The sequence below is a fragment of the Chenopodium album genome, chromosome 24, assembly GCF_948465745.1.
Source record: "Chenopodium album chromosome 24, dcCheAlbu1.1, whole genome shotgun sequence".
Lineage (NCBI taxonomy): Eukaryota > Viridiplantae > Streptophyta > Magnoliopsida > Caryophyllales > Amaranthaceae > Chenopodium > Chenopodium album.
The window spans coordinates 8,386,536-8,456,948 of NC_137857.1; the positions used below are offsets into that span (position 1 = coordinate 8,386,536).

The following is a 70,413-nucleotide window of genomic DNA, read 5'->3' on the forward strand; positions in this document are numbered from 1 at the left end:
GATGATATAAAAGGCTATGTCTGCATAATTATTCACTAAATGCCCCTGCAAATTTAGGTGTTGTTTGGTTGACAAATAAAAGCATGAGAAGTTGGAATTTCTAGGAATTGAATTTCTTTGAAGTTGTTTGGTTTCCACTTCCCTTAGTTAATCAAACACTTTTTAGAATTTCTTAGAAAGTTCAATTTCATGGAAAATCAAATTTGCATTTCCTACATTCAACCAAACGAGCCCTAGTATTCATCCGTCTTGATCCGTACCATTCAATCCCAATAAGAATTCATCGGTTACAATTTCACCCTAATAAATACCCTTATATTTTTTTCGAATCCGTCACTAGAGAGGTCCCTGAAACAGAAAATAGATCTAGTTCATACCCATTCTATTAACAAAATAAATTCACAACAACCTAAACAAAATAAATATAAGAAAAATTAATGTCAGCCGTCCTTGTTTGGTAGCACACATATAGCAAATAAAGCTTTGTCCTCACTTCCATGATGATTCTACGGTCTTTGGAAACCGCAAATCTAATCAAACAAAATTTCCTTAAACTCTACTTTAACAACCCCTTCATATAACATCAACCTGCAGAATTTTGTACAAACTTTTCTTTACTTCTTAAACAATTTTAAAAAAAAAAAAAAAAAAAAAAAAAAAAAAAAAAAAAAAAAAAACCCAGAAAACAAAATCAACAAAATATAATGAGTGATCCATCACACTATCACATAGAACCTCCTTCACTAGGCGAGCAACAGCCTGGTCACTACAATCTGAGCATGTTATACTGCGGATTCTTCGTCGTCGTGACTGCAGGACTTATTTTAGCTATTTACCATTGTCTAGCACTTAACTGGTGCACTGACTACCCTTCCTCTACATGGTCAACGAACAGGGATGTTGTCGGGATTGCTCGAAAGGAGTTCAATGGTCGGAATGTTGTGGAGTTGGATTCAACTTTGTATAAGTATAAAAGTGGTATACCAGAAGAAGGTGACAGTAGTTGTTGTGAAGAGTGTGTAGTGTGTTTGTCAGTGTTTGAAGAAGGGGAAGATGTTAGGGAGTTGGTTAGATGTAAGCACTCTTTTCATGCTCCTTGTATTGATATGTGGCTTTATTCGCATTTTGATTGTCCGCTTTGTCGAGCACCGGTGGGTGGTTGTGGTGGTGGTGGTGGTCGAGACATCGGTGTTGCTCGGTCTGAGAATAATTCAGGTGCAGGTTTATCAGATTCAGGTGTACTTCCTGTATAATTATTGATGTCTTGGTTTCTTCTTCAATGAATTTAAGTTTAGTTTTGTGTTGATTCTAGATATCTAGCTAATCATCTCTTGTTGTTGTCTTAGTTTTGTAGAGAATGTTCAAAGTAGACAACTAGATAAGTAGTGTTGTCATTATGCCATATACTTCAATTCATTTATACAAACTTGGAAATTATGGATGATTTTGAAATCCTTCTATATTATTGGATTCATTCCACTTTATATAACTTAAGAACCAAAGTAAATACACAAAGGGGTACTAATTTGGTGTCAAATTTTGTAAGAAAAAACACATCTATTTGTTGCAATGTTACATCTTAAAAGAGGTTTATTTTTACAACATATATACTTGAACATACATTTAGTATTTTAGTAGCATCATATCATCCATGTTACTGATATACGTTTTTAGTAAGCCTTCGATTTGTTGCATCATTCATATATTCAAAAACACCATATTTTAGATGCAATTCTTCATAATTGCAGGTCACTTTACAGAAAAAGACATGATAATAAATTGCTAAGAGATAAGAAAAATATCGAAACCGAGTAAGTTAATTTCAACAACACAATTATTCTTCTTATTATGATTTTTTTATATAGGATTTAAAGTTCAACAATTCAGTCCCTATCAGTAGGAGTAGTTTTTATGGTTAATAAGGGGTTGTATCTTTATAATTCCTATCAGCAAGCTAACTTTGACATTGTCAACCTTGATACAAAAAGAATACTTGTACATATATCAAGCTGGCGGCTCAAGTGTACCCTATCATCCTTCATCAGAATCTGAAAAGAAAAAAACAGAACCAGGATAGAGAACGACTGTCAATTTGTCCGTATCAGCTGGTAAAATCTGAATTTGAGGCCTCAGTTTCCCTTGTAGCTAAAGATAAACACCACTGCTTTCACCGGAAAACTCAACCAAAACAGCACCAAACGTAGCAATTTCAATCCACGAGACTGGACGAATGTCCCAAGTGCCGGGAAGGGAAGATGACTCAAAGGCTAGCTATAGTGTGATATTACAACTATTTGCTAACAATATAAAACAATTAAAAGAAGGTAACAAGATCAACAACAGAATGAAGCAAAATATGTCCAGAAATATGCAAGAACAATTCTTCCAGTTATCAGAATTAGCTAAATAAAAACATTGCAGTCACACAAAAAATAAATAAATATATATAAATAAATTAAATTAGACATACCATAGTCAGGGGGAAGTCACAGAACATGGAAAAAATGGGCAAAATATGGATATATATTCATATGTACTCTGTTGAGTGGTAATAACTTGATAAACATCATCTATTTTACCTCACCAGGCAAATGCAACTTCATTAAGAAGTAAATCAATCTAAGAGTTTATTATATACACAAACAAAATAAAGTCAGCTGGCATTGCATCAAACATTAAGCTGAAGATTTTGCTCAAAATAGACATCACATATTGAACTCTCTTGTTTAAAGTATGGACTAGTGTGACATATGAGACTACATTCTTCTCAAGTTATCCAACCTTGCCTGCAAGTCATCATCAATCCCACCATCATCATTACCAGTAGCTGCCGCTTCAACCTGGGCAACCTTGCCCTTAGCTGCAGGTGCAGCCACTGCACCTGATGGTGCGTTCACAAGCTGCAAACAAAACATTGTCAGCAAAACGAATTGAATTTATCGGCGAGGTAACTTCATCAGAGAGAAAAAAAAATTGCCAAAGTACTGAGTAAAATACCTCTTGGTTGACATCGATACCAATTTCATCAAGCACCTGGTTAACAAGCTCGTCTGTTTCATCCTCCTCTTCATCTCCCTCCAAAGCATCATCAATAGCATCTCCCATGACTTCGCTGGTGAGCTCCATTCTCTCGTTTTGCCTCTCAAACTCTTGCATTATTTTCTGGAGTGATGGAAGATTCATCTGCCTATTCATTTGGCCCATGGCCTTTGTAACTCCTTTCATTGCTTCTCCCATGGCTTGTGTTGACTTCAATGTCTGCATGTACATGAAGAACGATTATTAATAACAGTATAACAAGAAGCAAATCTATATGAACACTATCATGGTATGGAATCGCATGCTGCTGAATAAGAAAATAAATACTGTACAAGTGTACAGAATGAGAATTTTGACATGCCTGAATCCTCAAGGAAACACCCTGAAGTTGCGATTTAAGCTTGTAGAACTTCTCAACCTGATGTCTTGTTCTAATCAGATCTTTTGCCATGATTCTGACAGCTCCCTGGAAACAAAAGAATTCATAGAATCATACATCAAATTTGATAAATTATACATCAAAATTTGATAAACAAAATGCGCACAAGACTACTTCAATTAATTAAAAGCTAAAAAGCCAAGAACATTCCAATATTCAGCACTCAACAGCTTCACAAGATGAAATATATGAAGTATCTCTATAAAATTTGCTTATTTCCAAATGGCAATAGGTGATCACTATCAACGTCACCCTGTTGAATCTCAGAGCTCCAACACATGGCAGAGTAAGTGGAGACAGGTACACTCAAACCTTACCAGTATAATATAGGTAATTTATTCTCTTTAATTGTTTTTAGCATTTTATACACATCAACTATGTTACACTATGTTTGGATAACAATAGCGAAAGGGAAAAGGAGAAAGAGAAGTGGAAGGGAGGGAAAAAGTGACCTTCCATTTTCCTTCCAAATCTCTCCAACAATGAAGGGGTTTGGTTGATTATAAGAGGAGGAAAACGAATCCCTCCATTCCCTTTCCCATCTTTTACCCCATGTCTTATCCAAATACGGGAGAAGTTAGTCCTCACTTTCCTCAAAATTTCCCTATTTAAAATGTAAAGTGTTTGGCGACTTGGCGTGGCCACATGGGTACATATCTAAATGTCACACAACCTTTCTTTTTTTTTATATTTTTTTGGGTTACTTTTGTCCCTAAATGAAGTGTTCAAGAGCCATACTAATGTCAATGTCTAAGGGTCAAGTAACCAACACAGGTAGTTTGGCAGTTGAGGTGCAATGAAGAGTCGGAGTAACACAGTAATCACTACCATGTACCATCATCATCTCTATGCTTCCAAAGAGCTCCCACATAGGAGTAAACTGAGCAGATTCATACACAAGGAAACAAGCCAATGTAATGAAATACTACTGTCGTCATTAGGTCCTTGATTCTAAACAAAATGACTAAGTAATGTTTCACAATTCAATAAGAGGAACATACAGCTTATAGCCCCATCTCAATTTAACCCTTAAGTTTGACATTAGTATATGTTTCATTTCTACACAACATTCAAGCACAACGATCAATGCCACGAAAACAAGCTAACACAAAATGTAAAATGAATAAAATTGACAAACCATTTGTCCTTGCTTAGCACTCTTCTTGATTTCGGCAATTAATTTCTTCTCTTGGGTTTGTAAACCCGCTCTCTCCCTTTCGATTTCTCGTATCGACTTATCCAACATCCTCTTATTCTCCCGCAGAAGCTCTATCATACAAAATCACAAACATACTTCAAAATCTTGCATAGCTAATTACCCAATTAAAATTATACATTAACAAAAATAACCAAAATCCATCTCAAAAGTTCAAGATCATCAAAATTAGGAGCCTAACAAAGCAACTGCATTAAAGATGAAAACAATCACTAACAAAGCAATCTAGTTACCTAATACTCTACTAATATAATAAACCTTAAAATTCGAACAATCGAAAATATTTCTAAAATTCAAACAAAAACCCTAACAAAGCAAATCAAAGTTATATGAAATTCAATACACTAATCTACAATGCACAACTTCAAATAAACAAAATATCTATATGATCAAACAAAAATGGACCGTCAAATAATAGATCAGATTAAAAAACAAAAAAGGGGAATTTAAATTATTACAAAAATAATCATAAAATTAAAATAGAATAAGATTAACCTGCAGGAGTTTTGCGTTTTCCGAAGATGAAACTCATATTGAAAAAATTAAATTAAATAAAATCACGCCCTCTTGATTTACGATCGAAGAATCAAGAAATTGTAGAAAAATTGAAATAAAATTGGGGGATTTATATATGTGTTGAATTAGATTAGATGATGAAATTGATGATAAGAGTTGAAAATAGAAGAGGATAAAAGGAGGGGAAGAGGAAGGAAGGTGCGAAGCCTTGGTTGCTTAACGCGGAAATATTCTCAGTGGGAAAAGGTTCCTGTGCTACATAACATTATTACTTGATCCTCTGTCACTGAGTGTAGGGTGATACTGTGTGTTTTATGGTGGGTTGCTGACGTGGTTTGTTTTTATTTGTTGCTGGAATTTTTTAAATATCTTTTTTTTTTTTGGTTGATGGTGGATTGTCTTGTTTTGTTTGGGTTTTGTGTTTTATGTTATGTTAGTCAAGGATTTTAAATTTTGGTGTTCCACTTTATAATTAGGTGAAAGTTGGTTGTATAAATGGTACTTTGTAATTTTGTATAATTCAATCCAAATCAAATATATGGAGGCTGTAGTGATAGAGTAGTGGCATCGCTCACAACTCGTATCGCTAAGGTATAATGATTAAATCTCATACGACTCATTTAAGGGATTTTTCTTATCTCCACCCTCAAATGAGTCAGCCCTGAGTAGTTAATTTGGATTGCAATGTATTTATTAGAATCATGCATCTAGTGTTTCGACCATTTTGTAAAGAAGATGTTCGCTCAATCTATCTTAAATTCTTAACTAATGGCTTTGGCAGAGACTTGGGAGATGCAACAACACTTGTTGTTGGTGTTGGAAGAGCATTTCCTCCTATTAGGGGTTTAGCATGGCTAGAAATTGGATTAGTTAGAATCTAATAGCAATCGTAATTATCAAATTTAATTTAAATCTATTCGCTAGTTTTCGATTTTATTTTTAAAATCTAAAGAAAAATTTAAATTAAGCAAAAGAAGTATTAGTGAAAATAAAAATTAATATGTGTCACATCCCTAATTTTGGTTATCTATACATTACATGAGGCCTAAATTAGTGAAAAAAAAATGTAATTTTAAAAAATTACGGAGTACGGCCTCGTTCACTTCACCTTATTTTTGCTGAACTGAAATTATTTTTGGTTAACTTAAATAATTTTTGCTGAACTTAAATTATTTTTACTGAACTTAAATTATTTTTACTGAACTGAAATTATTTTTGCTGAATTGAAATTATTTTTACTGATTTTCTATTATATTTATTTTTTAAAGTTACTGATTTTTACTGAATTAAACTTATTTTTACTGAATAAAAATAATTTTTACTTAACAAAACATATTTTAGCTTAACTAAACTTATTTTTAATATTATACTCCCTATGTTTTTAAATACTTGCTCCATTTCTCTTGAACATGCATGCCGATGCTAATCCTTGATCACTAATATCTTTAATAATCAATAAGTATAAAATCTAACAATTGAAAATTAATAATCTAATCATTGAGATGATTCCAACAAGTACCCATAAGACTATATTTTTTCTTATGTATAAATCACAAACATAAGTCAGAGTAGGACAAATAAATAGTGCAAAAAACAGAATTGGATCAAGTATTTAAAAACGGAGGGAGTATTTATAAGGTGAGGTGACCAGAGCCACAATCACTTTGTTCTCGGTGGTCGGTGGAAAATTCGTAAATGATGGCTTGATGAGCTAAGTTTTGAGTTGAACGTCAAGCCTGTAACCGCAAGTTGGGCTTTATCCCAATATTAATAATATACATGTTATCTTGCAAGGCCCAATATCAGGTTTTTTTCGTCCTTTTTTTTAAAGGATCTAAAGGTCCATCGAATAGCAAATTTGGTTTATGTTGATTACGAACTACTCCTGAAAATAGTAAGCTGTTCTAAAACTAAAAAGTGCTAACTGGATTTTCTTGTTGGTTAAAAAGTGCCGGTTGTTTTATCAAAAAAAAAAAAAAAAAAGTGTCGGTTGAATTGTTGGTTGTGAATAGTATATTTATAAGGATATTTATAATGTACTTGGTAAAACCTTATAATTAGACTTGTCAATTCCTAAGCTGACCCGGTAACCCAACCCTACTAGATTTCAAACCCGAGTTAGTCCTGACCCAAGCCAAATGAACCGAAATCGACCAGATTTGACCCACTTATCATATTTTTTAATAACCCAAATGATCCAAAACCCACATAACAAGCGAGTAACACATGACCGACAAAGTAAGTGAATAACCCCTGATCCCTTGACCGACCGAGTAACTCATGACCGAATGAATCACCCTTGAACAAGTGATTTCTGACCGACCGAAAACTATTGAATAAGTAAATAAGTAATCTTAGTCATACAATATTATATGAAACTCATGTTTGGCAAAAGTAGCAATAGCGGGTAGCTTTTAGCGGTCAAGTAGCGAGTAGCTGTTAAGGTAGCGAGTACGATCAATTAGTAGTGGGTAGAGATTAGCTGTTAAAGTAACGTTGATAGTATGAGTTTTTGGCAAAAGTAGCGGTTGCAATACTAAAATATATCAAAATTCATATAAATATTGTTTTAAAAGTAATAAAAATTTGTCAGCACTATCCGCTACTTCTAAACGCTACTATTTTTAACGTTTGAGAAAAGCTATCCAAACGTTATATTTATCGCTAACCGCTAGTTGATACGCTACCTTGCCAAACACTTTCAAATTTATTTTTTGTAGTGTTTTGACTGGTCAAATGTTAATCGCGCTACCTCAAACGCTATTACCAAACATGACCTAAATTAAAAGTAAACTAAATTATTGATGGTACATTTTCACAAGATTATACGAGTACTCCGTATTAATTATTTATAAGGTAAACTAAATCATAATTAAAGATAATTTATGTGTATTTTAGAAATAAAAAATACTTCTCACCAAAAAAAAAAACAAAGAAATAAAAAATACTCGTATTAAATAAAATTATTTTAAAAAAATTAGAGAAAAATTGTCACGCCATAAAAGAGAACATGTCTGATGTCCCTCCAGAAGACCAGAAGCGTATGCGTAAATCGGCATCGTCTTTGTATTTACTGACGCAGTCAGAGATGTACACGTACACATGCGCACGTGGTACCTCCAACAGTAGAAGTGGGGTTGACAACGACACTCGCCAGATGGTCACGTGCGGTTGTGTCTCTGTCCTTATCTTTTTTCATTTTTGCACGCGGCCCATCTTTCATAAATGAAACACTGTTCATTCTTCATTTACCAAAGCAAGGATTTGGACCACTTACCCTTCTTACCTTTTTTTTCTTCTTCTTTTAGCCCAACTTCTTTCTTTGGCCCAATTTCCATCAACGTCCCACTTTTGACACAGTACTTCCTCTGCAGCTTGCAAAAGAACGGAATAAGGTCCTGTTCTTTTGAGCTTATGGGAAAACAATTTTAAAGCTTCTGGGGAAACAAAGCATAACAGATTTTAACAGAGCATGGTAAATATCAGCTGAACAGAGCAGCTTATTTATACTCAGCAAAGCAGAACAGAATATAGCTTAGTAGAGCAAAGCATAGAAGATTTCAATAGAGCAGAGCAAAGCAGGTGTTAACAGAACATAACAGTTTATTTATACTCAGTAGAGCTGAACAGAGAAGTTCTTAGCAGAGTAGAGCAGATCACAACAGCTCAAAAGAACAGGGCCTAACCCCTATAGTGTTGACTGAGTAATCCTTATAACAATGCTAAAGAAATTCATGATCATATAAAATTGACAAAGTATAACCCCATAGAATTAGAGTTATTTAAATCATCTTGATATACACTTTTAATTTTTCTTTTTTAAATTATTAATCAAACAACTTTAAAATATTGGCGATAAGTAAATTAAAAAGCGTGAGAAAACATATGAGTACATACATGAGTAAATTGAAAGTAAGCAGAGAGTGTACATTTTTCTTTCATGGATAAGTTTATAACTTGAGCAGAGTGCTACAGTGATGCCATGATGGTAAATTGGTAATGGAAATTTATGAGAAATAGAAAAGAAATGTGGATAATGTAAGAGATAATAATGAATGTAAATTTGATCTATTGTTGTGAGGAAAGCAAGAGTAAGAATATAGGATACGGAGTAATAAAAAGGTGAGTACATTGTGAAAACTAAATGAAATAAAAGTGTGTGTGCTTAAAAAAAAAAACCAAATACTTGAGAATAGGTAGAAGAAAAACAACAATATACTCTACTATATATAAAGTAATAGTATAACAAAACATCCTAACAGTAATGCAAAATTGTTTTGCTTCTTATTATAAGCGTTAGTGCAACCATTAATATGAGGAGTACCTTCTTACACAATATGCATTAAATGAAAAAAATAAAATAAAAAAGTATGTTCAAGCTCTTATAGATAGAAATTTAATTAGAAATTACTTTTTCTTAGGGTGTAATTTATTTATTCATGTGCTTCAAAAAAAAAATTATTTATTCATGTGATTTTCACTAATTTGAATTTAATTAAATTAATCAGAAATGTAACAAATATCTTATTTGAACTTATTTTAGCTGCAAATTGAATTTGTACATATTTTTCCTAAACTTATTATCATATCTGAACTTATTATTTTCTAAACGAAGTTATTTGTATAAAATGAAATAAGGTGAAATAAATAGTAGAACCCTAATCCTTATAAGTTTCTAATTTATTCACTAAATTAAATTATTGAGTGAATATCTTTTTGAGGGTAGGTTTCAATGTATATAGCTCCATTACAACCACACATAAATGGTTAATTATTTATCATTATATTATTCACAATAATTAATAACTCTACATTGTTCAACTACAAAAATCTACTGGATTCATCATAAACACTTATTGCACATGCATAATGCTCCTCTTACTTTGAAAGTGAACACTCAAAATTATTGTATCAACATTATATGAGTGACTAAGGACCAAAATTAGGCTGGCTAGATACAAATTTCTTGAGTTTAAAATGTTTTTATTCAAATTATTTGATATGAAGTAGATAACAAAAATCTGTGGTTGGAGAACAAAGGTAACCCCACATAGTTAGAATGAGGGTATAGCACTAGATCAATCCATGCACCCCTTCCAAAAGACAATTACATATATGCAAATTGAAAAATTGTACCATTTCTAGGACAAAATTGTAAGTGCATCCGTATCAATTGTTGGCTATTTGCTCTATTAGGATTTTGTACATATGTAGTACTACAGTGGTAGTGCTAGGTTGGCAAGAAACATTTTTTTGTGGTGCCTAGCTATATATGTTTTACAATATGTCCATGTTTTTAATTATACTCGATCACCGTCTAGAAGATGATGAATTAATATACACGTAAAATACATAAAAAAAGTTATCATATTTAGGTCCTGTTCTTTTATCCTTATAATTAAGCTAAATAATGTAATCGTTTGTTGCCAAAGATGTTTTATTAGCAAATTGCTAAATAAATCCAATAATATATACTTTGAGACAATATCAAACTATTAGTTTAGATAATGAGCTAGGGTAAATCGATCACTTCTCATCCACTAAATGGATTAATGGAATGTCTTATCTTGTATCATAGGGCTCCCTCATACTGACCAAATGTTTGTGAATTGACAATAATTATTGTTCTTCTTCCATTACCCCTAAATGTAATGTCTACTTGTGTTTGAGAAGAAAGCAAGGATTGTAAAGCAAGGATTGTTCTTCTTCCATTACCCCTAAATGTAATATCTTGTATCTAGGATTGTAGGAATGCAATGCACAAATTTTGTGTATGCCAACTCATTTATTTCCCTTTTTTTAAAAAAAAATGAAAAGGAAATGAAGAGGAAGTTGACTAGAGGATTCCATTCCTTATCAAATCACCTCAAGGCATTAAAAAAAACAATATACAGATATAGAATTAGCATGTGGGGATGTGGGACTAACAACTTCTGAAATCTTAAGATGAATGAAAATATGATAAATTGATAATACTCTTTTTGTTCGAAATTGATAGTCATTTATGACCTAATTACTCAAAAATCCTATAGTAAAAGTGATTATAAAAATGACTTGTGTAATATATTGTGGATGAAAATATGATAAATTGATAATACTCCCTTTGTTATTTTTTTGCTCGTTTGATGATGATTAACTAGCTATAAACATCCTTTAATCATCAAAATAAGTAAAAAAAAATAAAAAATAATAATACCTATTGGATATACTGTGTACCCATGTATATAATAACTTTTGAGTATGAGAGACTACATATTATTTTAGAAAATAAAATGAGTTTATTAATATGTCTACAAAAATAATCAACAAAGGAGGAAAGTGATTATAAAAATAACATGTGAAATATATTGTGGATGAGAGGATGAGTTGGCATGATCAAACTGGTGGTTAGGGTTTGGTGGAGAAAATCAAATAAGGAAAGGGAAGAAGGACGGGGATGGATGTATAATAAAAATATAAAATTGATTTTAGTGGTGGAGTTTAATTGCTAGATTGTTAGGCTCCAATACCATGTCAAGTTTTAGGGTGAATGAATCATTGTAAAAGAGATTAGGCTCACTTAAGGCAATTATGTGTACTTGCCATGCTAATTGCACTATTAGCCTAGTTAAAATACAGTTGGAGAGTAATTGATAGATCTTTAATTATATCATTTCATATGAAGTTTTTATCATTTTTTTTAAAGGATTTTTATATGAAATCGTTGGAAGAGAATTACACAAGATTGAGTTATGCCCTAGTACTGTTATATCAATTAACTATTTTAACATAATAATATTTTTTCAATCAATATCAAAATAATTTAAGAAGAATGGATCCAATCCTAAGGATTTTCTATAGGTGTATTTGTGTAAAGTACTAAAGGTCCATAAAGATTAAGCACCTAATGCTAATAAATTTGCTAATACTTCAAGGTACCAAGGAATGAGTCTTGAAAAATTTGATAACTCTCCATTAAAAGATTATCGGGTTATGTTTGATTTAAGTGATAGCGATCAAGCTTAGAATTCCTTGGAAATTATATGTAGTATGTGTTAGCTTTAAAGATTCTTTGATTATTTGTAATTTAATTTGGTTTCTTGTTATAAAAGAAAATGCATGTGTTACACCTTCTAATAATACAATATTTCATAAATATTGCAAGACAATTCCATTTTCAAAGTCTTTAAACAATCAAACTTACTTGGACTGCTTGCCAATAGAAACCATTGTTACATCAATAGCCGTTATTGGTCCACTTCACAATCTTTTTAGCCTCACTCTATATTGTATCGTTGAGAGGGAGAGTGATTTAACAACGCCGTATATTATATCAAAGAGGGCAATTTAAATCGCCCTCTTAGGTTCAAATTTCGCCCTATTAGGCAAAGAGGGCGATTTTGAAATCGTCCCCAGGTCGCCCTATTAGCTTCAAAGGGCATACAAATGTTTTGCCCTCTTTGTTAAATATCAAAGAAGGCAAAAAATTTCGCCCTCTTTGATCAACATCAAATAGGGCAAAAATTTCGCCCTCTTTGATCAATATCAAATAGGGCAAAATTTTCCCCCTCTTTGATTGAATCAACCAAGACGAAAAGTTTTTTTTTGCCCTCTGTTAACAACTCAATTAAGTCAATTAATATTGCCCTCCTTGCTCAAAATTCGCCCTCTTTGATCAAATTTTAAAGGGCAAAAACAAAATCGCCCTCTTTGTTCAATTTTCAGTTTTTAAAAAAAATAATTCTAGGAGTATTAACAAAAGTATTTATTTAGTTAATATAAATTCTAATTTTGTCATTATATATACAAAAGTATTAACCAAGTTTTCCTAAATAGCAATTATTTAATAATTCTAGGACATCTTTTCATCCTTGCATCTTCAAGCCCCTTTTTCCATCTGATCAGTTTTCCAAGAAATGCAACCAGCCTTTGGTGTCCTCCATCCCCAAAACAGCAGCACACTGACTTAATCCCCTAACTGCAAACATGACAGAAGCACCAAACTAATGAATGTAAATTAATAAAAGAATATATTAGTAGGAATGTAGGAACTTGATGATGAATAATGACTATGATTACTATAAGAGGCAACTACTCGGAGCTAAATAATATAAGAAACACCAAACTTGAAAAAGATTCAGACTCAACCTGAGCTCAAGGAGAATACAGTCAGCAGAGTTTCATAGTCACAGCTCACAGAGACAGTAAACAGCTCACAGAGACAGTAAACAGCTAAGACAGAGACAAATTATACTCACCAATTCATAAATTATGCGAGCCGTTGATTTTGCACCACATGCCGACTTGATCTTCTTTGCAAGAGCATTTGCTCGATTCTTCTCACTCCTTTCCTAAAGGTTCAAACAACATATAGGATTAGCAAAAGGGAAGAAATGCCAATTGAAGAATTTCGATTACAAGAGCATTCCCATAACTTACCTTTTGTTTAGGAGAGCTCCAATAGTTATAAACAAGCCACTTCCATTGTTCAAGTTTTACTGAAGGTGGGCAAGCACGCTCCGCCTCTAATAAAGATTTGCGATTTGAAAAATAGTCGGCCTTCAACCTTTCTCTCCAATGCCTATAAAGGGTTGAGCATTGAATCTTTATTGCATTGTGAATGTGTGCACCTTCACCCAATTCGTACTTTGACTGCAAGAATATTTTGGATTTTGTGGCAAGTCAAGTTACTTAATATTCAAGACAAGGCAGATGATAATTAACATTAACATTAACAAGGCAGATGATATTTTGCTGAATATGTTAGCAAGTGCATGAAAATATAGTGTTAAATCTAATACATCATCCACAATTGTTCCAAAATGTCAGCTTTAAGCCATGGCAATAAAGCTGACAGTAAAGTTTTAAGCTGCATAAAACCACCAGGTTCACGAACAAGAGGATAAGAGAAAATAGCAAAACTTGCCAAATACTTTGTTCAACTTAGTAAACTTAATGGCAACATTATGCAAAGACTTGCAAAACAGAGAGTAATCCAAACAAAATAACAAACTCAAACTCAAAGAGTAATCCAAAATTGTACCTTAATCCTTGCATATAATTGATCTAAAATCCCTTCAGGCATATCACTCCATTTAGAAACATCAAGGGGGCAGATCTCCTTCACCCAATAAGCACACTCAGCAACAAATTGATTTGCACGCTCACCCACAACAGCTCCTAATGCTGGAGGAATATTAACCTTGAGCTTTCCGGGTTGAATGCTTCGCAACTTTCTATACTTGAGTGCTCTACTTGGACCACGAAAGGGACCTAATTGAAAATACATTACACAAATCAGCTAGAAAACAAAACTGACATAAAAATTTCCACATATGGACATTATGCTACTGAAACTGGACATACGCAATTAAGCATAATAAAGTACAAGCATAATAGCCATAGAAACCATCTCTAACTGAATCATTTTATTTGTCCATGTTAATAAAAGAAAAAAGTGTGAAAGTCCTCCCAAAAGCCAAGGCAATAACATTCTTTATATATACAAGTTAGACATCTGGATCTTACTAGCTGAATAATGGAACCAATAGATTTGTATATTATAAGTTCATAAGTAGACAAAATGTCTCAAACATATAGATATAATTATATGAATAGATATGATTCTAGGAAACACTTCTAGTACCTAGAGATTTCACCCAAATGGAAATTATATGTATGGTATGGAGACTCATGTACAGAGACTCATGTATAGAGCACTAGACCACTAGTAATCAGAACAAATATCACATATTCAAGGACAGCTCAATTATATATATAGAGGAGTGAATTTCAACCACTTGATCCAAATTCTTCTTGATATTAATGCTGATATTAGGACTAGACATGAAAAAAAATCACCCCATGCACATACAGCTTAACATATATAATACGAGTACTGGCATACAAAACAACTCCATTAATTAGTAACACTACACTAACACAATTAGATGTCTATAACTATAAAAAAACTATCTTGATTTTTTCATACTCCTCCACTGTAGCCACAAAAACAATACTAGAGCTCTTGATTTTTTCATTTACAGCCTCAATTTCATTTTTGAACTGCTGTTTATACTTTTCCTTTGCGTATTATATATGCCAGTATAATACTATCAGATAGAGTTATCAATTATCACATGCGCATAATTTCAGATAGAGTTATCAATTATCACAATTCATAGTAATCAAAACAAATTACAATTATCCCAATTCACAGTAATCAATAGCTCATACGATCAATTAAGCAATTAAATCGATAAACCACTGATAAAATACGAATAATTCTGATTTGCTTCTCCATAATCTATCTGACATTACTAGCATAATTAACAACTCCCAAAAACTTGCAGAATCGACAAATTGACAAAAAAAATTGACAAATGTAGAGCAATACTAACATGCAGCAACAAATTGACAAAAAAAATCAACAAATTAAGAGCAAGGATTTCGAGAACAACAAATTCGTACAAATCAAAAGCTTAATCACATAGTTTTGAGCCAAAATTTACCAAAATTTTGCGACACAATTAGAGCGACTTCGAGCAATGATTTGGAGCGAAATCTGACTTGCAATCTGACCGACACAATCTGATTTGGAGCAATGAATCTGAACCTTAAGAGCAAGGATTAGGAGTGAAGAATTAGAGCGAAGAATTAGGTAGAAAAATAGAGCGAAGAATCATAGATTAGCGATTTGCGATTTAGGGTTCATGCATATTTTGGGGAAAAACGTTCAGAGAGAAAAACCTATGTTTTAATTTCTTATGTCCTTTTGTTTTAATAGAGAAAAACCTTTGTTTTATTTTAGTAAAATGTTTATTGACCAACGAGGGCAAAAAAGAAATTCGCCCTTTTTGCTATTGACCAACGAGGGCGAAAATGGAATTCGCCCTGTTTGTTTGAAATACAAAGACGAAAGTAACATTCGCCCTGTTTGTTTCTTTTTTGTTTTGTAAAATAGCCAAAACGTTTACTTTGTTGATTTATTTTATTGAACAACGAGGGCGAAAATGAAATTCGCCCTTTTTGCTCTATTATAGAGGACGATTTTGTGAATTCGCCCTCTTAGCTCTATTATAGAGGACGAAAAATTAATTCGCCCTGTTTGCTTTGAAGTACAAAGACGGAAGTAACATTCGCCCTCTTTACTCTGTAATAAAAGGGCAATTATTATTTCGCCCTCCTTGATAGAAACTAACAAGGCAAAATTAAACTCGCCCTCCTTGATCAATGTATATCGCCCTCTTTGATCTTTTTTCTTGTAGTGGTTGAACCTTAAATCATAACATTATAAACTTAATAACATTTCTTATAAACTTGTTTCTTCCATTCCCATCTAAATTCAATACTCCGTAACTCGCTGATAGAGTAAGTTAAAGTAACAGTGTGATAGACTGACAACTACTTTCAAACAAATAGATTACTAGACTACTCCTACAATATAACTTTATATACATGAATATTCGATGTGAACATAACAAATTATACACGGTGCAACAAATTCACGAAACACAAAATAGAAAAGGGGATCCATAATTCCATATTAAAATCTCAAACAACCTAGCAAAGAATCTAAATATAACTAAGTTGTATGTGGTGGTAGAATTGTAAGAGAGTACAAACTATAATAAGTACAGTTAGTATGAAGTTTCGTCGATGGGGTCAATGATAATGATTTGGCGCAATGAAGCACAATAATGTTCTCACAATCTAACACCTCTTCAAAACGATCAATTTTGCCATTACATTATCACTAAACCCGTCGTTTTCGCGTGTGCAATCAACTTTAGTGTAATCATCAATTTGGTAGTTCTCCTCCCTTCCTTTTCTGCTAGATTTGTCAAAAAGCTTCTTACTTTATAATTAACTTTTTACAATTATTCTCATTTTATACATTTTTTTTTAATTATTTATATTAAATAAATTTGGTTAGCCGTTTGCACTTTATATGATTTAAAGCGTGAAACTAAACTAGTAGTAATTGTTTAGGCCACCATTCAACTAGGAAACTTATGTTGCATTGGTCCCAAATTGTGTGCTCCTTTCGTACTATTTTATGTGTCTTACATGAACTATCTCGTTGTCCTCAAACAAAGACCTTTTACATGAAAGACTTGTTTGATTATTAGTGTGCTTTTGTTTCGGTGTAATATATTATTAAAAAAAAATGGTACTTGGTATTTACACTTTATCATAAGGAAACATGTAGATTTAGCAATGAAAGTGCAATTTTGAAAAGATGATTGCTTTATATATTGGATGACTTTAGAGTGACCACAATTTTATTGTGGCTCACTACAAGAAATAGGTCATTTTGCGACGGAAACCTTGCAACGGACTACAATTCCGTCGCAAAAAGGGTTAATTTGCGAGGGAATAAATTCCGTCGCAACTTTGCGACGGAAACAAACTTTTGCGACGGAATTTCCGTCGCAAAGTTTGCGACGGAATTTATTCCCTCGCAAAAGTTTGTTTGCGACGGAAATAATCGTCGCAAAACAATATTAAAAAAAAAATAAAAAAAAAAACATTTTGCGACGGATTCTGCGACGGAAATTCCGTCGCAAAAAGTTTTTAAATTTTTTTAAAAAAAACTGAAGTTTCGCTGAAGGAGAGAGAAAAAGAAAACGAAGAACAGAAAGAGGAAAGCGTAGAGAGAGATAGAGGAAAGCGTAGAGAGAGAAAGAAAATCCGGCCACTTCACCGCCGCTGTCGCCACCGGAACGACCGGAATCCGGCCACTCACACCTACTAACGCCCACCCCTTCCGTTCACTCCCACTCACGCGCACTCACGCCCACCCACGCCACCCCCTCCGTTCAAGCCCACTCACGCCCCTCCGTTCGCCGGCGGTGTGCAGCCACCACACCACCCTCCTTCCGGCAGCCGGATTTCCGCCACAACACCCTCAAATCCCGGTGAGTATTCCACTATCCCCCTTTGTTTTTGTTTTCAATTTAATTTTAATGTAAACCCTAACTTTTTCTAATTATGTTTTTTAATTTAATTTGTAACTAAATTTTATTATTTAATTACTTGTGTTTAGTGTAGTGTAGTTTAATTTATATTGCAATGTTAGAATTAGTTTAATTTTTAAGATATATTGCAATGTTAGAATTAGTTTAATGTATGTTAGTTTAGTTTAAAATACATGTTAGATTAGTTTATAATGTATGTTATTTTAGTTTAAAATATATGTTAGTTAGTTTATAATGTATGTTAGTTTAGTTTAAAATATATGTTAGATTAGTTTAAAATATATGTTAGATTAGTTTAAAATATATGTTAATTTAAAAATACATGTTAGTGTATGTATGTTTATTTGAATGTGGGTAATTGTGTGTTAATTATATGTGTTTCATCACTAGGCATACATTCACTAGTGAGATAAGATGTCCAAGGATGGGTTAGGTTGGAGTGATAAGGACCCCTGGATATATGTCATCTAAAACCTCATGTAGGTTTGATTTTATGAAGAAAAGAACTTAGCTTGATACTTTGCTACTATATGAAATTGCGGTAATAACTAGTTTTCGCCCATTTTCAAGCCACTTGTTTCCTATATTGCCACTTATGAACTATTTCAAGCCTCGAACTCAAGTAACTATGTTAGGTAGGTGTATTATGGTCAAAAATAAGCTCATTTGATAACAAATGTGAGAAATAGGCAAGTTAGAACCAAAAACGCCCCATTTTCGCCCATTTTTTCTAGTTTTAGGACCTAGTGAACCTATATTGCCACTTATAAACAATTTCAAGCCTCAAACTCAAGTAACTATGTTAGTTAGGTGTATTAAGGTCACAAAAATAGGTTCATTAGATAACAAATGTGAGAAATAGGCAAGTTAGAACCAAAAACGCCCCATTTTCACCCAATTTTCCTAGTTTTAGGACCTAGTGAACCTATATTGCCACTTATGAACTATTTCAAGCCTCGAACTCAAGTAACTATGTTATTTAGGTGTATTATGGTCAAAAATAAGCTCATTTGATAACAAATGTGAGAAATAGGCAAGTTAGAACCAAAAACGCCCCATTTTCGCCCATTTTTTCTAGTTTTAGGACCTAGTGAACCTATATTGCCACTTATAAACAATTTCAAGCCTCAAACTCAAGTAACTATGTTAGTTAGGTGTATTAAGGTCAAAAATAGGTTCATTAGATAACAAATGTGAGAAATAGACAAGTTAGAACCAAAAACGCCCCATTTTCACCCAATTTTCCTAGTTTTAGGACCTAGTGAACCTATATTGCCACTTATGAACTATATCAAGCCTCAAACTATTGGTTCTCATTCTTTATTTTTATTTCTGCATTGTATATCCTTTGTTTGTTACAGGAGGCGTACCAACACAGACAGGAGGAATCAAGAACCCAGGGTTCCCAACTGTCTGAAAATGAAATTTTCTTTGAGGCGGCTGGTGGTCGTAATAAGAAGGGTCGTGTTAGAGGTCTTGGTGTTGGTGCTGACTTGTACTACGGCACATCTAGGGGACGAGGATCGGGTTCTTCCAGCCAATACGTACCGTCGGTCATAACTCAAATGCAGGAAAACTTCCACAAGGAGTTGAATGAGAGGGTGGAAGCAATTGAGAGCCAGATCGATAGCCGTGTGGCGGAACAGCTCGATGCTCGAGTGGAGGCTCGAGTGGCAGAACGGATGGCTGAAATCGAGAGGAAGAACAAGGAGTTCTTAGAGGAGTTAGCCAGTAGATTTACAGGATTGACCACTCCTTTCACTTGTTCTACGATTCAGCCTCAGGTGGTGCAGGCCAAGGACAGCCAGCTTGTGTTTAGTTAGGTGTCATTTTTCGATTTTTGTATATGGATGACATTGTAGTTTAAAAAATTATATCATGTACCGTACTTGGTAGTTACGGCTACGTGTTGTATATATTTGAATTATGTTAGGGCGTGGACTTTTTGACTGAAATTATTTTAAATGCACGTATTTTATTAAACAAGATTGCATGAATACAGGTTCCAGGAAAACAAAACAAAATACAAAAAAATTAAACAGGATTGCAGGAATACAGGTTCCAGGAAAAAAAAACAAAATACAAAAAAAAAAAAAAATTAAAATTACAATAACTTTGCGACGGAATTTCCGTCGCAAAATTTGTGACGGAATTACATTCCGTCGCAAAATTTGTGACGGACTATTCCGTCGCAAAAGAATCCATTTTGCGACGGAAATACATTCCGTCGCAAAATTTGTGACGGAATATTCCGTCGCAAAATGACTCCTCTTGCTACGGAATTTTCGTCGCAAATGTTGTTTTCAGCTACAACTACCTTTCCGTCGCAAAATCCGTCGCAATTCGTTTTGCGACGGATATTCCGTCACAAAAGGACTGTTTGCTACGAAAGTTCGAGCGACGCCATGCCTGTGACGGAAATCCGTCGCAAAGTCACTTTGCGACGGAATTTTGCCAGTTTGCGACGAATTATTTCCGTCGCAAAACGGCCCTTTTCTTGTAGTGGCTATTTGAAAATTGTTCATGTATTTTATCAATTTTTGTATAGGTTTTTATGATAAATTAACTTGTGGCTAATATATAGAATATAGTATGGAAACTTGTTAAATATAAGCACTAATTCAAACAAAAACTTAAATTGATGGTTGAATCCTATGATGTTTGGTTTATATATTCTACAACAGCCTGTTACATGAGAGCTTATTGAATTAAAATTGTGGATGTATTTAAGGTCTCCTCATACCAAGTGTTAATTAAACTACACTTGAATGAAAGGGTAAGTAGATGAAATTTAAATCTGTGATATTTCGTTTCACTAACTCTGATACCATGTTAAAGGACCAACACAACTATATTATAAGATCAACTCAATCAAAACTTAAAACTGATGGTTATTAAGGAGCATAATTGATGTGTATATTCTATCAAAACTTAATATCGATCGAGTATTTTGCTAAGCTAGCACTTAATTGCATCCAACAACAACTCTCAATTGAATTAATGTTAAAGAAATTAAAAGTTGTAAAATGTAAAGAGGCTATAATATACTTCGTATACAACAAGAAATATAGAAATGGACCTTGAAGCTATGCTACACCCCTTAAGCAGCGAAGCAGAATAAGCAACTTCATACCTAGTTTGTTAAGCAAGCCATCATCAATTTTTCTCTCATATAATAGATAATATCTTTATGAGAATTACCACGTACGCTCAATTAGAATATGACACGTAGTGGTTACACCATTTATGAAAAATTTAGAGTCTGTTTATTTCATTGTAATTAATGAAAATCATAGGGCTTGTTTGTATATTGATCCTATATGTGATGTTACGTTGTACTTGCAAGCTCACCTATTTGTCATAATGACTAGTCTTTTACCATTACAAAGTTTAAGTAAATTAATAAGTTTAGAGAAAGGTGAACTAAAATTAAGAAGTTTAAGGGTCTGTTCACATTTACTTAATTTTAATTTCAATTAGTTCAGCTCTAATCAGTTCAACTCAGTTCAGTTCAGCTCCAATCAGTTCAGTTCAGTTCAGCTCTTAATTTCTCTCTCTCATAAAATATTCATTTCAGCTTAGTTCAGTTCAGTTCAGCTCCAATCAGTTCAGTTTAATTCAGTTCAGTTCAGTTCAGTTCAGTTCAACTCAGTTCAGTAAATGTGAACAGGCCCTAAGTAATTAAATTAATAAGTTCAGAGAAAGGTGAACTAAAATTAAGTTTAAATATTCACCTAAATTTTAAAAAGGCTTAAACAAAAGGCAATAAATTAGGATAAGTTCAAATATTTGTAAGTGTATGGTTAATTTTATTTTATTTTTAATAGTGAATTTGTAACTAATTACGTGTTCGTAAAATGGAGAGAAAATGGTGAATCTATTAACCTATGCTAAAAAATATATTTTATATACTTTATATTTTGTAATATTATTGTAACATTATCGATTGTAATATTATTACAAAAAATATTTATCAAACATGCAATGCACGGGATTTTAACCTAGTTTGCTTTATGACTCACACTAGGTTACTGTTATAAAGCCATAGGATCAACTTGGTTTTTAAAAGGTTTTTTTTTCCTTACGTTTACAGATTGTATTCCTTATATTTTCAGAGAAAATGAGTTCACATGAGTTACGATGTTAAGACAACAAATTATTAGTTATAACACACTCATATAAGAAGTAGTAATTAAGTTACAACAAAAATAAGTTTAAAATAAATTTAAGTATCAACAGTAAATCTTGTGTGGACCTGGTTCACAATAATATTATTGTGGACCTAAGGTTAATTCACACGTAACTGACATCATATTCAATATAGTGACCCTTATTTTTAACATAGTAACCTTTTTTAAAAATTTGAGTGATCTTTAATGTTATTATAAATTTAAAGTACGACATTATGTTGAATAGTGACCTAATTTTAACATAGCGATCTTTATTATTCATATTGACCATTATATTAAAAATTTCATTAAAAAAATTAAACTTTTATAGCTTTCATAATGTCACACTAACTTTTATTCCAACATAATAACCTTTATTTTAATATAGTGACCTATTTTTTTATTAATAAAACAATTACATTATCTCTAATGTTAATGGTCCACAATAAATTAGTGTGAACCAGGTCCATTTAAGAATTTGTAAAGTATCAACAAGATAAGTTAATCCAATTAGAGCCGCTTTATAAATAGTTATACTAGTAGATAATTCGATACAAACTACTCTAAAACTTAACGTGATAAAAAAAAAAATGCATAAGAATCCAATGTTATATTCTTAATAAAAGGTAGAAACCTTAGATATCAACTAACCTCATATATTCCCAATTTTCTTTAGGAACATATATTCCCTACTAGCTATCTAGCTTAGTAATCATACCACATTCAAAATCAAATGCATTACAACTAACGTAGTAAAATTGTGCTTCCTCATAAACTTAAAACCAAAGTTAATAGATTAATCAACTTCGAAGCACCATATAATTACATTCATGCACATCCTAATATTAGACCAAACAAAAAAGAAAAAAAACAACATAATTAAGAAAATAATAAAAAAAAATAATTAAGCCGTTATGTTCTTCAAACTAGTAGTACCATACACCGGCAACTCCTCATAGTACCGACTAACACCAATTGAGCTCAAATTTTCCAACTCAAAAAGATCCGAACTCGCACAACTTCCACCATCTTCGTCATCATCCTCCTCCATTTCGACTTCGTCGTCGAACTCATCTTTTAAATTCGAAACATGACGTTGTTGAATGTTCCCGCAATTAGTCTTAATCATCATCATTAACGCGTCAATCTCTTTCTCCCTCCTCCGTCTCCTCTCCTTCTCTTCGCTCTCGCCGCCGAATGAATGTTCATTCGGCAGCGATGTGAGCTTCTTCGGGTCTTGAACTTCATTCTTTTGTAGCGATTTATGACCGCATGGTCTAGAATCTTCGTCTACTATTACACTCACTGGATAAAATCTTACTGATCGTTTCGATGATTTTGTGGACGACGTCGTTTTATTGCTCAAGCATGATCTTGAGAATGACGACGCCGACGAACATGTTGATTCCGTCGCCGTCGCCGCCGTCATTGCCGTCGTTGTCGACGGCGGTGACTTCATCTCCGGCGAACTTCTCGCCGGAGATCCGCCGGAGTTTCTGAAAATCGAGTTAAGAAACGCGGCGATTCTTCTACCAGGAGAAATCGGAGCAGTGTTCTGCTGTTTCGATCGCTTCAAATCACCGTAGATCTTCAGCGCGCGAGATTTCGTCTTCGTGAAGATTCGCGAAGACGATTGATCGCGCGAGGTTGTTGATCGAGGAGTGAGATTCGTAAAACACGACGAAGAAGACGATGAAAAATCAGTCGTAGAAGAATTATCCGATGCCCTAGGTAAACTCGGGACAGATTTCTGACGAACAATCCTGATTTTTTGATCGAGTACATCACCAAGATGAAAGTGCTTCCGTTGCGGTGGTTGTTGTGGTGGTTGCCGCTCCATCCATGACTCGATCATGATGGCACGGCGAAGATCAACCGTCTCTAAGGTACTATCGCTTCTCATTTTAGTTCTTCGCTGTTTGGACGATGATAGTTGTATAGTGTTGCAATCACTTTGTTTAGTAATAATGCTTCTAGTAGGGGAGGTAGGGGTGGTACGAGGGTATTGGTGTAGGTCGTCGTCTTCATCGATTGATCGATAAATGGCATCTAGAAGGATGGAGGAAAATGAAGGGTTCTTAGCCCTTCTTTTGTGGGTAGTATTATGAAAAGGAATAGTAGTTATTTCAAACTTAGACATTTTCGTAGCACACAACAATAACAATGTTGTTACGAAAACAATGGCAAAAACAACAACGATGTTATTGTTAGTGAAGTAGGATGAATGTAGGAGGAGAGATTGTCATGCTAAATACTCAAATTTAGGAGTGACAAAGAGAGCATGTGAAAGAAGGAATTGGAGCAGTTGTCTGCTAAGAGAATGTCAAAAGCTGCAAAGGCTTAGGCGTAATTAGTGAGAGAGAAAAAACACCACCATGTGATATGATCAAAGAGTTGAAAATAAATAAAAATAAGTGTAACAACACACTAGTAACACCTTATCGTACCTTCATCCCAATTTAAGAACCAACACCCTTGCTCGCACCCTTTAGAATCAGGGTACGATCACGGGTTATTTTATTAACAAGTGGTAATGAACAGAGTCTAAAATAATTACAGCGAGAGAGAATTGGGTTTAAAGACGAGAAGATATCGATAAGTACTATCCTGTGTTCGTATATATGAACAGAGGATAGTACTTAGAAAGAAAGGAAAAATAATGTAAACTCCCGCGCGTGCGGGTGGGAAGAAGAAAGGTGGAAAGGAGGGAGCAAAAAGCTGACAGCTAGGCTAGTGAAATGAATAATAAGGTCGGTTAACTTTTATAAAACTTTTTTTACTATTAGTCAGATTACTGTTTATTTTGATTGCTCTGTTTTTTTTTTTTTTTTTTTTTTTTTGCTTTTGGTTATGTGACTTTGTTTACACGTACGTGTGTGGGTTACTTTATTATTTATTTGTCTTTTTTATTTTGGGTTTATGTGCTTGAAAATTTGTTGGATGTTGATATTCATGTAATAAGCCAAATTATTATATATTTTTTTTAAAAAGAATTTTGTTTTATCAAAAAATTATACAGTGTTCATATTCCTTGACTACTTGATTGGTAGAAAAATCAACCTAAATCATTGACAGTCAAAGTGGTAGTGCTTTTTATTTTGGATGTTTTTATGGAATAATGTAAAGTTGTTTTTTTGTTTTTTCAAATTTGATGATTTTCAACTGAGGAAATAATTGTACTAGCAACATTGCAATAAAAAGGAAGCAAAGGACTATAGCTAATCAATGGTGGATATTTCTTCTGCTTCTATATTATTTACTGCATTTAATTTGAGACCATTTTAAATAAAGAAGAGATCATTACTTATCTTGTATAATGAGGGTATTATAAGGTATTTTATAATATAATAAAATAAAATAAAAAACACTGAAAGGATATTGTCCAATGTTGTATAGCTTTGTTTAGAAGTGTAATCACATAGAAAACAAATCTAGTTAAAGCTGTGTATGTATAAGTATATGACTATTATATGCGCTGCCTTGAATGCACACATGTACATTTGTCTTCTCATTTAAATTTGATAAGAGTGTAGGTATATATTTACTCCTTATATAATTCTAATATTAAGACAATAATTGAACGTTTAATACTATTTACTCACTCCCTATCAGTAACGGAGTACACATTAATAAAAAATATTGGAGTATAGTTCGGTGATCGCCTAGTTGTATAGAGTTGCCAAAGGAAACCCTAGATGTATTATACTTGTATAGTGTACCAACCAACACACATAGAAGGTTTTTTATTGGGTTGGGTCACTTGGGTGGGGTGATTACGCGGACCCTTAGGCTCTATATATGGATGGTCCAATACTCCAATGTTAGGTAAGTTTCTACAGTAATTGTTTGGTTGTGATTGTAATTTAAGCTGACTTTTTCACGTTGCACATGGCAAGCCACTAATTTACTTAATTAACAACTAATCCTGTCAACAAAAACATTACTTCCACATTTAAAAAAAAAAAAAAAAATCACACTGTAACCTATTTATAAGATTAAAGTTAGGGTTTAAAATAAAGAGTTAAGTTACTTTTGTGTAATTATTTTGATAAATTTGTCAATCTCTATAATCTCATCTTTATATTTTGTGTCAATTCGAAAATCTATAATCTCATCTTCATTGACCTAAAAAGTGCCCCTCAAAAAATGTCACTCTTTTAAAAAGATAAATTTAAGATTAGCAAAATGTAATGATAAAGTAACTGTAATGTTTTATTTCTCTTTATCATTACTATCAACAACTAATTAGAGATACATCAACTTTTATGAATAGGTTTGAGTCAAATAGCAATGATTTGAAAATTTCTTATCACACATTCACACTATTAGAGAAAGCCAAAGGACTCAAATATAACTTATCAATATAAATTCAAATTGTACATCGTATATATTATATTCAAATCAGGCAAGACACGGAGACAACTCTCGGTGATGGATTGAGCATGAAGATATTAGTCAAACACAATTTAACAAGACTTGTATATAACGAGTGTACTTGTATACAATGGAGTAAACCACTCTAATTTCATAAATATCACCGCAAATTACATAAAAATATCCCTTTTAGAAAGACACTTTGTGTTATATGTTTGCTGACTTCAAGTGCATAGAATGCGATGCATTTGCGTGGGAAAATCTACTTCTAACTTAAAATATTAATGTTTAATTTATGGGTTTCGAGTCATATCTTTAGTAAAGCATCATAAGTATCCTGAAATGGAGTAAAACATTATTGTGGAAGGAGTAATATTGTAACAAGAGGGCTAGTACCATCAAATAGAGTTCTCAGAGTACATCTAGTTTGAAAAAAAAAAAAAAAAAAAAAAAAAAAAAAAAAAAAAACCCTATCAATTCGCGAGTCTGGATGCTAACTGCTAAGTTGCCAACTAACTTTTGGTGACGTCTTGGTGGTGGTACGGTGGTATCTAAGATCCGAGACTCCGTCCACGGCTGTGAGAAATGAGTGGAGGTTCTGACAACTCTCTTATGGTAAATTTTCTGGTCGGGTCTACTGAAATGTACTGAAATGTATTGTTATTAAAATTATTACAGCTAACAAAAAAAAGGTCATAACCTGTAAAGAACAAAAACGTACTGGGATGAGCAATATCCTTAAACCAGCTGAAATAAATGTCCATTAATAACAGGTACACTCATGGGCCAAGAACACTAATGTATTGCAGTACTAATACAATCCATTTATAGACTACAGCTCATTTAGAGCCCACAAGTTAACTCTACTAATGACACTACTATTATTAGAACATACTGGCACTGATGAGCAAATTTTCTGTATTAATGAGTTGTACACTTGTACCACACTGCTAGATTCCAAATTCGTCGAGTCACAAGTACGTAGAAAATAAATTACAAATTTTGCAATCATTCTTCACAAGAGGAAGGAAATCAAAATCTTGAGGGAACTGGGATGGTCATCTCACCAACAAAACCTTATCTAGTCATCATAATTAGAAAACATTAAGAGATGGGCTCTTTGAATGTGCTGTATCAGAGTTGACACCACGCATGAATTGCTAAAGATTGATTATTGTTGATTTGGTAGTTCGGCATTTGCAGATATACTGCTTCTAGTTGACGACGGTTAGCTGGTTCTGTGCTGTTACTTGGTAGACTCGGCGTGCAGCCTCTGAACATCAACTAATTGGTATAAGTCACCTCTCCTTTGGTTGATGATGGGTAGATATGCCCTGCAGATTCCATTTCACACAAGAATTTGGTAAAAAAACAAATAATGCTTGGGTCAGATTTTTTTTTTTTTTAACCTTCCGAAAGTGAGAAAACATCAACAGATTTACTTAGAACATTTAAATACGAAGTAAAAGAGTGTGGACCGCCGGACCTTTCAAATTTTCTCATTCTCATGTGTCAAAGATAGTACTAGAAAAAACGACATTAAGCATAAAGTACAGAAGATGTCACCTTCTTTGCTCAACCAGTGAGTAGTCGATTTCTGCTATAACAGTTGTCTCATCATGATCAGTTGTTGCAAGCACTTCCCCGAACTGCCATTAGCAAACGACATACATAAATTATTCATTTGCCTAGGTTTCACAAACTTCCCAATCAAGTAATAGCCGGAAACTTGAAGAAGTCATATAGACAGCAAACTTACAGGTCCAACCAAGGTAGAGTGTCCCCATGCCACATACCCTGACTCAGTATCACGAGCTGGTGCACACGTTGCTACATACAACTGAAGAAAAATATATAGAACATCATCTACCTGACTAATAAGTTCTCAGATGCAGGCTGAGTTGTAGATACTACAAGACACTTTCACTATGACATGAAACATGTAGCATACATGCCCTTTAATTGTGAAGACCTGAAAGATTGTGCAAGTTTATTCAAATTTCAAATGTCTACTTTTTTAAACTTAATTATAACTACAAGAACCACCTTCACTGTGACATGGGGTCATAGTATCAAATATGCCTTTCACGAACTAATTACGGAGTAGTTAAAATATCAAAGTACAGACTTTATCATGTAATATCCAATGGACTGCTTTGCCATTAACAAGGTCAGTAGAGTACCTGATTATCTGCTGCCCTGCATATTCCATAGATAAAAAACGAAAAAAAAAGTTCGTTAGAAACAGGAACTTCATTTAGAGGTATGGAAATACAGTACAATTCTTGCCTCAAAATGCAAAATACAGTTTTTTTTCAAGGTAAAATAAATACACTCTGATATGTGTAGTTTCAATACAATTTCAACTAATTTTCAAGGTGAAATATATGAACCATGATGATTATGGAATTGAGTAAAGTTATAAATATACAAGAAGGGTACATCATTGTTACGTTAACACTAGTTACAAAAGGTTCACCCTATGGAAGTAATAATACTGAAACTTGATGGTAGCTTAACATGGACAATTTAAGGGTAGAAGCATTTAATTTCATACAGTGCTCCACCAGAAGCCACACCTCATCCCTAATCGTCCCTCAATTCAATTTTCTTATTTTTGTTTATTATGGGGTAGAGGCAAGGGTGGAGGTAGGGAAGATAATTGTGGAAGGAAAATCTACAAAAATACCGCCAGACCTTTCCTTCCAGAGTCCCAGACCCCAACGAACCAATTATCTTCAGCACCTTCCCCACAACATCATTTCAATTCTAAAGTCTACTTGTATTATAATGGCACAGATAATAGTCTCCACTCTCCAGATCAAACACGTTAAACACTTAAACAGATTGCTGTGAAAATAGTTTTTTTTTTTTTTTTTTTTCTTTTTATTAAATAAATAATATATCATCCTCCCTATATCTGGCAATTCTTGAAATCCTACGAAGGAAAGTACTGTCATGGATTGGCAGAAAAATGCAGCGTGCCTAATTGCCTGCTAATAGATCTTTGTAATTTGCAAACACTCATACTCCTGCAACTCAGCAGGACAGCAACATTTACAGAGTGAACGAGTGCTAGGTTCAAGTGAGAAGCAATAGAGTTTAGCTATAGATTGCCAAATTCCGTCAAAAGAAGTATAGCAAAGATGAAGGTTGAGTCCTACAGGATGAGTCTGGTAGTTTCCAAAGGTTAAGAAAATTAATTCAACTAAAAGTATTAAAACTCTTACCTAGCTCTCTGTAGAAGCTCCCAGTGTAAGGGACCAGTAGTCATATTAAATGCCCCAGGATAGCAAAGCAAATGAGCACCTAACATCCAGAAAATATCTTTACTATTATAATCAAAGTTTAGAGAACAAACCTAGCATTCAATTTAAACTCTAATGTACATTTTAAATTCAGATACAAGAGTAGAAATACGATAATACCAGAAGTCAAAAAAGTCCATGCTCAACAGATGTGGCATGTGTGAGTGTGACAAGAGAAGCCAATTAAATTAACAAAAAAACCATGTAAGTACATTTGACACCTTTTCTGTTTATTCTAGACTTCTACTCCGTATTATAGTAGGAATAAAGACGATATCAACAGGCGTTAAACCGCCCAGGAATCCTCTAAAGAGAAACATTAGACGACAGTCAAATGATGGAAGTTAGGGAAAAAAAAAAGTCCCATAAGTTCTTAGCTATTGCTTGTATTACGAAATGTTCTGGCTTCTCTCCATTAACTATACCTAAAGGATACCCAATCACACTGATCCGCACAGACACTTCATGACATCTTTATAAAGTGTACACTGTGTCACTGGCCTCACTGCTAACTCGCACCAAGGAATCCCCACAAACAGTTCATGAAATCCTAAAAAAAAAAAGGTTGACGGACAGTAAAATGCTGCAAGGTATGAAAATGAAACATTGTACCATAAGCTTATTAACTAGTCCTTGTATCAAGAAATGTTCTGCCTCTTCTCTCCATTGATTATATCTAAAGGATACCCAATCACACCGCCCCCACCAAACACTTCAAGAAATCCTTCTAAGCTGCACACTACTAACTTGCAATTGCAATAAAGAAGATGATTACACTCACTGGAATCCGCAATTAAAAAATCAAAATTTCTAAGAAATATTCCGTAATATATTTATATTTCCAGACTTTTATTTGAACTCCCAATTAATCATTAATTCTGAAAAGCAAGAGTTGGATTACATTCTTTGTTATGTTAGCACACAAAGAATTAACATGTGATAAAACAGAAATAAAAACAAACCTCTTGCTGCATAAATTGCCGCTAATTCTTGAAAGCGGATATCATAACAGATACCAATGCCAATGCGCCCAACATCTGTACAGAAAATTTACTTATCAGCCTAAAACAAGAAATTGCCAATGAACCAAAAAATGGAGTACAAGTCATTCTTTTTCACATATAAGATTCTTGTATTAATATTCCACTAAGTCATTGATCAATCATAACAACAGTATACCAAGCGCTTCTAATAGTATATGACATGAACTAGTCCTTAGTACTAAAGTCTTTGTTTATTTGTGTGTGTGCCGGCTGTTTGGGGGGGGGGGGGGTGGTTTAGTTCCTTATATTTACAACTGATCCACAGATACATCTAGAACACCAATGAAGTATTGAACTAAAAACCACTTATATAAAAAGTAAGAGGTATTCAGAAAACCCAATTACCTGTCTTAAGATTCTGGAAGACAGGGCTTGAAAGGAAAGCATACACAAGTGCCTTTAAACAAAGTAGATTAATGGATTTACAGTATTTCAAATTGAAGTCTATGAAAGATTGAATTTCCTATAAGGCTATAATGCATCAAACATGAGTGTATTCAGAAGTCGTATGGAATTTCAGCATTTTACATACACAGACTGATGCTATATAATGATAAGGAAATACGGTGAAAGAACCCAAATCATCTGCAACCACAGTGACCTATTCAAATGCATTCAACAAACTAATTGAATCAAATGAAAGTCAGCACATTCAAACAAAGCTAATTTAATCAAATGAAAATCAAACACATTCAAACAAAGCTAATTTTGAATCAAATGAAAGTCAAATGCATTCAACAAAGCATTTTGAATCAAATGAAAGTTAAATGCATTCAACAAAGCATTTTGAATCAAATGAAAGTTAAATGCATTCAACAAAGCCAATTGAATCTGGTTCCTAAAGCAATATTCTCACAGAAAAACCACTTTTATTGATATGTGCAATTTCAGAAAATTTCTAAAGAAAATCGACAAATAAAATCTAACCCTTTGAAAAAAAAATACACTAGACTTGAATCAGTACTAAGTGAAACAATACACAAAAGTCGTCCCAAAAACAATAATGCTTTGTTTGGATAGCAAAGAAGGAAAGGAAGGGGAGGGGAAAAGGAGGAAGGGAAGGGAAAAGAAAGGGAGGGAGAGGTGAGCTCCATTTTTACTCCAGATCTCTCCAATTTTGGAGGGATTATGCTTAATACTGAGAGAGGGAAAATGAATCCCTCCCTCTCCTTCCCCTTCCCCTTCCTTCCCCCAATTCTTTACCCAAACAAGAGAATTTGTCCTCCTCCCTTTTTCTTCTCTTCTTTTCCTTCCATTTCTTTCTATCCAAAATGTGAGGAAAACCTAATAATAAGAAGAAAAGGGATGATAGACCCTTACCTTCTAATTGGGAAAAATAAACTTTATGATGAAAGGGTTGATCACATTGTATTTACAAGAAAAAATTTTCTTGACCATATTACTATGTCAAGTTATTAATACCCCAATATATTACAAGCAACTAAAGAGCATTAAATATCTAGATGGTCTAGTCATCAAAGAACAAAAAAGACAGAAACCTGTGTCAACTATGGTAGGATTCTCTCCAGCGGTAAGTGTCTTTGACTCTTTAAAAGTCATCTTCCCTGGAATGTCAATGTCAAAAAGATGTATCTGTAAAAGTGATCACAGTGATATTAGGAAACCTAATAATAAAACCCATCATATAGTATAATGCAAAGAGAGTCTCCACACCTACAGTAGATTAGACACATGCCTTCCTGTGTTTAGCTTTTAGCTTCCCATCAGTCCCAAAAACACAGCATGTATTATAAAGCCGATCACCTCTTCTCTCTGGTATGGAACCACCAATTATTGTAATCTTAAGGTTTCGAGAAACTTCAGAAAGCATTGCCGTGGAGGGAGATGCATCACCACCTAATTCAATATCTTCAGCATAAAGTGGAAAGCTGTCATTTGAATAGGGGCTGTTCCATATTTCCTGAGATGATTGCATAAAGAAAGATACACGTGTGTTATAAAATTTTCCACATAAATATTAAGAGATAAGAGTCTAATAAGCATCAGGAAGATATCGCTCAAAACTACATCCACAAACAATCAAGCACAAACAAAATTATGCAAGTCCAACACAAGCATACTGAAAACGTCACCAGATTTTGCCCTAAACTACATTCACAAACAATCCAACATAATCAAAGGTATGCAAGTCCAACCCAAGCATACTGAAAATCTCACTATTCTTAATAAATAAAATTAGACAAAAACCATAACTTAGCCAACTAATGCATAATCAAGACTCCAATTATACTTAAATAAGTGAACTACACGACTAAAGCAAATATGCATTCACACAAAGACAGCATAGAAACAGCTCCAGAAAATGACAATCGCATGCATGATCGTCAAGGAAACTAAGACAAATTTAAAGAGAAAAAAAAATACAGCAAAAAGGCCAACCATCCAAACCCAAGTACCTAATTAGGCAATTACAACATGTATACTTACAGGTAGAAGAACAAGCTGAGCACCTTTCTTTGCAGCCTCCTCAATTGCTTCACGAGCATGTGATATATTACTCAATTTGTCAGATGTAACTGACAACTGGCAAAGAGCAATCTTGAACTGCAGACATGGATATAGTGATTCAAGAACACAACAAATAGTGCCAAAATGCCACCAAAACAAAATAAATAAATAAAAGATTGGTACAGGATGCCTTGAACATCAACACCAATGAAAGGGGGTCAAAAACTAATTAGAAAGAGAAGGTGTTTATCACACCAAACTGAGAGATCTGAATGACTCCAACTATAGACATTCGAAAGAAAAAGAAAGGACACTACTAGGTACATGGAGTGTGACCATTTCATTAGATGGGCTTTGGAAGTTGCTCAAAGAGGTATAATGTCTATTCACCTTAGCATTGGCCATTGCAAAGTTATATACAACTCTCTCCGTATTTTATTACTTGCTTCATTTGCTCTTTTTGCACTATTCATTTGACCTACTTTGACTAATGTTTGTGATTTATACATAAGAGACAATATAGTCTTGTGGATACTTGTTGGAATCGTCTCAATGAATAGATTGTTAATTTCCAATTGTTATAATTTATACTTATTGATAATTAAAGATATTACTGATCAAAGATTTGTACCGGCAATAAAATGCAGAGTAAGTGGGGATATTTAAGTTCAACATCAAACAAAATATTTGTGCTACTTTGAGCCACTACATAAAACCCCATCTTACTTTAGCTCCATCCAATTAACTGTTGATGAACTTCAAATTTTGATTAGTTTATCCATCATAAAACCAAGCTTGGCTCAGGCTTATATCACCTTTGATCCCTAAGGACAAAACAAATAATGGACAGGCTTGTCAAGATATTATTCAAGGGTAATAAGGATTACAATAGTCCTTAATAGCTATAAACACACTCAACCCATTATATGACATTGTTAAATTACCAAACTATCTCTGATATTGACCTTGAGGATAAAAGGTAATATAGTACCCTAATAACAAAATACTACTCAGTTTTTAAAAAAATTCATACCTTAGTGGTACTACTCACGACTTACTTGTAAATGGTAATACTATAGATTTCAATGGTTATACAAACAATATCAAAGGTACTACTAAATACTAACGAGTAGTATAGTACAATTAACAATCTCTAATTCTTAACGGAATTATCTTTGTACTGTTTTATCTGTTATAGTCTTCAACTACTAATAAGGATATTAAAAAGCCTTTACTTATAACATCCAACCCCAACAATATCAAGTTCAAGGGAAATATAATGTATCTACCTATTCAATGAGTTACGAGGATAGCTACAAGAAGTCAAGAACCACACCAAGCTAATGAATTAATATTAAATATAAAAGCACGATTATTTTCAACTCGTACAAGAATCACACCAAGCTAACCGAGTAATAATGAATCGAAAAGCATGATTACTTTCAATTTGTACAAGAAACACATCAAGCTAACCATTTCTCAATACCATCTAAATCCATTTATGTATAACGCCAGCTAAATGTTGCTACCCATTTCGCAATGGAAATATAGAGCATCAAATGATTAAATTGGAAATGTTACCCCAAAATCCCCTTATTGTAGAATCAATATTAAGATATACAGTACACAATAACTTGAAATCATAAATAAATTGCCAATTCCAAACCCTAATCGCAACATAAAGAAGTCATCATCTTATGTAATTTACAATTGAACAATGCAAGACAAGCTTCACAAATTTACAATCATATACAAATGATTAATCAATGCCTCAATTGTTAAAAAATAGAATAATTAAATTTGTAGGAGAGAGAAAATGAGTGACCTTGGTGATCGGAGGAGGCGGCAATGGAAGTGCGGGAGGAAACCTAGCTTGGTGAGCGGTGGAAATGGCGGAAATTTTGGTGGAAAATGGTGATTTATTGAGGTTTGAATAATTGGAATTGCGAAATTTGACAGCAAAAATTTGAGTTTGAGATGATAAAAATGAGAGATTTCTGGAGTTGTGTTTCAGATTTTGCAGTGAATTTGGTGTTTTTGTTAATGGTTGAATTTGGGAAATGGCAGCCATGTTGTTTTCTCAATGTTAGAACTCAGAAAGTGAGGATGTAATTGTTGAAATTTGAAAAGAGTTGAGTTTGATGTTTTTCTTTTCTTTAGCTTATGAAATTAGTAGAGCGGATCAAAGTTAGCTCGACATGTTAGCTCGGCCCGAATTTTAACAGGTTTTGGACAGATTTTTCAAATCCCAAAAGCCCGTATGGCCCGGTCATTCTGGGCGGATTTGGGCATGTATTTTCCCGGCCCAATGCTTGGCCCAACATAGCCCGAGAAATGGGTTGATTTTTTTTGCCTCAACCCGCCCCACCCAATGATTACCTCTAGAATTTAGTATGGTTCCACAGTCGGTAGAGAGTAGAAGCTACACTTGGTTGCAATGTTGCATGTAACAATAATGTACTGTGCTTTTATTATGTACTCGTAATGGTGTTATATGGTTTTACCGTTTTATGTTTATGCTTTATAATCTACTATTATTTGTTTTGTTTTGGCTATTGTTGTTTATGTGCATTTATTTATTTATTTATTATCAATGTGCTTTTACACACGGAGTATACAAATTTTTGTACTTGCATTTTGAATTTATGCTCTTTTATCCAATTCGTTCGTACTTTTTTGTACAAGAAAAGTACTTTAATTAACCCAGTTGCATGCAAAACTACATGTAACCGAGTGTATGTTCTAATTTCTTCTCACCATTGCGGTCTCTAAGATGTAGTCATTAAGTCCATTACTTTGCCAGAGTGCCAGATGTTAATATTGCGTATGTGAACGATAATCGCATCTAAACAATGATTATGAATTATGATGCAATCACAATGTTATTGAGTCTCATAATTACTAATGAAGGATTGGCTATTCCTTTAATTTACCGATCTAAGTCTATGTAACTTTCGCTTTGATTTCTTACGTAATTCATCGTATCATATAATTATATAAATAACTACACGTGTTAATTTGCTACATTCTGAATGTTGTGGTGACACAATTGGCACCTTGTTAAGTTTTCCATTTTCAAGGAGGCATTGATAAGCCAATAATCTCTCAACAAAGTTGTTGATCACTTGGGCACCTCTTATACATTGTCCTATAATTCGGAACTAGTGTTGCTCCATGCCTACAAATCTTTACTAAGGCTGCAAGCTTTTGGAAAATGCTTAAATGAACTAACGAAGAACTCATTGGAATTTTGAAAGATTAAATTATACTCCCTCCGCCCCTTAATACAAAGTCTCTTTCTTGCATTTATTACTCACATAATAAAGAGAAAGAGCCTAAGGAGTATTATTTAAATATCCCTTATTAAACCAGCCTTGACTTGAACTTATTTTTTTGAGTTGAAACACAACAAGAATTCGTCCCGTGAAGTTTTCCTTAAGATCAAGTGTGCGGTAAAGGGAAAAAACTTTATATTTACTGGGTTCTGTTGTAAAATTTGATATACCATATTGAAATTACATCATTTCCTTCCCTTGAGCTTGGAAGAACATGCCATTGACACGATTTTGCCTGTTTTCACATCAGCTTGTCAACACTCAAGGTCTAAGCCCTCTAAACTTTACTCACTAGTATTAATTTATACCAGTTGATACACCATATGTCACCAAAACAAGAAGAGGAAACAAAAAGAACCAAAAATTGAAAAAACGGCGAATGGAATGCCTTCTGAAGTTAAATACATGCAGCATACACCTTGATCTTCATAGCACTTTATCTAGAAAGGCAGCAAGGCATCCTTTAGGTATTTATACTAAGGTAGTAACATATAAAGAATGTACTCTAGACACGACTTGCTTCTTCAATTCATCCATCAATACTCACAGTTCCTCCCACTTGTTCTTTCTGATCACAAGTAATGTTCGTGTATACGAGCTCTATTTTCTTCCCACCAAACTCTAGCATGCATCTCTCCAAATTTTTCTCGACTGCATTGCATGAAAAATTCAGCTTAATCACATATTCAAAATAACATATTCCAAGAAATGGAGTGTACAGAAAAGCTAGAATCAAGCAGAATCTACAATAATCCGATCCTACAAAACAAAATATCCCTACCACTACGCCAAAACGATAGATAAAACGAATGAAAGGGTTTGTTTCAATGATTTCAGAGATGAATGTAAAGCACTATTACCCTAATGAGTAAATGCCTTTATAAAAACACCCACCCAATCCGATATCATGTTCAATAACACTATATAAGCTACTTCACAATAAATCAGAAACCCATATAGTTTATGGACCATTTGCATTTCGTCCACTATGATCCACAAGCCATCTTTATTAAGATCTTGGATGGGTAGATCTAGCATTTCCTTTTCAATGGTTAAACACTAATGGGAGAATTTCGCAAGAAGAAATCCTCACTTTCCTTATGAAAACTCACTTTCCAGCTTTAGACATCCGTATAGATTGATTGCACCAAGGAGTTTTAACTTGAACTTTCCAAAGTAAGCTTAAGGAAAATATCAGACATATATGATGTGGTCCATGTGAGCTTAAGTTTTCTTCTATCGTCTTTTTCCATTTCCGTTGAGGCTTATATTAATTTGGACATCGCATTTATAATGTGGGACTGCCATGTTTATGTGTACTATCATTTTCTTTCAATGTCAACTAAAACACAAGATATAAGTGCCTATCCAATGGCACTAAATTCATGGCTCTCAACTACCTCAGGAAATAAGGAGGTCACCCGATTTATAACACCATCTCAATGATTTAGTGACTGCAAACTTTAGCAACAATCAGTGTTTCGGAAAAGACAAACTATACTCACATTCTGATATTCTTGGAGTACGTTTTAAAAATAAAAGGGACTTCCAAGAGACTCATCTCATTTGTAACAAACTTGAATGATTAGCTATGCTTCAGCCTTATAGCCAATTTCACAATAAAACAATCCGCTGACCAAAATTGTTTTGAGTTTAGACTTAAGTAACCGTGAAAAAGTATTACTGAGCATGGAGAACTAAATGAAGAGCTTGATGTTTATGTTATCACTTTACTCATTTTCCCGTATCAACTTTTAACAAATTAGGAAGCATATAGTGCAAGTTAAAAATGTTTACCTGAATCTAACGCGTCTAAGCTCCCTTCGCCCCCCAGGCAAAGCTCTAATAGTGATGTAAACACCTGGCTCATCCTCTTCTACCCACTCAGACTCCATGTCACTGGCATTGCTGATTGACAATTCTCCAGATCGATCTCCTTCTCTGGAAGAGGTCGATCTTAATGACTCATCCATAGAAGATAGTTCTGTCTTAGCTGTAACTCCACTGATGTTGGAGTGTTTAGGTGTTGAGGCGAGACCACTTGATTCATATTGGCGTGATTGCTTTGAGTGTTGCTCGAAAGAATCTGAGGATGAGTATCCCATACCCATGTTCATTCCACGGTAAAGGTTGCGTGGTAGGCTTTCTTTGCTTAATGGTGGTGTAACAGGACTGTCCCCAATTGATGATTCCATCATTTTTGAGTTCTGTTAAAATAAAAGATTAAAAGTAGATGTCAAAATATTGGCAAGTGAACATATTACTCCGTAATATCTATATCATTTACTATGTCAAGTGTCTTTGCTAACTGATGTTCACTTTGTTTGGAAAAAAGTACCATGGCAAAGGTGATGATCATTTTTGAGTTCTGTTAAGATAAAAGTAGATGTCAAAATGTTGCCAAGTGAATATATTAATTATCTATATCATTTACTATGTCAAGTGTCTTTGCTAACTGATTTCCACATTGTGTGGAAAATGATACCAAAACATAATTAAACAGCATACCAAATTGTGATTTTGTTTGTGATGTTAAGGCTCATAGTTCACTTTGATGAAAGCTGATCAAAGAAGATAATAATTGTATTATACAAGTATGTCTCAATTCAAATTACTAAGTTGATGAACATTTTTTTAGTGTGTGTGGGAGGTGTGAAATGGAGAAACAAAGAGCAAGTCGCGGAAACAAAAAAGACAAGAATGCCCAGCAAAAGGAAAATGGGAGCTACAAGTTTGTCAATTATTGGGGAAAGAGGAGGGGGTGGATGATTAGCTATAGTAACCTTACTTTTCTACTTTAGGGGTTTCTTTTGCTTAAAAGTACCTTTTCAATTATGTTTCTTTATTTAAAATGCTGTTTCCATATAAGTATAGTCGAAAATCAAGGATGTGGTTAATTTAAGTCCAGAATGCACCTAAAAAATATATACTGCACTTGTTATTCTATCTTCCTCATATTGTAACGACAGCTAGTAAACAGCTAAAACTATGCAACTCCTAATACTTTGTGTAGTAACAATGACATGATATTATAGCAGAGAGTGGGATGGCATACCATAGAGCTGTTCTCATCTTCTGATCTGGGGGGAGTTGGAAGTGGAAATGCATTTCGACTAAGTCTCTGGACATTGTACAGTTCCATGACCTTCTCGTAGTTATCTGTCCACCATTTTTGGGCTTGCCATTTATTGAACATATCTCGGCTAATCAAAGAACGCAAAGAATCAGAATTCATGAATTCATAGTTTGAAACAATGAAATATGTAAACATAAACAAAAACAGTAATATTGAATTTGGCTTATGTAACTAAAATTGTTACTATGACTTCTGGAACTACATCAATGTTGTGAATTCCCACCATTCATTCCATGGTAAGTAGTGGCTTACCCAAATGCAAGGATTAAACTTTCATAACATTGCTATTTGGCGAAATGAGCATGGAGCAAAGCCTATAGCAAGCTATCGTACTCATTTACTTGGACTGTTCTATTCACCTTACTACCTTAGGGACATACTTGTATCAGACCCTTGACACCGTTACATGTATGGACACTTAACTCTTCATTTCAGACACAAAACGTGGGTTTTTTTCCCCATGAAGTAGCATAGTATGACACTACTCAATTACTCATATCTAACACGAGTACCCAATACTGAGTAACATAAATCGCAAGCCCAAAATCCCAATCCCTTTCTTTCTTTAGTGAGACTTGAACCCTGCACCATAGGTTGGAAACTACTACAGTAATATAGTTACAAGTGACTGTGTAAGTAAATTATTACAAATTTACCTCACTTTTTACACATGCTTAGTGCCATAATTTAGAAGCAATCATGAATATAATCTTTTCACTAGTAATGGTTTAGTCCACTAAAATGATCACCTAACAACTTTTGACAAAGTCATATTGTCCTTATTTCAAGGGATTAATGGCCCCAGCCATGACATCTGGGCATGGGAAACAATATAATTTTCCAATAGTGATAACATTGATATTTTTTTAATCAATAGATGCCAAACAAATCTAATCAAGTCTTCTAAATATGACAACTTTTTACAATATTTTGCTTCGGCCATCTACAGTGGTTAATTTGTTGTGATTATAAGAGTTAATGGTTCTCTCAATTTGATAATTGGGATGATTGATGGCTACCAGACTAGGTTATGAACTTATGACATCCACATTCTTTTTGAAAATGTTTTGCTCCATACTTTTCCCCGGGCCCATAGCCACCCGCTAATTATCTTTAACCAATATTGTAATATGAAACGGAAGGAGTACATAACAACATAAATTAACTGAGTCAATGAGTAAAGATGTAAGGCAACAATTTTTAATTGGTAAGGTGTAAGGACCCACCAACCGAGCAGAGAAAGGGGCAAATGTGCCCCATGATGTTTTTTTGAATAATGAGGTGGAGAAAGATGTCACTACTCTATCACCCCAACTTTCTATCATTGTTTCATTTTATTTAAGCACAATGCTACACCACTTTACACTCTTAATGTAAGTTGTATAGACAACAGATGAGAGTCACAAAAGACATTTTGATTCAGACACAACATTGAAAATTACGCTAATGACAACAACAGGACGGCCAGTCGGGACCCAACACTTAAACACGTACATGTGTAGAACAATAATAGTTGAAGCCAAGAATAGTACGTGATGCCAATTATATATCCCTCAATCATATAATATATTCATGACAAATTCTATAACATACGTCCAATGTAACCATGTTCATGCGCACCCATGATTTACAAGAAAATGGATTTTAGGGTGTTATATGTCACATTTTCATGGCTTTATTTTATGGTACTTTGTATGATAAAAGGACAGAAAAATTAGTACAAACTGACAAAGATAAACTCAACCTTGGCGTGAAAGAAGCTTTGAAAACCCAAAAAAAAGAAAGAAAGAAAAGAAAGTGACCCCACATCCGACATATCGACATTGTGCATAATAAAAGTTCATGCAACACAAAATCAAAATGGCCCACTAACCAAACAGTCCTGCAATTAATTCTTCTTTTTTGGACCCTTTTTTTTTATTTTGTTGTTGAATTACTATTTTTTATTTTTATTTTATTTTAAGATTTTGAACTTTATTATAGGGCAAAAGAGTAGATTTTACTGTAAGTCGTCATTAATCATTTATACAAGACAGAATTGTCTCCTAAATATTAAGGCTTTGTTTGGGACAGGAATACCATAAGTCAAAAAAGTGATTTTGAAATTTTAATCTCTCTTGTAATCAAGCAAGTTTTGTTATTAAAGGGTAAATGGGTACACTAACCCAAATAAAGAAATACTCGTATAGTTTCTTCTAAATAAGCATCTACCTTTCTCTATGCTTTTAGTTCATTTTGATCAAAGAGCAAGAAATTAGTTTAAAAGGATAATGTGAATTACCCTTTTGAATCAACTATAACACTTTTTGAATGATGAATAATAAGACAAAAGAGCACAATGAAACCTTTAACCCTGTACTTTATAATCAATACAGAAAATAACTGAATAACCGTATTTGATTACTGCAACTCAATTGAATACGGAGTATAACATAGCTACTATGATGTTCCGAACATCAATCAATTTCAACTTTTCTTCTTTTCAACTTAAATAGCATACTTTGTATAATCTAAATGATATTATGAATGAAAGTGATTGACTTTTTTCCCTCCTTTTTGAAACTAAGAGACATAGTTTACTCCTTTTAGAAACTAAGTGAATTTGTTCATCAAAATGGAGAAAAGGATTATCCATTTCCCCCTCTTTTATCAACAAATTCCCTAGCTTTTTCTCAATTGGAAGGCAAAATTTTCCTATTTTTACCCCTTTAGATCAAATAGCCTTATAGAAAATCATAATCATAAGTCAACATTTAAAAGCAAGATAAGAGCAACAAATTATAGCACAAAAAAGTGATACATAAGATTCTAAAGACAATGCAATCGCAAACTTTGAAGTTATGGTTATGGTTATTTACAATTATTTCCTATTGCAAGGCAACAATAGCAAAGTCATTACCTCATATCTTGGTTTTTTAACAAGTGTCTATATCAATTATAATGCCAAATATATATGGAGTATTACCTATCTTGTGTCACCAGAACTCCCTATTTTGTTTTCATACGTTTTGCTCGGGATGATAAATTTTATCAAAGAACAATACAATATTATTAGTGTGTTATTGACCATGAGTTAGGTAATAGATTAGTATTAAAATATATGTAATCTACACCAAATGTATTTCTCCATGATCTCATCAATGATCAAAGAAACACAATCACTTTAGTAGTTTAGTGTACAAGCAACCAACACCAATTCTTTATTCTATAGGCTTTATATGCTAAATGTAGATACTCTATGATCAAACTAGTGTCAATCGTCAAATGTAAGAGTATAACAGTACTAAACTTTTTCATATAAAATCATAGCAACGGTCCACTTCACATTAAGGAACCCGCGTTCTATGGGAGTATAATAGTGTACCAACAATCAAAGAATCCAAACACAGCCTATTCTACCAACCAATTTCTAGGTAAAATCAAAACCCATTATGGACTTTAATTACCTACTTAAGTAATCTTAACAAAAACATCACTCAATGCTAGTATCAGTCATTAATGCATAGGTTGCATTGTTCAAGACTATTGTTCGATAAATAATTCATTGACAATTAGGTTTGTTCTACACAATTACTGTATTTTCATAAAATAAGTTCAGTTAAGTTTGAATAAGTATTTCGTAACAATATCAATTTCTTAAGGATATAGAGATAACGAAAGTTCAATAGTTATAACGGAGATTAGTCCTTTTCGTTCACAAGGGTTGATGTCTCATGTATGAATTTAAAAATGCCCCGAATTAATACTATAATTGAATTCAATTTTATAAGACTTTTTATTCAAAGACAATTCTAATAAGACTTTTGTTTCTATTCTTTATCCAATTTCAGCAACAACCAACTAACTTATATTTGTTGTATTTTTATCAGCCAAATAAGATACATTCTCCACTTCATTTAACAAATTCTTAATCAAAGCAATGTACGTGGTATATCTATATAAAATACTCCATAATGAAAATCACCATAACTAATTAACTAATGATGTCTTGACCGAGTGGTTAAGAGATTAGCACATGATCTATACGATTGTACACGACATGAACAGGTCACAGGTTCAAATATCCCCACCCTACCACCCCCATTTGTAACTTGGTAGTTCCTCCGTTCCTAAATTACATTCTTAGTGGGATGGAGGGAGTACTCAAAATCAAACACGGCCGTCGCAAAAATGCAATTAATCAAAGCAATAAAAACAATTAATCTGAAGAAAACACTCACTTGAATCGAATACGCTTAAGATCATTCCCGCCACGTGGCAACGAAACAAATGTGATCAACACCCCAGGCTCCACCTGAGCCACCCACTCTTTGGGTTCATCTTCCTCAACCAACACAACCGGGTCAACCCGCCGCCCACTCGCTGACACCGACATTACCGGCGTTACCTCGCCGCCGACCGACAACCCCTTTAACCTAGCTTCCATCTCTTTCCCCCACCTCGGCGTCGCAGCCGAAGACGAAGAGTTTGCACTCAATGTCCTCTTAAACGCCCTTGGTGGCTTTAACTTCTCTGACCCATACCCGGAACCTGACCCGGTTTCTGACTCGGCGTATTTCTTGAGTTGACCCGGTGGTGCACCGGCTGAGTTCGGGTGTGAACATGGGTTGCATTTGTATGCTCCTGATGCCTTTAATGCTATTCCTTTGATCTACATGTATAATAAAATACAATGAAATTATTTTAAAAATAAATAATTACACAAAAATGAAAAGTAATACTCGGAAATACCTGAGAAGTTAAGGTTTTAATGGCTTGTTTACTGTTAGGAGTGTGAACCGAGTCAGGATCGTCGTGTTGATGATGATGATGACTCACTGAGTTATGATGACCTTGTTGATGCTTTGGACGAGCTATGCACGTCAACATTTTCGTTTTTTTTTCCCTGGGTTTTCTCTATTCTGCAAAATTGAATTGTAGATTTTAATTTCTTCATCAAATACAAAAATTTCAAAAAAAAAAAGGGAAAAGGACGAAAAAAAATACCTTTGTGAAATTCAATTGGTTATTGAATTTGTTTTGGCAATTTAATGACAATGATGATGGTTTAAGTAAAAGATGAAAGTAATTAACCAAAAATAAACAAGAATTAATTCGGATTAAGAAGAAAAATTAAGGAAGAAGAAGAAAAAGAGGTGAAATTAAGAGAAAGAAGGAGAAGAAGTGGAAAGTGCAGGGCACGTTGGTTTAATGGAGTTCGCATCTTCTTTAATTTTGGCTCCCACTCTTTTTATTCTTTAATTATTTTTATTTTTTTTTCTTTTGCGCCTTTTTTTTTTTATTTTATTTATTTATATGATTTTCTTTTTTAAAATTTTTACCTTTACCACGAGGGTGTATAAGTAATAGGTGTGATGTATGAATGTGAATAGGAATTTTTGTTGGCGGGTACTTTTTTACTTTTATTTTTGGGTCCATATAATTTGACTATATCTGTAGCAATTTGCCAATTTCAATCATGAAGTGCATAGTAGTGACAATTTAATGGGCTACTTGGATGGTGTTTGTAGTAGACTGTGTTGAAGAAAGGCCCAAATTTCTATCATAAATGGTCACGATCATTGTCCTCATCAACTTAACTTTGTGTTGTTCGAGTTCGAATTGGGTTACACTAACTTGATTTAGGATCCAATTTCATCATATGTTGGTTGCAAGACTTTATTGATTCGCATCGGACTTGAGGGGATCGGTTTGAAATAATATTTAGCAAGTAGCAATTTGTTTGGTATGTACTCCATCCTTCCCTAAATTACATTCGTGTTTGGAAATTTACACGGGAATTAAGGAGGGAAGAATAAGACAAATAACAATAATTAGATAAGGCAATGGAAAGTACAAAGATAGATTAGTTATTACTCATGACATGTCATCAATCCTTTGCAAAAAAAAGGACCAATCACATGCTCCTAATTAAAAAAATTTAACCAATCAATATTCATTGTAATTTGGCACAAAGTTTGGCACAAGGATTATGAGTGAGATTAGGTAATGATGAGTGAGAAAGCATTAAATATAAAACAGACAAAGAGAGTTGATTTACTAAAAAAAACTTACCAAAAATAGAGAGGAATGTAATTTTGGAATACCAAAAATAGAAAGGATGAATGTAATTTAGGGACGGAGGGAGTAAGTTTTTACAAGAAAAGAAGAGAATAAGTAAATCTATATAACTATAGTACTCCGTATTATTTTCATCATACTTGATGTGTGTGAGCTTACACATCTTAAGTTTTGAGAGCATCTTGATAACCATGGCTTAGTCAAGTCATAGATCAAGTGAAGACTCCTACTCCTGGTTTGCTATACGATTAATTAGTATTACATGCACCATGGTGCACCTAGAAATAGGTGCACCAGGCCCAATCTGCTGCCCAGCCCAGTGATTCTATGTCCAATAGAATGAAGCCTGCACCCAATAAAAGAAGCCCAACCATTTTTTTTGTTTTCACCATTGAATTTTGATATATTTTTTTTACCTCTAAATTCTTTGAAAACCTATTTGAAAATTGTGTAGAACAAACCATGGCAAATTTTAAGATGCACCATGGTGCACCTATTTCTAGGTGCACCACGCCTATACTTTTGAACAATTAGTAAAAAAATCTGAACAATTGCAAATTTTGAACATGTAGTAAAAACATCTGAACATCACAAATTTTGAACATTTAGTTAAAAAATCTGAACAATTGCAATGCATCATACATTCATACCTATACTTTTGAACATTTAGTAAAAGAAATCTGAACAATCAAGAATTTTGAACATTTAGTTAAAAAATTTGAACATCAAAATTTTTGAACATTTAGTAAAAAAATCTGAACAATCGCAATGCACCACGCCTATAATTTTGAACTTTTAGTAAAAAAATATGAACAATAACAAATTTTGAACATTTAGTAAAAAAATCTGAACAATCGCAAATTTTGAATTATTACGAGTCAGACAAATTTTGAGCTGACTCGTAATAATTCAATAGTTTTGTAATAGAAACTAAACATTTAATGTATACAAAATGAACATTTCTTGATAAAATATGAACATAAAAATTGCATGTTTATGTTCAAGTTTTGTGACGTGTTCATATTCTTTTTACTAAATGTTCATTTTTTATAGAATGTTCAACTTTTTTTACTAAATGTTCAAAAGTATAGTCGTGGTGCACCTATTTCTAGGTGCACCATGGTGCACATAATACTAATTGTTCTGGGTCAAGCAAAAAAACAACTAAAATTACATAAATTGCTTTCTTAAAGCGCTTAAAAAAAACTTAAAATATCAGACCGGGCCCAACCTGATTTTGGGTCAAAAAAATTCTGCCCAACCATCTAGGTTGGGCTAGTGGGCCGGGCTCAATTTGGTAGCTCTATTTGCTTTGTACTATAAGTTTTTTTTTTTTAATTTAATGTTTTTGGAATAAGTTACGGAATATTTCATCTTGATGTACTACTATAAACCTAAACTTTGATACGGAAAAATTTTGCTCATCATTTGAAATCTTGTTACATTAGTCTTACTATATAGTTTTCAAATACGTAATTTTCTCAAGTTTGTTATGTACATAATTAAATATGATTTGTAGTACTATTTTTCTTTTATTAAGTTTGAATTTTAGTGCATACACCATTTATGGTCAAGCATACACCATTTATGGTCAAGCAATGCTATGCTGTGGAAAACTGGAAATGCGATTGTCAAAGCGGATGATCCATGTGGCAGAATCTCGATTTTTCATTGAAAAACTAGTGTTCGGCCCGGGCGTTGCTCCGGGTGTTACTTTAAGTATTTTTATTACATTAATTATCAAAGAGCTTGAAAGAATTTATTTATTGTCGGACATTATAACACTCATATATTACAATAACAATAATAAATAGTTTTGAATAATTTTTGCTTTTATTTCTAATATGTATTTATATATTTATGTGCATAGAGAGAACAACACAAGCTTATAGCTTGGATGGTAATATGTACATTTTTATGAATGATTTTTAATATATAAAGTATAGATTAGCTTAAAATAATACCATCAACGGTGTGTGCAAAATAATACGAACTATACTATTTGCTATTAGCACTACCACCTTTTGTACTATATGTAGTATGTCGGTTACCGGAAAAGTATCATGAAGAATTTTCCGTGTATGATTATTTATTTATTTTGTTATTAATTTTCTGTTTTCTTTTCAAAATACATATTATGTTTCCAAAAAACCTGTAGTAATTTTTACAACCACATAATAGTAATAGGGTACTTAATTGCATTATTATTTTAATATAATTAGTTTATAAAAATGGTTTAAAAAATCCAAAATTTCCGGACAATATTTTGGTTGGTAAATGTAGGAAAACTTTGGATTTTTGAAGCTAATTATATCAACATAATAATTCATTTTAATACCCTATATATCATTGTGTGAGTATAAATTACTGTAGGTATTTCAAAATAAAAATATTCAAACACATATAAACAATTCCAATAAAAAAAAAAAAGTTGAACAAAAAGAAGGGGCATTACTAATTTGGATTATAAAGCAAATTGTTAACATAATATGCATTTTGAAAAGAAAACATAAAACTAATTAAAAATAATAATAAATATAGACGGAATAGTCCTTGAAATACTTTTTCGGTGACCAACATATTATTTTGCACATATAGTATAAAAAGTGAGACTGCTAAAAGCCTAAAAGCAAATAGTTGAGTTCGTATTATTTGGCACACATTGTTGATAGTTGATATTATTTTAAGCCAATTTTCCTTTTTCATTAGATAGTTGAGTATATATAGATATTTTTCTTAGATATTAGCTACTCCATAGAATTATAGGAATGCATTGATTTTTGGTGTGTCAGACACTTAATATTCCATGCCATTATAAAGTTGGAAAAAGCATCCGATTCCACAAGTTTCAAAGTAATAACTCAGTACAACGATCAGACCACACACTCGTTGTCTCATTAAGTGGTTGAATACTTTTTGTAAAAGTAACCAAATAGTTAGTACATTAATTATTGTCTAATATTAAAATTGTGGGTTCAAATTCAAATCTTGTGAAAACCAAATATTTAACTATGGATACCATGGATTGAGACTCCAATGAAGAAGATCGATCGAGAGAGCGTCATCACGTATGTCTAATAGTCTCCATCCATCTCTATTAGGCTTCATAATATGATTTTTATAAACGCTTGTGAATTTAAGAATATTTTGAGTGAGTTGCTAAAAGAAATATAAATTTTAGACTAGGGTTAAATCAAAAGGTTAATATACATATATGACAAAGTAGCTAGCAATCAGTGTTTGGACCAAGTCAAAACTACACTAGTATGAAAAAATAAGTGTTTGGTAAAGTAACGTTTCATGTAGTGATTAATGGTAGAGGAGTAGCATTTGAAAGGTAGCGAGTAACATTTGATAACTTTTATTAATTTTTTTAAATATTATGCATGTATTTCTTATTATTCTATTTTTTTTTATAAGTATTTTAATATTTCAACCGCTATTTTTTCCAAACACTTCTATTATAATCACTATATAGAGCATCGATAGTTTTTTTTTTTTTTTTTTTTTTTTTTTTTTTTTTTTTTTTTGAGGGGGTAGAGCATCGATAGTTAACCTCTACCTACTATTCGTTTTAATTGACAACTACTCACAACTCGACTGTTAAATGCTATTGCTATCGCTAGTTTTGTCAAGCAGAGTCATAATGTATCTAGATGTACATGTGACACAACTCTCTTTCTACAAAAACTTTAAATGTATACTTAGTGCTTGTTTGGTGGAAGATATTTCTCTTGGAAATGGAAATTTCTAGGCAATAGCCAAACAATGTTGTGTTTGGTTGAAAATTTCCTAGGAAATGAAATTTCAAAGGGAAATATAAATTCGCACAGAGCATGGGAAATAACTCACCAAGCACCTTCTAGGTGAGTGAATTCCTACAATGCATAGGAAGTTATTTACTAAGAAATACTAATTCTCATGATGTCAACCAAGCACTGCAATTAGCAAGGGAAAAAACTTCTTCTGATATATGATTTCGCGTGGGAATTTATTTCCCATGTTGAAACAAACAAGCACTTAAAATGTACTGTATGATATAATGTCTATTTTTTTTAATACATGTATAAACGTGTTTAAATCATACACGTTTGTAATCTTATTTTTCATACAACAAACACTATAATATATACTACGTATAACATCTTACAATTAAGGAAACTTTATAATCAAATATGAACAGACACAAATAAATTCATTATAATTTAATACTGTACTCCTTAATAACACACACACAATTAATTCAATTTTACCTCATGATTGGATTAGGTCAAGGAGTAAACTAGAAGAACACGAAACAACTTCACATCTCTAGAATAAAACCACATTCCACATTCCACTTTCCACTTTCCATGCAATCCTTTTTCCTTTTCCCTTTCCCTTTCCCTTTCCTTTTCCCCGACAACTCCCATCCAAACCAAAAAGACGAAAGAAGTCTCTTCATAACCCAATAAAAAAACAATCACTTTTGTATACACTCGGTGTTCAGCAATTTACTGTATATCGGGTTCACTTTTGTTAAATTTAGTGTCACTTTTGTCAAATTTATCAATGAAGCATAAATAACTCGTATATATGTCAGAGTAACTTTTGTGCGTTTTAGTGTAACTTTTGCGCATTTTATTGTCACTTTATAACTGATGTTCAGTAATTTACTGAGCATCCGTTTTATTTAAAAGTTTGTGATAAAAAAAAAAAAAATCAAACAACGTCAGCCCACCATAGATTACATGCATCATCAATTATCCACCGTCAGATCATCTAAGCTGTTTCCAGAACAACCTCCGTTTCCACGTGTCAATTTTTAATTCGCTGAAATGTGGGTCGCACCGTACTCTTAGAACAGTGGATCCCACTTTCTCTCACTTTTTACACTTTTCCTTTTTTGCATAAAATAAAAAGTTAATTTTTTAAAATAAATCCCAAAAAAAGAAAAACCAAAATAATTTCTCTCATTTTCTCTCTCCTCTTCCATTGCCACCGGCAAACCAACCACCTCTTCCACCTCCAAATCCAGCAACGGTCATCCAATTTACCGTTGCTCATTCAAACATTCAAATATCTCAATCAATCATCCCAGCTCAATTTAATTTAGTGTGATTATTAAATTTGTTATCGGAGTCGGAATCGGCGGAGTTTCCAATGCCGTTTCCACGGCGGAGGAAGGGTGCGTCCCCTCCACCACCTCCGATAGAAGATTCCGGAACAATCGAGAATGAGACAGAGGAGAAGAAGAAGAGGAGAGAGAAGGAGGAGTTGTTTCGAAGGTCGAAGAAGGAGAAGAAATGGTCATGTATAGATAGTTGTTGTTGGATTGTAGGAATGGTATGCTGTACATGGTGGTTTATGTTGTTTTTGTTCAACGCAATGCCGGCATCGTTTCCGCAGTTCGTAACGGAGGCGATTACCGGGCCATTGTCTGATCCTCCTGGTGTTAAGTTACATAAAGAGGGTTTGAAGGCGAAGCATCCTGTTGTTTTTGTCCCCGGTATCGTTACCGGGGGTCTCGAGCTTTGGGAAGGTCACAGTTGTGCTGATGGGTTGTTTCGTAAGCGCCTTTGGGGTGGTACCTTTGGTGAATTGTATAGAAGGTATAATTATATTTTTCAAATGTTTTGATTGTTTTGTTTTGTTATGTTTTGTTTGAATTTGTACAATTGAAATTTGGTACGAAATGATGAGTTAGATTGCATATGCCACTGCCATAGAAGCAAAATCGGTCCGTTTTCGGTGTGTGATTAAAAGTGGTGATTGGTAATTGTTTTAGGGGAGGTTATAGTGTTATAGGAGTTGGGGATTTGGTTTAGAAAGCGAATTTCAGAGTTTGTGATTCGAGTAATGGAGTGAGTAGCTGAATGGTTGAGTACTTGAATGTCGTAGCTCATTTGGATGAGTTTATTGTTTGTGGTTTAACAAATTGGTGGCAATCAAATTTGAGTTTATTGGTATGTATTTGGCCTGTAGCTATCGTAGTTTATCTAGTTGGTAGTTTAGAACTATGGTGCAAGCTAGGTATGGTTTGTGTATGGGAGTTTCTAATACAAGTGTTCTGAAGATTACCTAAGCTACTGACTTTAATATTGAGGATGGACTTGTTTTTTTTTTTTTTTTAGTCTTGAAGAATCGAAGTATTGCGAGTTCTTTAGTTTTGTTGACCTTGTCAAAGTAGAGATTCGAGACTAGAGATGAAAAATTCATGGCTTGATGTGCACATCTAGTTTGTTTAGTTTGTCTATTTGGTAAATTTTGAAATATTATTCTATGGTAGCTTACAATTTCCGCCTCTTGGCTATAATGCAACTTTAAGAGACTCAAATTTCTTAATACAAGAGGTAAGTATTCTTTCTTTTTATTTATCTGTCTTGCTGCAGGTTAAATAAGGAAATGTTTTGGGTAAGGAGGTTGTTCCCATGATCACTACTCACTAGGCATAATGAAGTTCATAGATTTAGGCTCGGTTCAAATCATCTTATTCAACAAGTTTGTGCTTATTTTAGAAATAGTCAGATTAGATAAAAATTAATTTGCATTTACTTGTCACTAAATATCGTTAATTCCTTAAACATCGTATTTGGAAAGTATAATTCATGTAGCCGACCCCACTTTTGAAATTAAGGCTTTGATTGATTGATTTGGAAAGTACACAATAATATGAATCTAATGGCATCTCATTTGATTAAATTTTAATCTTAAGATTTGTGTATGAATAAGGTCAAAGTTTAATTAAATCTGGTGATCAAATCATAGCAATTTAGGTGAAATGAACATAGCCTTATTCTTGGTGGCTGTGCAATTGTGATTTGTGTCTACATATGTCCTAATCTGGCCATCCAACTAGTGCTTTCAGTCAGGAGATTGATCATGGTGAGAAGCCCATGCAACTATAGATTATAGAAGCTCAATTAGGAAAGATGTTACTCTGTATTAAGTGTGATTAAAGAGTTGTCTGTATACTATATAACTTTAGAAAATTACTTGAGCACGAGATGATCTTGTTAAAATGCGCCTTTGTGCTCTTTGATTATTTACTTTTGGAAGAGGAGTTAGCTACCAGTAGTTATTAGAATTTAAACAAATCAAAAAGAGTGATTGAAGCCTGTTTATCAGTATTAGTTTGTTGGATTTCCTGGTAAGGATGTTTTCGAGGATTTAAAGTATTAGGAGCTAGTGCCTTTTTCACTTTTGCCTCTCAACACCCCTCCAAAATCATGATAAGCCCAGGTGAGAGTTAAACTGTCAATCTTATCATTTCAGTTTATAACTTATGCAGACATTTATGCCTTGGAGAATTGTAAATAATTTTATTGTATGCTTATATTGTCTGCTTAGTTCAGCATTGTAAGGGCTAACGCAAGGCTACTATTAATGTGTTAACTTGTCAAACCACTGTCTATCTCGCCCTATCTCTTCCTTTCTCACTCTCTCTATCCTTCTCCTCTCTTCTAAGTTCTAACCCAACTAGTTAATACCTTCTCCTCTCCCTCCAATGCTTCCAAAGCCCCAAACCTCACCACCACCATTGTTGTGGTCTCTAGTCCTTATCAAAGACTTCTATTGTATTAGCCACCTTATTGTGCACAGTGTGGTCTCATTGACTTTGTTACATGTGAAGTGGTCATTATTTAGGGTGCTGATATTTTATGGAGGTGTAAAGATGTTTATTCTCATTCCATTTTTCAATTTCTTCAAAGTAGTTTTCACTTATGTCAAAGATGTTACAATACACAAAATAGTCATTTATCAGGTAGTTATTGAAAGGTGCAAATGCTCACCTTTGACAGGCCAAAATACAGACAAGTAATGAGCAAATCTTGGAGAAGTAAAACATGATTACATCCCGACATGCCATTTTGAAGTGGTGTCAATATTGGGATATGTAGGTGATCTATAGACAATTTGGTGAATGGGGATCTGTTGTTTGTTGCAGAAGGGTTTGATTTTACCTGGGATTAGACGACGGTTTACAGGTTTCACATTGCTATATGGATATCAGTTTTATAATTTTAGATAGCATTGTCGGAGGGGAGGGGACAACAGAGGCAGCAATGTTGGAGGGGCCAAGGGGGCTAGTAGCTGGCAGTAGCTAGCTGATGGGGTTTAGGATCTTGTCTCATAACTATCCTATCTTTGTGTCCTTACTACTAATTTTGACATCTCATCAGCTGGATATTAGTTTTTTAGTGTTGTAATTGTGAATTCTTAGATGATGTGGAACGATAAGATTTAAATTTATAGAAAATGAGTTGTAGAAATGTAAAATGGAATGGAAAATTCCTACCAGATTGGTGGCTGTCAAGGTGGCGGTTGTTGGCTGAGTTGGTGGTGAGTGGGTTCGGGACTTTGTGGGGTGTTAGCACCTTAATAGTATTCATAATACTATTAGGGTTAAAGAGTTTTTATTTTTATTTTTTTATTTAATCAAACATCAGTGGTAAATGGTGTAATTAATAAAGTATATGGGTGCATGGTGAATTCCATTCAAACTCAGGTGTATATCTACCCTTGAAATCTTTGTCATCCATTTCAAGTACCAGAACATATTGTGTTTGTGGTTATTAGTAAAAAATTGCTTGTCTTGACATCTATAAGTGGCAAATCTTGATATGGAAAAAAAACAAATATTGCTTACTCTTAAGCTAGTGTCCAGGTTTGTTTTATATATTTGACCAAACTGAAATTAGGGAAAGCCAAAATGGATATATAGAAATTTATGCTTGCTGTTAATTGCTTGGACACATGTGCTGAGTGCCTGAGTGTGCTTCTTTGTTTGCCTAGCCACTTCCATGGCTTAAACATGGAGCAGCCGTTGACATTCATGCACATGAAGTATTATACAGCATGCTTTTCATGCAAGGAGCATAAAATTGTCATGTAGATCTTAGCTGGTAAAGTCATTGCGTCCGGTTTTTTATAACATTCTTGCTCATATTTCAATTGTGATTGCATCTGTACTACGATTATCATTTTGTTTCAAGTTTTGACCAACATCTGCTGGAACTTGTCAATTTTGGTTTAACTCAATCAGTTCATACTTGTTTTCTTCCATATTTCAGTTATACCATTGTGCTTGATGTTATGAAATTAATCTATTATACTCTTTAACTCAATGATATTTTTAATTTATTTATGTTTTTTTTATATTGTAATTTCTTTGGGCAGACCCCTTTGCTGGGTTGAGCACATGTCTCTGGATAATGAGACTGGACTTGATCCTGCCGGTGTAAGAGTCAGACCTGTCTCCGGTCTTGTGGCTGCTGATTATTTTGCTCCTGGCTATTTTGTGTGGGCTGTTTTGATTGCTAATCTGGCTCGAATAGGGTATGAGGAGAAAACAATGTATATGGCTGCATATGATTGGAGAATTGCATTCCAGAACACTGAGGTATATTTTTAAGCAATCATTCCTTATGACGATTCATGTTAGCCGACCCCAAATCAAATAGGGACTAAGGCTTTGTTATTGTTGGTGTTTTTGTTGTTGTAGTATTAATGTTTGACTGTGGTGCTGCAGTGACTTTGTATTTATTTGATTTGGGTTCTGTCATGTTTCAGAGTCATGATTTTTGGGATGTAAATTTAGAAGCTTTAGTATTTTGTGTTGGGCATGTGTCATGTATGTAATTTGATAAAATTTATTTGGAGAGCTAATATATTGTTACCTCTCGATTCAAGTATTTCATTTACAAGTATATATGGTGTTTTATCAATAGCTTTAAGGGATGTATATGTGTTTTATTAGAATGAAAATCTGATAATATAAATTAGACAACCTGATTAGGAATGCTTAGTCTTCAGAATGAAAGTCTGGATTGACCATTTGACCTGATAGGCTGATATTTCGGTGGGAGTATTGGACAATTGAAGATCTTTAACTATAAGTAAATGGAAATAAGAAATTTTGGCATTAATCTTTCTAATATTGTCGGATTTTAACAAGAATAATCAAGAATGTGATAAAGCGTATAGAAAGAAGAGTCTAATTTTCATATTTGTGGATTGTAATTTTGTATAAAATCTTAATTGCACTGTTGATGGGAGTATCAATTAGTATTTTGAGATGTATAGAAAATAGGTTGTGTATTAGATGTGTTATAATTCTGTTTGATGTATAGAAATTTATCTAACTGTTATGTAGATCTACGGCTTAGCTTAGTATGAATACATATAATGTTGATTGTTGAACTTTTTAATATTAGACTGGATTGAGATCCAGAGGCACTTGTGCATGTGTTGCGGTTCGAACTAGCTCTTAACCCACATGACAAAAACTGATCATGCCTCTTGTTTAAATGTGTGTTACTTTTCTTCGATGAATATCATCAGGTAAGGGATCAAACTCTTAGCAGGATGAAAAGTAATATAGAACTTATGGTTGCAACAAATGGAGGGAACAAGGTGGTTGTCATTCCACATTCAATGGGTGCTTTGTACTTTTTACACTTTATGAAATGGGTTGAGGCACCAGCCCCAATGGGTGGTGGGGGTGGATCTGATTGGTGTGCTAAACATATCAAAGCGATAATGAATATTGGTGGACCATTTCTAGGTGTTCCCAAAGCTGTTTCTGGACTATTCTCGGCCGAAGCCAAGGATATTGCTGTAGCCAGGTCTCGTTTCCTATCTTTCTTGTTTCCTATCTTGTTTACTAATGTAATTAGTGCTACATAAAAGGTAAATGATTTCCATATGGAGTTGCATATAGAAAGCTTAAAATATAAAGTCTGAGAACTTAAAACTCATATCAGTAGCTAATAAGAACAATTAATATATCATATACTTCTGTTTTTTTTAATAATTGCAAGATTTGCATCAAGTCCCTTGGCCATGCATTTTAACTTTTTAAGTAATATATTGAGAAGGTAACAGACAATTTAGCTAAGATGACTTAAAGACCAGTAATCTAATCCTTCCCTATTACTGAAGTTTAATTTGCCCATTTACCTCCTCCATTTCCATCTTTAAATGCGTGCCAAGGAGACATGTGTGATCATAATTCACAAACAATGGAATACAATATTTACTTGATCAAATTTGGTTATCACGTAAGTAGTTGATGTTACATAATCATTGACACTGTTGAAGTAAAAAAGAAATTTGTTTAATCTTGTCCACATAGATTATGAAGTGTGTTTGATGTTTGATGATAAAACAATTTTAGTACCCATCATCTTATTTATTGGAGGATAAATACAATTGATGAAGTTGATAATAATTTGGGTATATAGGTTTTAAACAAAGAGATAAAGGGTTGCACATAATAAACACTTTACGAGTGTTGCACAAATTTGTTATGTTTCTGGACACTGCCTTGGAGCTGGAATTGGCTTGTGATTATAAATAAATAATAGAGATTATGATATGAAGGGAAGATGGGGGATGCATCCACATTAATTTTTGTGGTATTCATGAATTTCTGTCTTGATATTAGGGTTATGAGCTAGTTTCTAGCTGGGCATACGACTGATGTTAGTGCATTATTAAGCTTGAACTTTGATAGGATTGGAATTGGTGTAGGCTAAAGGGTGTCATTAATTTTTCTAGAATTGATGTAGGCTAAGGGGTGTCATTATTTTTCCTACTTAAATGAGGTAATTGGATATTTTAACTATTTTTATTAGTATCTCCTCAATCAATTAAAAGAAATAGGAAGAGAAATAGATTTATAGGAAAAGAATAATGCCTAATCCTATAGGTACTTTGTGAATATTGACTTATTTACCACTCATCTGACTACTGAGATAGAAGTCATCAGTTGATCAGTATAAATTACCCTAACAATGTGAACATATCAAATTTAACATGGATTTCTGCAACCAAACAAGTTTTCTGAAATGTTGTGGGAAGAGTCTTTGCACATGTAATTGGTGCTTTCATTACATCAGTAGTTTTGTATTAAAATTTATAGATTCGGCTATTCTGATTAATGGCAAAATAACTTATCATGGTATAGGTCTGTTGCACCTTCTGTTCTGGATAAGGATGTCTTTGGTCTCCAAACATTGCAGCATGTAATGAGGATGACTCGTACATGGGATACAACCATGTCCATGATACCAAAAGGCGGGGACACCATCTGGGGTAATCTTGATTGGTCACCCGAAGATGGGTACAATTGTACTTTGAAGAAGCAGAGGAGTAATGATACACACACTGCTGGAAAGAATGGAAATGGGTGCCTGGATTCATCAGGAAAAGGTGCACATTTTGGAAGAATAATATCATTTGGAAAGGATGTAGCTGAGGCCCCTTCCTTGACGATTGAGAGAATGGACTTTAGGGTAAATTTTTCTGCCTTGCTTTACATTAATACCTTTCCACAGAAGATAAAATCACTATTTAATAGTATTTTCTTGTGTCAAAAAGTAGAGACTTGCACCATTTAACTTGTTTACATGTTAGTTTATGTGTGTTTCATGTTTGGGTACGTTTTTTCCCCCTATGGTACTGTTATTATTGCTGCAGTTTTTCTAACAAGATTAGGGAGGTAAATGGGGACTCAAATTTACATGGATATCTTTGTATACTAAATAACACACGTTAGCATCTCTTAAGCTTTGTATTTGATGTGCATTGACAATTTGACATGGATTGACACCAAATAGAGTTGCCAAACTATCATTACAATACAGGAAATCTGAATTTTTAGAAATTGTTAATTTTTACTCTGTGGCAAATGGAGCCAGTGGATGATTTTCTCATATAACCCAGCAAGTATGGGTGATGTTACAAAGCTGTATAGTTGAATTTGTTAATAATATTCAGGCTTACAATTGGAGTTAAAATGTGATGATAGGGGCAGTGGTCGATGTGAGTATGGAGATTCTACTAGGAATATTGTCGGTAAGTATTATACCAATGCTGGTCATTGAAATTGAATTTGATAGTAATACTTTTTATGTTGTGGGTAAGGAGGTGATATTAGCTATGCAAAATTCATTTTTTCATCGAATGGACGACAGGCAAATCTGTAACCTGACATGAAGTTCAAAGTAGAATATAATAAAACATAAAATTCTCAACTTCAAAGTTTTCATATTACCTGCTTGAAGGAGTCACTGTGTGTTAAGAGGGACTTTTTTTTTAGCTATTTTTTTGGATGGGCGAGTGTTTTGGAGTTTATAACCAAGTGTGTTATTTTTATCGTTTTATCCTTGATGGCAGTCCAAAATTTTGCCTTCCACTTCCACCTTATTTAACAATTATTGGCATTATCCTTCATAATTTTTTTGTTGCAATATACTTCAAAAGTTTGTTCAGTAGTTTATGAACTGAATATGATTGATGTTTGATCTGTTTGCTGGCTTGCTGCTAATCTGATGTCCTCTCTCTCTTCATATCCTTGACGCCATGCTCCAATGCCCCCCAGCCCAAGGTACTGTGACATGCCAGTATTTTGGTGAGTGCCTCACATTTTCTGCTGTTTTTTGTACAGGGTGCCACTAAAGGCAACAACCTTGCTAATGCAACCTGCCAAGATGTATGGACAGAGTACCATGACATGGGCATTCCTGGCATCAAAGCCATTGCAGATTATAAAGTATACACAGCTGGATCAATATTAGATCTACTTCATTACGTGGCTCCAAAAATGATGAAACGTGGTGATGCTCACTACTCATATGGCATAGCTGATGATCTGGATGACCCAAAATACAACCATTATAAATATTGGTCAAATCCATTAGAAACCAGGTGAGTTGTTAGGTTTCAATGTTGTCAGAATTTAAAAATAGAATGATGTTTAACCGCTCGATTAATCTATATCTGCTCGCTTTGCTTTCATGTTAATTATGAACCAAGATTATACTTTGTGATGAATTTGAACTCAAAATAGAATATTTCTTAGTTAAAATAATTCACTGCCTTCTTGAAAATGCAAAAGGTTCTCATTTTAATTTAATTGATTTCGATGAATTTGTATAATCTTTCATCTTGTTTCTGGTTGGTTGTGGGAGGGAGGTTAGATGGTTAGAAGTTGTTGAAAATTTTCTCTTTTGTGATGTATGCTTCCTGATTTACAATGCATGCAGGTTGCCAAATGCCCCAGATATTGAGATTTTTTCTTTGTACGGAGTCGGAATTCCTACTGAGAGAGCCTATGTTTACAAGATGAGTGCAACCGCAGATTGTTACATTCCTTTTCAGATTGATACCATGGCCGACGGTTCAGATGAGTGCTCTTGTCTCAAGGGAGGGGTTTACAATGTTAATGGAGATGAAACAGTTCCTGTTTTAAGTGCTGGTTATATGTGTGCTAAAGGTTGGAAAGGAAAAACCCGTTTTAACCCCTCTGGAATGCAGACTTTTATCAGGGAGTATGATCATGCTCCTCCAGCTAATCTACTAGAGGGTAGAGGCACCCAAAGTGGTGCGCATGTTGATATAATGGGGAATTTTGCGTTGATTGAAGATGTTATTCGGGTAGCAGCAGGTGCTTCAGGAGAGGATTTAGGAGGAAATCGTGTATATTCTGATATTTTTGAATGGTCTGAAAGAATTGACTTAAAGCTGTAGCCAACAAGGTTAGTATGCTGGAATTTCTGTACTAAATGTTAATCTTGGTTCCTTTTTGCTATTCTTCCGGTTGACTCTTGAATAATTTCAGGGTATACGTCCTTTTTAGAAGGATACAATTGCATAAAGATGATAGATATCAGAGCTGCAGACTGCAGACTGCAGAAGATATGGTATCTCTATCCCTCTTAATATGATTACATATTTCGTCAATAATAATTCACATTTTCGGTTCTTATATAACTTTTCATGCGTTCTTCTTCAGTGTTTTTGAAGCTTAGACCTTGTAGTTGCTACCATATACACATTAATTGATTTCCAATCTTCTTTGTTACAGCAGTGGCATTCTACTAGGTTGCCTTAGGGATTTCAGTTTTTGGTTTGCTGATTCAAAACAAATATGACACGTAGCTCGCACGTTTATCAGCCATCGAACATGGAAATTAGCAACCCAGATAACAAGTGATCTTTTGCTTTGCTTGCGCTCTTCGTGTTATGTTGTGGCTAGAATTTAGATATTCAATTCATTGTGTACAGAAGTTAATTTTTAAATATAAGGGGCAGCTTTTCGTCCCCTGTTATCAATAGGTTTTGGGTGTTGTGAAACCTAGGTCTATTGACAATTTTGTTGTTTTGTAGATTTTATTTTTGGATAGTAATTTTATAATTTAGGTGGTAAGTTTGCAGAATATCAATGTTGTAAATGTTAAAATCTTGTCCAAGTGTAAACTAACTCTTAAGTCCTATAGATTCAAATGGTTTTTACGAAGTATTGATAATTTGATATAATTAATATGGTCAAATGTTAAAAAAAAAAAAAAAAAAAAAAAAAAAAAAAAAAAAAAAAATTGTTATTAGTAAATATTTGTTAACAACCGATTTAATCACCCTTAAACCAATGTCTCCTCAGTGAACCACCAGATGCAGATTGGCAAAGCCGGGAGTGTCGGTTTCGGTTGGACCGTAACCATGCTATTCAATGGCTTCTACAAGATACGAACTACTCCCCTTGTATATACTTGTATATATGGAATGAGTAGCTTATTCTAATTTTTTACACATAAACAGAGATTATAAAGTCAAAAGTGTTAAAGCTTAAAGGACTTGTATACTCACCAAAAAATTCATGGATCGAATCATAATTACAAAGCATTTTAAAAACTAATAGATCCAAGACATGTTTAAAGAGTTAAGCATTGAAGAATATAGTCAGGTTTCATTCCCTTGTCCACAACTGTAGATCGAGATGAGAGAAGGAATTGATTTGATCTTCTGAGCAGTAAAAGAGTTGGCTTATGTTTCTCTTCTGTTTAAGCTTCCATTACCATAAACAACTAAAAATTAAATTCTCCTTACTCATCCGGAACTAGTTATCACAAAATTTTCATGACGATTTTAAATTTAGAATAGCTGGATCATTTTTATTTACTTCCCATCACTTAGTTCAGCATATTCGCAAATCTAATCATAAACCAAAACTATATTACGGACAAGTGACAATTTTTCCCGAACATCCTAGAATTAGTTACGAACATAAAGAGTATTAGAGGCCAAAACACGCCCAAAACACTAAAACAGAATCAACAAGAATCCCAAGAAATTGGACAAGAATGATGAAATTCCATATTAATTACAGCCGGCCATAATATAATCAGAAAGAAAGCAGAATTAAGCATACATATGATTAAAATAAATTAGTACCTTAATTGGGTGGTAAAAGATAGTTATTGCCTTATTGGTTATCCACAAATAATATGTGAAATTAGTTATTGGTTGAGTGAGTATCTACTGGCTCACATTCAAGGATGTTGGGGAGTTCTTTCAAAAAAAAAAGAAAAAAGAAAAAGATGTTGGTGAGTATTTTTGATACACCCAACTAGTCAATTAGCTTGCGTGCTCAAGCCTTAACGATGGGGATGTAGTATACACTTTTTTTTTTTTTTTTTTCTTTTTTTTCCCATATTTTCATTATCGAAACAAAAACGAAAGATCAATCAACAGGAAACCGATTCAAAGTCACCCTGTCCAATGGTATACAGATTACAGAAAGTAGTTTTTTTTTTTTTTTTTTTTTTTTTTTTTTTTTTTTTTTTTTTAAAAAAAATATTAAGTCATCCCGTCTAATGGCCTAGTTAACTAAATGTAACAAACTATGAGTTTTGATCTATTGTAAATTGTAATGGCTACAACTTGTAGCCACTCGCCACTCAAAAGTCTCCTATACAAAAAAAAAAGGTTACAATCAACAACTTCCAAATCCTGTTTAAATTCTATTTATGTCAAAGAGAAGGAAACCTAGAAAAAATATTAAAAAAAATAAAAAAAAAGGTTTGAATAATCGTATGTTAATCTATAGAATTAATTACATAGCTTAGGGCTTTTTTGGCAGTATTTTTTGTTTTTAGTTTCCTATTTTTTTGAAAACTAAAAACCAAAAACAGGAAACAAGAAAATAGTGTTCCCACTTTTCAGTCGTAAGTTTTCAAAATTATCATGATTTCAATAAAGTCTAAATATTTTTTGGTTGATTATGTCACATATACAATATACTTTTAAAAAACAAAAAACCAAAAAACAGAAAACCAAACGAACCCTTAATTAATATTTTCTCTGATTTTTTAGTTGACATCTTTCTGTTACTCCATATCATGCTTGACAACACATGTTTTTAATGCTTTATAACTCTAATTATCAATATTGTAAAATTATAAAAAGTGAATATTAATAAAATATACATCAAGACGATTTAAACAAGATCCCACATGATTATATTTTATTGTACCTATCAATCACAAAAGTGAGTCTAAGTGTAGAGTGTGAATATTGTAAAAGTCAAACGGTGTCAACTAAAAAACGGAAGAAGTATAATACAAGGAGATTGCTACGAGCCTACAAGGCTACAACGCTATGAAATATATATTTGTAGAATTGTAGAATTAATAACAAAGAAGAATAAGATAATATTGTAGACAAAGAGATATTATGATTTGTTGTGTGCGAACAAAGAGATATTATTTGCCTATAAATAATAATATTGAGAAGATAATATGTTATGAAGTGAGATAATAATGTTAATATTTGTTGGTGTATTGCTTCAAATAATTAGTGGTTATTGTTTCCTAATCCTAATCCTAATCCTAATCCTTATGTAGTTTGTAGAATTCTACCTAAATATTATCTTGTACCTTTCATCATATATATAAATACTTGATACATGTTAAATTAATCTCCGTTAGATCATTAAAGCTACGCTAAAAGTTTAGTTTTGGTTAAAAAAAAACTAATCAATGGCGGCAGCGTCAAGTGAATCAAGTTCCATCGAAGGGCTTCCTACGGACATACTCTCGCAAATACTAGTACGGCTTCCCAACATAAAGTGGTTATGTCGCGCAAAACTCGTGTGTAAGTCATGGTTTACCCTCATATCATCTTCGGAATTCACCGATCTTTATAATCTCCGCCATAAGAACAATTCTCTCCTCGTATTTACCAAATACGATCTTAAGCTTTACGGAGTCGAAGTCAATGACAACGACAACGACGTTTGGAAGGCGGAGGAGAAAATTGAACTTCCTCGATACCTAAATAATTTGGGAATCACTAAGATTGTTGCTTCATGCCATGACTTGTTACTTTGCATCTTTGCTCACTCTACTTTGATCTTGCTAAATCCATTAACTAGATATTATTCCTCGTATAATTAGCGATAAACATAGGAACGATACAATTATTCATTCACTCCTCAATCCCAATAATTATTATGAGGACTATTATTTCGATATTGGACTCGGATATGATCATATAAAAGATGACTACAAAGTCGTGATTTTCGAGGGTGGTTCTTGGTTTGCTATTAACGAAATTTTACTATACAGCATAAGATATGGGTCATGGGAACGTCAGTGCTATTTTACGGATCATTTTGTACGTTCAGGTAATATTATTTATAAACCCGCGGTTTGTTTGTTGTATTTTATATATCAACGCAAAAGAATTGTAGTGTTTAATGTTTGCGACGGGAAATGGAGTGAAATTCCGGCACCCAGCGTCGAAAGTGACATAAATGATATAGGGGTTTTGAATGGTTGCTTGAGTGTCCTAGAGGGAGGAATCAATTGCAAGGTATGGGTGGTGAAAGAAGAGTACACTGTTTTAAAATCATGGGTTGTTAGATCATGGGTTCTATTATTAAGTGTTTCGGACTTGTATCCAATTAGGGCTTCGTTAGCCTCTACTCCTTTGGCAATATCAAGTGATAAGAACCAAATTCTACTGCATTTGAAGGACGAGGACCAATGGATGTTCAGCTGTGTATGGTATTATTTCAAAGAGAAAAAGACTAGAAAAGTTCAAATTAGTCCACGGAATAAATACATTTCACTCAAGAGTACATTTCCTATTACGGATATTAGTAAATTTAATAAAAAAAAATAAGGTACGTATGTAATCTTTATTCATGCTCTTGATTTAACTATTTAATTTGTTGAACCCTATATGAACATTATTGTTGTATTTATACCAATTCATTCATAGTTGGTTTTTGGATAAGTCATACGTGTCTGATATAACCTCGTATGTATTTATGATAGTAGTATACTATATGTCGATATACTGTTATATAGAGTAACTCATCATGCAATGTAACATACCTTTATAGTTTATAGTGTGTCACAAATTATTATCTCATTGTTATAATTTTTTTTTCGCTCTTATGCAGATTAATTGGAGACGGTGGTAACGAAGTCATGAAGATGATGAGATTATTAATTACAATCGCATACAATTATATACCTATTACGTAATTTGAAAGTTAATAATTTTTTCGAAATTTTGAAACACTAAAACATATTGATATTGTTTCAAGTAATTTAAATTTTTAGTTAGCATAAAATATAAATATATGTATGGTACTATGGTAGTATCAATTAAGTATTTGTTGGTGTTGCTTCAAACACATCTTTTATTTCATTGATCGATTTCAATTTTATAAGCTAAGGAAATCGATCGAGTTTATGTTATGAGAGGGTCCTTGACCATGCAATAATTCCTCATAGGTGAGGCCGTGAGGGTTAAAGTTTTAAACAAGGTTGAATCCAGATGTTGTGTTGTGTATCAAGTTATTGGCTCAACTAACATGCATTATGTAATCTATGCTGATACCATTGAGCTAAAACAATTCTATGAATCATATGCAACCAACACATTTTTTTGTTGATCGATTTCATACGGTGTTTCACGTTAGGAATACCCCTCGTGAGGAGGGCAACTTAATGATTTGTTATCTTACCATTTTTAAAAAAGGTGTTTTTTAGAAAATAACATTACAAAATAGTAATTTTTTTTTTATTATAACACAAAAAATTTCAAACTTTTATTATAACACCACAAAAAAAATCCATAAATTGGATTTCACCACCACTTAACAGTTCCTTGGATAGAATCTGTTAGTGGGGCCGTTAGGTACACGTGTAAGTTGTTTATAGGTTTAAAAAAAAAGAAAAATAAAAAATCTAAACCCTAATTCAGCCACCAATACCACCAATAATTATCCGACGCATTAGGAATTTCCTTTGTGAGGAGGGTTTCCTAATGTTTTTTTTTCCTTACCATTGTAAAAAAAAAATGATAAAAAAATAAAAGTAGGCAACCTTCATGCACGCAAAGCTATAAAGGCTAAAAACTCAATATTAAATCACGGAAAATTACTACTTCCTCCGTTCTTTTTTTATTGCACCATAGGAGCTTAGCTTAATATTTTTGGTAGTGGAAAAAAGGATGAGAGAGAAAGGTAAAAATACAAGATTGTCCATGTGATGGTATATATAAACAAAAAAATCAAGTGTGAAAAAGTAAGGGTATATTTGGTATTTGTAGTGTGAACACAAATATTTCTTTTCCTAAAATAGAAAAGGTGCAATATTTATGATATTTCCTTAAAAGGTAAGTATAATTTAATAGTCTTATTGAAATAAAAATTGGCACAACATACGAGTAGTATTAAGTCATAATGAATTACTTGATATCCAAGTTATCTTACCTTTATAAACATCTCTGATCTCTTTATTCAATTTTTCCCTAGTACGCTCTAATCATCTTTGGTTCGTAACCTCAAAATCAAAGCAAAGTTTTATTAAAGCATAATCATAAAACCAAATTAAATAAAATGATTATGCTGAGAGTAAGGGATAGCTCAAGTGCTTAGAGCTTCCCTTCCGATTTCTGGAGATCTGGGATCGATTCTCAACCGCACCTAGCCGCCCTTGTGGCTCGCGAAACATTAAAATAAATAAATAAAATAAAAATAATAAAAATGAAAATAAAAAAGGTTATGCTAACAATAATCGGAAGAATTAGAGATGGCATGCCAATGTCACAAGGTATAAGGATGCCAATGAAGGTTACAACAACATGCCATACTACAAGCATCAAGCTAGCGAGTGACACTTTATGTTTTGATTTAATTTACGGACGAATTTGGAGGATTTGAGGCAGGAGTTAGAGAAATTTCAAAGCGATCAACTTGTGGATAAAATTACTAGATTATATAGTTTTGTCAACTTTGGTAAGCATTTCTTAATTGTATTATTAACATTGTTTTCCTCTTTATTTGTTAATTTGATTATCTTGAAGGTGTTTATAGCGCAAAATCCTATGATTTTTTTTTTAGCTATATGTAGACAGTATTAGGAAACAATATGTTGACACAAGAGCACAAGCTAATCTAAAGAAGTTGAATGCTAATCGCGGACAAGAGTTGGGTATCACAATAGAAAACAGAAAGCAATTAGGTAAAATTCCTTTTCACCAATTACTTACTCATATTTTCAACGAATTTTGTGAAAAGCTAAACTAAATTGTTTTCATTGCTTTTACTAGATTATATAAAAAGAGTTGTGATGGCTCCTCAAATTGTTTCGCCAATATGGGGTTCTCGGCATCTTGAGGTACACACTCTTAAATTACAAAGAAAGATTTTGAAGAATGAAAATGTTATGAAAGTAAGCTTAGATTGAAGGAAATGGAGAGAAATGAAGAGATGGCGAATCTTTCATTTGGATAACAAATGAGGAAGGAAGGGAATTGGAGAGGAAAGAAATGGAGGGGAGAGAAATGGAGGGGGATTAAATTGTAGGAAATTAATCCCTCCAACAATGGAGAGATTTGGAAGGACAACTCACCATTATTCCCTCCCCTCCTCTTCTCCTCCCTCCCCCTTCTTTTCCTTCCCCTTTCTTTATTCATGGCAGATTACACTGTCTTGTGCTCGTGACATAACGTTGAAGAAATCTCACAATCATTATTTTTCCTCTCTATATAGTACTGCAGTACAGAAGAATATACAACACAACCATTAAATAGGTTGTCCAAGCTTATGAATACACAATATAACTTCCTTTGATGATCAAATAATACCAAAGTTAATATTTGTAACTGAGATGCAGAAGAATATGCAGTACAACCATTTAGCAGTTTACAAACAGCCTAGTCACTTAAAAACAGTAAATCAGTAATCAAACTACAATCTAATTTCCAATAAGAAAATCACGATACAGCTTTCAAGGACTAGAGCGCCACAGAAATTTGAAACAGGGCTTGATTTCAAGTGTATCATACATCTCCAGCAAAGTCCCCAGATTTCCTTTAATGTCTTCAGTTCCTCCCTTATTGTAAACTTGATAGTTTTCTACGTTATGCCACCAGAATTTATTGCAGAAACGATTAGTACAGCAGGCATCTCTGGAAAGTGTTTCTAACCTATCATACAAGTACTGCAAATCAAAGAAAAAACAGAATAACTCTGCTGATTAGTCTTATTCCATAAAAGATGCAGCTTTAACTAGTGCATAACCTTAAACAGAAATTAACACTGAATAAAAGTACCTTAATGGTATTATAAGAGTAACCAGCTGTAGTTAAGGTAGTCGGATGGGTGCTCCAAACTAGGCCATCCACAAGAGCTGCAGAATATAGCGTGTTGGCATATTGCATCTGCAAATCTATGTGGATATTGTTCAGTTGGGAAGTTTGCATTTTTGGTCCAAAGTCATCCAGAACAAACTCAGCCTAGCAAAATAAAACAAAAATCACAATAAGGAAATAATACATGAGCAAAGATATTAAAAGTCAGAAATTTGAAGCACCCACCATATGCAAGAATACACCGAAATGCAGATTAATTTTGTGCTCCCCTAAGCCTATCTGATGCAGAAATTCACTTAAGCTGATGAACCACGACGTGTTAATTTCCCTAATATCAAACCAAGTATAAGTGATAGAGCAGGTAGACGGTACTTGTTGCAGAAAAGTTGGGAACTTCCCTGTCCAATGCAACTGTCTTAGGTTGGGGCAGTTGACTTTCACCCTTTCACAACCATCAACAGAAAATTTGAAATATGTCAAACTAGGACATTCAACAGTAACATCGTTGAGAAATGAAAACACGGATAAAGTCAACTCCCTCAGATAAAGATTAGCTGCTTTGAACGAGTCTCCAAATTCTCCAATTGCTTGAATTTTTGCAGTCTCAATAAGTGGAAAAGCAGCTGTAAAGTCGTGACACAGAGGAGTGGAACCAGATAAGGTGAGATTCCTGATACTTTTGCAAGCATTTGGGCTGATAAACCTTGTATAGAAACTAGTATAATGAAAGGTTTTCAGATTATTGCAATCCCTTATGTCAACAACTTTCAATGCATGACGATACTTTATCTGGACTGAAGCTTCCTTTAACATAGGAAAATCTGAAAGCCTAAGAGTTTCCATCAGAAAGGTACAAAATTCAAACTGTATGGATTCAACTTTGGGACAACAACATGCCAAGTTGTTCAGCACTTCCTTGTCCATCACTGCAACATTCGAAAACATCAAATGTTGCAGGGAAGTACACAGCCTGATCACATTGCCAGCAGCTGATGACAAACGACAGTTTTTTAAAGTAAGAGACTGCAACCATCGTGAAGCCAATAGCATAGAGTACGGAAAATCGTAAAGTTTGTCATTCACTCTTGAAGAGTCAAAGGTTTGCACTGTAATGATCAGGTTCTCAGTCTTGATTTGTCTGAGCAAGGCTACCGTATTATCAATACGAAAACCGTCAGCAACAATTAAAGCCAAATTTATTTTGAGAGTTTTCACAGGTAAATTCTTCATTATCTGCAACTCACTTGTTTCATATGAACGAAAAATGTCCCTCAATTCACGGTATTGCCCATGTCCAACAGATAATGAAAACTCATAATAGTCGATATCTTTTGTTTCTATGATTTTGTATGCACTCAATATCTTCCTCCAAGTCTTAGATAAGCTGGCAGTTAAGGCTGCATCTTTTATAGACAGTTTTGCTAAAATGCAGTAAACAACATCCACTGGTAATTCCGATATTCGGTCCATATTATAATTCAGGTTATGATGCTGCAATTAAGTGAGAAAACTCAAGTCAAAAATTCATAATTCAACGTACAATTATTGGGTTTTGTCATAGGTATTCTAATTACTATGCATTTCAAAAAATATTGCATCAAAAACAGAGAAAGAACTGAGATTTGCTATCAACAAACGATCAGGATATACTTCTAATATCAAATTGGCAAAGATACCCAAGCAAAATCAGTGTTTCATTTATTAAATTTGGCACAAATTGCTGAAATTACTATTAATTGAAATGAAATTAAAGGAAGAGAAAGAGTTCTACATAATAGACATACTTATATGAGTTTTATTTTCCAATTATTGTCCAATTATTTGCCAAATTTATAAACTTATCATCAAAAAGGAGCAATATTCCATGACAAAAACTCTCAAGAATTTTATTATGTTAAAAACTTGCAAGATTGATA

The 70,413-nt window shown here is 33.5% G+C and overlaps 9 protein-coding genes across 11 annotated transcripts; 3 read left to right on the forward strand and 6 right to left on the reverse strand.

Annotated features, from left to right (window-relative positions):
- Positions 1-409: 409 nt before the first annotated feature.
- On the forward strand, positions 410-1,311 carry LOC145612041 (RING-H2 finger protein ATL52-like). The gene has a single exon (XM_081667419.1). The coding sequence runs from the start codon at positions 705-707 to the stop codon at positions 1,251-1,253; it is 549 nt and encodes a 182-aa protein (XP_081523545.1). The 5' UTR covers positions 410-704; the 3' UTR covers positions 1,254-1,311.
- A 1,194-nt stretch (positions 1,312-2,505) lies between these two features.
- On the reverse strand, positions 2,506-5,446 carry LOC145611697 (vacuolar protein sorting-associated protein 2 homolog 1-like). Its single transcript, XM_081667046.1, has 5 exons — positions 5,190-5,446; positions 4,617-4,747; positions 3,401-3,505; positions 2,998-3,258; positions 2,506-2,900 (listed from the first exon to the last, which is right to left on the reverse strand). The coding sequence occupies exons 1-5, from the start codon at positions 5,224-5,226 to the stop codon at positions 2,757-2,759; spliced, it is 678 nt and encodes a 225-aa protein (XP_081523172.1). The 5' UTR covers positions 5,227-5,446; the 3' UTR covers positions 2,506-2,756.
- Positions 5,447-12,804: 7,358 nt separating this feature from the next.
- Positions 12,805-15,949, reverse strand: LOC145612267 (uncharacterized). 2 transcript variants are annotated; one of them, XM_081667644.1, is made up of 5 exons: positions 15,701-15,949; positions 14,233-14,462; positions 13,629-13,841; positions 13,448-13,540; positions 12,805-13,167 (listed from the first exon to the last, which is right to left on the reverse strand). In XM_081667644.1, exons 2-5 carry the CDS (start codon positions 14,272-14,274, stop codon positions 13,156-13,158), a joined length of 360 nt encoding a protein of 119 aa, XP_081523770.1. In that variant the 5' UTR covers positions 14,275-14,462; positions 15,701-15,949; the 3' UTR covers positions 12,805-13,155. The 2 variants fall into 2 exon arrangements, with proteins under 2 accessions (XP_081523770.1, XP_081523769.1); XM_081667643.1 differs by having other exon boundaries at positions 12,805-13,192.
- A 7,147-nt stretch (positions 15,950-23,096) lies between these two features.
- LOC145612359 (protein BIG GRAIN 1-like B) lies at positions 23,097-24,718 on the reverse strand. The gene has a single exon (XM_081667735.1). The coding sequence runs from the start codon at positions 24,476-24,478 to the stop codon at positions 23,243-23,245; it is 1,236 nt and encodes a 411-aa protein (XP_081523861.1). The 5' UTR covers positions 24,479-24,718; the 3' UTR covers positions 23,097-23,242.
- Positions 24,719-27,466: 2,748 nt separating this feature from the next.
- LOC145611696 (omega-amidase, chloroplastic-like) lies at positions 27,467-35,658 on the reverse strand. The gene is made up of 10 exons (XM_081667044.1): positions 35,358-35,658; positions 33,512-33,628; positions 32,760-32,984; positions 32,563-32,656; positions 30,983-31,057; positions 29,943-30,021; positions 28,896-28,911; positions 28,472-28,552; positions 28,279-28,361; positions 27,467-28,046 (listed from the first exon to the last, which is right to left on the reverse strand). Exons 1-10 carry the CDS (start codon positions 35,601-35,603, stop codon positions 27,959-27,961), a joined length of 1,104 nt encoding a protein of 367 aa, XP_081523170.1. The 5' UTR covers positions 35,604-35,658; the 3' UTR covers positions 27,467-27,958.
- Positions 35,659-36,980: 1,322 nt separating this feature from the next.
- Positions 36,981-45,207, reverse strand: LOC145611088 (protein Brevis radix-like 4). Its single transcript, XM_081666329.1, has 6 exons — positions 44,990-45,207; positions 44,735-44,904; positions 44,224-44,654; positions 39,923-40,070; positions 38,665-39,074; positions 36,981-37,518 (listed from the first exon to the last, which is right to left on the reverse strand). Exons 2-6 carry the CDS (start codon positions 44,870-44,872, stop codon positions 37,440-37,442), a joined length of 1,206 nt encoding a protein of 401 aa, XP_081522455.1. The 5' UTR covers positions 44,873-44,904; positions 44,990-45,207; the 3' UTR covers positions 36,981-37,439.
- Positions 45,208-50,995: 5,788 nt separating this feature from the next.
- LOC145610322 (phospholipid:diacylglycerol acyltransferase 1-like) lies at positions 50,996-61,337 on the forward strand. 2 transcript variants are annotated; one of them, XM_081665649.1, is made up of 8 exons: positions 50,996-51,654; positions 55,223-55,445; positions 56,387-56,670; positions 58,014-58,341; positions 59,496-59,755; positions 60,094-60,585; positions 60,669-60,750; positions 60,915-61,337. In XM_081665649.1, the coding sequence occupies exons 1-6, from the start codon at positions 51,206-51,208 to the stop codon at positions 60,575-60,577; spliced, it is 2,028 nt and encodes a 675-aa protein (XP_081521775.1). In that variant the 5' UTR covers positions 50,996-51,205; the 3' UTR covers positions 60,578-60,585; positions 60,669-60,750; positions 60,915-61,337. The 2 variants fall into 2 exon arrangements, with proteins under 2 accessions (XP_081521775.1, XP_081521776.1); XM_081665650.1 differs by having other exon boundaries at positions 60,918-61,337.
- A 2,527-nt stretch (positions 61,338-63,864) lies between these two features.
- Positions 63,865-64,281, forward strand: LOC145610507 (putative F-box protein At1g50880). The gene has a single exon (XM_081665834.1). The coding sequence runs from the start codon at positions 63,865-63,867 to the stop codon at positions 64,279-64,281; it is 417 nt and encodes a 138-aa protein (XP_081521960.1).
- Positions 64,282-67,956: 3,675 nt separating this feature from the next.
- LOC145610508 (uncharacterized) lies at positions 67,957-69,727 on the reverse strand. The gene is made up of 3 exons (XM_081665835.1): positions 68,723-69,727; positions 68,459-68,641; positions 67,957-68,346 (listed from the first exon to the last, which is right to left on the reverse strand). The coding sequence occupies exons 1-3, from the start codon at positions 69,725-69,727 to the stop codon at positions 68,134-68,136; spliced, it is 1,401 nt and encodes a 466-aa protein (XP_081521961.1). The 3' UTR covers positions 67,957-68,133.
- Between the last annotated feature and the right edge of the window lie 686 nt (positions 69,728-70,413).

What these genes read in the sequence shown, in the direction of transcription:
- LOC145611697 (XM_081667046.1), bottom strand. Translation starts at nt 5,226, where the DNA reads ATGAGTTTCATCTTCGGAAAACGCAAAACTCCTGCAG. An exon ending in AAAACGCAAAACTCCTGCAG is followed by an intron (nt 4,748 to 5,189) that starts GTTAATCTTATT and finishes TTTGTATGATAG; the next exon opens with AGCTTCTGCGGGAGAATAAG. An exon ending in GTATCGATGTCAACCAAGAG is followed by an intron (nt 2,901 to 2,997) that starts GTATTTTACTCA and finishes TTTTGTTTGCAG; the next exon opens with CTTGTGAACGCACCATCAGG.
- LOC145611696 (XM_081667044.1), bottom strand. Translation starts at nt 35,603, where the DNA reads ATGGCTGCCATTTCCCAAATTCAACCATTAACAAAAACACCAAATTCA. An exon ending in CTCAGCTTGTTCTTCTACCT is followed by an intron (nt 32,985 to 33,511) that starts GTAAGTATACAT and finishes CAATCATCTCAG; the next exon opens with GAAATATGGAACAGCCCCTA. An exon ending in TCACTGGTTGAGCAAAGAAG is followed by an intron (nt 28,047 to 28,278) that starts GTGACATCTTCT and finishes TGGAATCTGCAG; the next exon opens with GGCATATCTACCCATCATCA.
- LOC145612359 (XM_081667735.1), bottom strand. Translation starts at nt 24,478, where the DNA reads ATGTCTAAGTTTGAAATAACTACTATTCCTTTTCATAATACTACCCAC.
- LOC145612041 (XM_081667419.1), top strand. Translation starts at nt 705, where the DNA reads ATGAGTGATCCATCACACTATCACATAGAACCTCCTTCACTAGGCGAG.
- LOC145611088 (XM_081666329.1), bottom strand. Translation starts at nt 44,872, where the DNA reads ATGTTGACGTGCATAGCTCGTCCAAAGCATCAACAAGGTCATCATAAC. An exon ending in CTTAAGCGTATTCGATTCAA is followed by an intron (nt 40,071 to 44,223) that starts GTGAGTGTTTTC and finishes TTCTTTGATTAG; the next exon opens with CCGAGATATGTTCAATAAAT. An exon ending in CTTAGACGCGTTAGATTCAG is followed by an intron (nt 37,519 to 38,664) that starts GTAAACATTTTT and finishes CATGCAATGCAG; the next exon opens with TCGAGAAAAATTTGGAGAGA.
- LOC145612267 (XM_081667643.1), bottom strand. Translation starts at nt 14,274, where the DNA reads ATGCCTGAAGGGATTTTAGATCAATTATATGCAAGGATTAAG. An exon ending in AATTATATGCAAGGATTAAG is followed by an intron (nt 13,842 to 14,232) that starts GTACAATTTTGG and finishes ATATTCTTGCAG; the next exon opens with TCAAAGTACGAATTGGGTGA. An exon ending in GGAGCTCTCCTAAACAAAAG is followed by an intron (nt 13,541 to 13,628) that starts GTAAGTTATGGG and finishes TTGAACCTTTAG; the next exon opens with GAAAGGAGTGAGAAGAATCG.
- LOC145610322 (XM_081665649.1), top strand. Translation starts at nt 51,206, where the DNA reads ATGCCGTTTCCACGGCGGAGGAAGGGTGCGTCCCCTCCACCACCTCCG. An exon ending in AAGGATATTGCTGTAGCCAG is followed by an intron (nt 56,671 to 58,013) that starts GTCTCGTTTCCT and finishes ATCATGGTATAG; the next exon opens with GTCTGTTGCACCTTCTGTTC. An exon ending in TTGAGAGAATGGACTTTAGG is followed by an intron (nt 58,342 to 59,495) that starts GTAAATTTTTCT and finishes TTTTTTGTACAG; the next exon opens with GGTGCCACTAAAGGCAACAA.
- LOC145610507 (XM_081665834.1), top strand. Translation starts at nt 63,865, where the DNA reads ATGGCGGCAGCGTCAAGTGAATCAAGTTCCATCGAAGGGCTTCCTACG.
- LOC145610508 (XM_081665835.1), bottom strand. Translation starts at nt 69,727, where the DNA reads ATGAAGAATTTACCTGTGAAAACTCTCAAAATAAATTTGGCTTTAATT. An exon ending in TCGGTGTATTCTTGCATATG is followed by an intron (nt 68,642 to 68,722) that starts GTGGGTGCTTCA and finishes TTATTTTGCTAG; the next exon opens with GCTGAGTTTGTTCTGGATGA. An exon ending in ACTCTTATAATACCATTAAG is followed by an intron (nt 68,347 to 68,458) that starts GTACTTTTATTC and finishes TTTGATTTGCAG; the next exon opens with TACTTGTATGATAGGTTAGA.